Raw genomic sequence first — 71,397 nt, 5'->3', positions numbered from 1 at the left:
GACACAGGGTCGGTCCCGCGTGCAGCGAGAATTATCGGCAGCAAAACCCCAATGGTGTCAGAGTCTGAGGAGTGAAATCTAACTGCAGCACATGGGGAGAACGGTTGAACCGATAATCCGGAGCGTCAGGAAATAATTTAAGCAGCCTGACAAGTTAAGAGTTTTATGACTGTACTCTCAGCGCGGCACAAAAGGTGTCCAGTTGTTTCTAGCTGGTCTCTGACCAAAGAACAGCACGAGCCATCAAGTCCAATTAGCGTTGCACACTTATGCCACAACCCCAGAGGTTTCAGAGCGCCGGACCGAGAGCAGCAGGGAAGGATTAATGCTCCCTGAAGTGAGCTAGTTAGAAACCTACTGTAGGAACGGGTTAAATTGTTCGACTAAACCTCCTTTATCCAGGATCCAGTCATCTTCTGGAACTGAATGGTGCTTTTAGTCTCACTCTTTGCTTTCTCAAAGCTCTTATTTGTTCACTAAATAAACTTCTCTCGATTGTTCTCACAGTTTTATGGAGGAGGCATTATTCTCCACTTGATCGTATATCAATCTCCGATGAGCGTTTGCCAGAGAAGCTTAAGAAAAGGGAACTTTAAAAAAAAAAAGATTTAAATTATGACATGAGAGCGCAGATCAAGCAAGAATAAAGGCCGCTGTTGTCGCTCCGCGTCTGTGTAATGGATGATTTTTAATGTCTAGAGTAAATAAACCTTTCTTCTCTGATGCATTTGTTTTGCTCTCTGTTGTGTTGATAAAAGCAAGAATCCGGCTGCATGGACGTCAGCGGCGCTGTGGATCGCTGTCAGGCCTGTCTGTGCTCATCTCTGGATCCCATACACCCTTCATGGTTTCTGTGGAAGGCTTCCCTGCCTGGTTTCAGTTGAGCCTTTCGCCTGGGCGGTTCCAATTGGATGCTTCAAAAAAAAGAAAAAAAAATCTTCTCCCCTCTATTGTGTAAAAACTATACCAGCTGACAGCTGTGTCTGTGAATCCAGGCTTCAGTCCTTTGTCAGGATGCTGCATTGTGACAGAAGACTCTCAGGTGAAAAAAAGAAACGGAAAAAAAAAAAAGGAGGAATTGTTAAATGAACAGAAAAATATTGTGGGAAAGGTTTCTGAGGGCAAGGAAGAGATTCTAAGAGGCTGATGCTTTAGAGGGAAATGTATTAAGCTTTTCATTTTGGAATAATACAACTAAGCCCTCTGGAAATTTAAATGTGTGAGGGTCCGAGGTAGACTCTTTTTTTTTTAAAATGCAAGACAAAAAAGAAGAGACAAAACTAGTGCCTTCATTTTTACCAGCTCTTTCACTGCGGCTGCTTTAAATCCACTTGAAAATACTGTCAGTCATTACTGTTAAAATGCATCAGACGACAAGTATGGGCAGAATCTCCAGATTTTGCTGAGCAGAATTCTTGGCTCTGGGATCTGACAGAAATTGAGTTTCTTATCTAAAATGGCAGGGCGATTTGAGATTTTCTCTGCGTAGGCTGCTCTGCCTGACTAAGAGTTCTTGATTTACTTCCAGTTCCAGTTTGACAAACACACATTAAAGCGAGGCTCCGTTTAAAGATACCATAGGTGAAATAAAACGAAATCTGTCTTTGCATTTTGTCCGCCGCCTTTGTTTTATCCGTCTGCCCCGCGCTCTGTTTCGTTCCCCTCCTGTGTCGTGTGCGTTCGAGGTTTAGATGAGATACGCCGTGTGTTTGACTGCTGATATCCTGGAATTTGCTGCAAAGATACAGCTGGGATCACAAGCGCAGATCACCTTACTGTGAAAAAGAGAGTGATAGCAGCTGGAAAGCAAATGAACACATGTGAGCCATCTGGAAAAGTCACCCAAAACACTATTGCATCCTCTGTGGTGAGACAAAGGAGTCATTTTACTTTATGAAAATACTTCTACCCCTCGTTTTTTTTCCACTGCAGATGAACGGTGCAGTTTCCTTCTAGCCAGTTGTAATGTAATTGTAATTAATGCAATAAAGTTGTGCTTTAGCGCTCCCCGAAGTGTCTTACAAATCACCTCTCACGTTCAGCGGGCTTGTAACCTGTCCATCCGCATATTTGATGTGCATTCGGCCCCAAACTGCACTGTGATTGTTCAGCACTTTCAAAACGGGCTTCACCTGCTGCTGTTCAAAAGGTCATAAGATCTGACTGCAGGGTTGGAAATCTGGCCATCGCTGAGAAAGGGGGTGAGACACGATAAGCGCTCAGACGGTGATAACAGCTTATACTTGCAGATAAGCGCTGCAAAAAAAACAAAAAAAAAAGCATTGATTTTATTGCGCTTGGCTCTGCACAGAACGTGATGGATGAAACAAAGAGGGCTTGCGGGAGAAGTTCAAACTCTCTCTCTTTTCCCTCCTCCACACCTCTGTCAGGGGTTTGATGTCAGTTTCAGATGCTGTTCCAGTACCTGGGTTTAAGCACACTGACCCAATTACAATCCCAAACTGAAAACTAGAATCCTTACAGCACCTACACTTGGCAGGTTTAAACGTCCAAGAAACTAGCACGATTGTTTTAGATGCTTAAGTTGTATAATTTTGTCATTTTGGGTGTTAATACTGTAAATGTGCCATGTTGCTATAACATCTATAGAAGAGGGATCCCCTCCTTAGTTGAAATTAAAGGGTTTTCTGTATCTGATTCAACCATCAAAGAACAGAAGGTGTTGCAGATTGCAAAGCCTCTTAAGGGAAATTTCTGATTCTAGGCAGAGGTTACATTCATGGCATGTATGATGTGAGCACTTGATCGCTGCCATTCCACATAAAAACATTACCGAGGGGTCGACACAAAGGTGCCGCGTGCCCAAGATCTTTCAATACCGAGTGCAGCTTCAGTGCTCCTCTTAAGTTCTTTAGCGAAGTAAGCCGACCGTGCATCTTGACATTACTCCGCACAGGTACGAGTCCAGAGACAGCAAATCGATGCTGACCTACCTTTTCTGACAAATTCAAAGCTCCTGGCTAAGCTTTGTTTTATGATCTCCGACTGCTTTACCCTTATGTTACTGGTGACGTGGATTACCTAAAACTACTGTGCCTTGGTTATTTGTCCTTAAATATCTAGCCGTGGGTTGACAGTAATAGAGGTGTCCACTACTGCTAGTATGAATTGTTTTGGTGTGTTTGGAGGAGGAGGCAGCAGGAGGATCAACAGGCCTGGTGAGGGTTGGGATACGGCGTCTGCAGAAGGCCACATAAAGGTTGCTAATGCCAACACTCTGGCTACCTGCAGTGTCTGTCACATCTAAGATAACATTAGAGGAGACGAGCCGTTCTGAGTGACGGCAGATAAGATGTTTCCAGCGGAGACACCTTGGCGCTCCGCTTTTCTCTCCGTACATTTCACCTATTGAGCGACGTCGACGCTGTCACCGCTACACCGAGTCTCTGAAGGCAGATGACCATTTTCCAATTAGTCCCCTCCATTCAAACGAGTGTTTTGATCATAGTCCCTTGTCTCGGATGTTTGAGCTTCACTGCACAGAATAATGCATGTTTCGACACTACAAGGCTGCTTTTTCATTAATCTGCTGAAGCTAGACGGGTTCTCTGAAATCTGAATTTGAAGCGTTTGATTTGTAACATCACAAGTAGTTTCAAAGCCAAGTTCCAATTGGCATCTTACATAAGTTTAATGTGAAAACTAGAAGCTTATTGATCTTCCAGTGATATAGGTGATATCAAGTACCAGCATATTCCTGGAGTTTTTTTTTTTCAATGAGTGGTGAGGCATATATGTCTCACACTTTTTTTAATGGAAAATCAGAAGTCATTATTCAAAGCAGAACAGATATATAGCTGATGTATCTGCGTACATGCATGGAAGGGATCTTTAAGACCTCGTCCACGCTAATATTTTCACTTCAGTTTGAAATAGCAATTCTGTCCACACGGCGAGCGTTTTTACAAAATATCTCCAGATACACAAGAATGCAAAAACAACTACAAATACTGCAAGAAGCATGCCAGACCAGTTTACATGAACAATATGCCAAATACCAGGGAAGAACACTGCGGACTTTAAACTTTTTGTGCCGTTATGTCAAGTTCAGCTAGAAACTTGTAATGTCTCGTGTTCACCAAGTGAAAAGAAACCACTATATATATCCACCATTGTTGTCGTTTCAGGTACAGATTCATTTTTCAACTCAAAAATTTGCAGCGAGACGTCACTGCTTCCCAAACTCTACCTTCCAGATGTCAACATGGATACACATAAACCAGAGTTTTAAAAAAATCTGCACCTAACGAGACATATGAAATATCTATTTTTGAGCAACCTAAAAGCATAGATGAGAAGCTAAAACTTACAAATGTGGACAACAACAAGATTAGAGTCCTGTTTGTCTTTGGTGAAAAGCTGGAAGTCACATCATTTCCTGTTCCCTCCAGTTCTATCAAGAAAAACAACAACTAAGTGATACCCCAAAGATTGACAGCCAAAAATCTTGGTGTAACACAACTGAAAGTTATCACCTCGGAAGCCAAAACAAGCTAAAATTCAGTCTTTTCAGTCTCGATGAGTGTTATTGTCATGTTTTGTTCTCACTTGAACGGTTCAGAATGCAGCTGCTATAGTTTGAACTGACCACATTACACCAGTTTTAGCTTCCCTTCACTTGTTGGCTTGTTCCCTTTCAGCCGGGACTTCTGCTGCTTCTGACGGCTTATAAAATTCAAAATGAGCATACCACTCGATACCTGTCGGACCTCCTTAAACCTTTTAATCCATCCCCTGTGCTGCATTAAAGCGTCCGTTTCTGTCCCCTGCTGACATCTGACTGACTCGGTCGAGGCTGTTAAATCCAAACTTATCTCTTTGCCCAACTTTTTCTGAATTGTTAGTCTTTGATTACTTTGGGCCTTTTTTTAAAAAACCATTTTCTCTGTTGTGGGTCTGGCTCAGTCTTGATCAATCCAGTACTCACAGCATCGTCCGTGTGCATCCTCCCTAAATCGCTCTGCTTTTCACTCAGGTTTCTCTGTGGTGGACCATTGATCGTCCTGGTTTCTCTCTTTCTCTTCCCTGACTGTCAGTGCCTCACTCCAGATGTTTTGGATCTGGATCTTCGACCTCTAGGAGATTGATTATCTCTTTGTTTCTCGCTTGTGTTGTTCTTGTTTCTTTCCTCTCTGTTTGCTTCCCTCTTGACGTATTTGAACAAGCAAACACTCGATCCTCTTTGAAACAGTGCCTATCCATACAAATGTTAAACTCTAACAAATGACGCGTAAAATTGACTTTTTCATTGTTTAAATAAATAAAACCGAACTGGTCAATCACACAGGAAAGGCAAATACATTTATCACACCTTCAAATCTATAAATACAGAATTAGGAGTTCCAATGACCCTCCTAAGGGGGTAAAAGGTGGAACTTATCTTATTTAAATCACCGACAACTAGGGTTTACTGTTCCCTTTGCTATTGACATGTGTGGTGTCATCATGCCAAGTGCTAAAAAGATCTCCGAGGCCTTCTAAAAAGAAAGGGTGTGGATCCCTTTGAGTCCGACAAGGGATTTAAAAGGATCTCCACATTATTTGAAATAAATCATTCCACTGTGAGGAAAATCATCTACAAGTGGTGCAGATTTCAATCCACTGCCAGTTTATCCAGACAAAAAAAAATCACCCCAAGAGCTGACTGATCGTTTCTGCAGGAGCTCCCAACTTTCATCATGGGATCTGCAGGTAACTCTTGCAGCTGCTGGTGTCAAAGTGCACGGGAGGTATGCCAGGAAGAAGCACTTGCTGTCCAAAAAGAACATTCGAGCAAAACTACAGTTTGCCAACGAATATATAGGAAAAGAGCAGGCCTCTTTGGAATAATGTGCTCTGGACGGACAAATCAAAGAAAAAAAAGCTGCAGACATGTTGACCAAGACGGTCTTTCAAGAGAACAACCTCAGACCAACTGTGAAGCATGGTGGTGGAAATGTTATGGTTTGTGGTTGCCAAAGCCAACATTTTCCAGAGGATGTACTTATTTTTTCACATGACAGTATGTTTAAAATCTATCTATAGTTTTTGTCATCCTAATCATCCGTACTGTAAATTTACACTGTTGCCGTCTTCTGCGCATACAACATTTATTGCACGTCTGTCTGGTCTGCAAGACGGATCCCAAGGCAAATCTGGAATATATAAATGAAGATTTTAACTTGACATCGCTTGGAATAATGCAGGGATATTCCCAAGCTGGAATAACAGTTTTGCATGTCAGTCGTCAGATGAGCTGGGTGGGCTGCAGACGGCATGTGTGGCGAACATTTGTTTCAGTCAGGTGCCGACCGAGTTCGACTGCTCGCTTTCCCTGTAATGAAAATTCAACTATGACAACTCAGTTAGCTGCGTCGGTGCCGGCGTGCCGCTGCAGGCTACAAGCAGAAGACGAAATGTAAATTCATAAGTCAAGATTAAAGGTTTATGAAATGCCACGACACGGCAGCTATCACTTTCACCTCCACCTAAAATGGTACAAGCAGCAAACTTTATGGCTCTCAACTCAGATTTTGGCTTTCAGACGATGCTCGGTGACACATGCACCAAAAAGGTTGAGTCAGAACCATTTTTTTTATTTTAACAGTGCAACACTGGGCTTCTTACCCGAGGCTCGTTCATCATGGTCCCCCGTTGTGCCGACACAGGGGCCTCGTTAAAACAAATGAGGAAACTAGTGTTTTTCACCACAGTGTTAGTGTCTGAAAGAAAAAGGGCCCCAAGGCTATGGAAACCAGTTATACTTGGACTGCCCTCTGAGCTCATCCAGGTGTGGTTTGATATTCAGAGGAAACTAGAAGACCTTGTATTTTCCTTCTTTGCAGGAATGTAGTCTAATCTGTCACCAGCTCAGGCACTTAGGGTGTCCTCACCGTTGTATAGTGTAATCAGTTTGTGCCAACCTGGAAACACATAAACGCCACCTCTCCCTAGATATTTTAATGCACTATTTTGCTAGTATTGCTGCTGACTGATAGGAGAAACAATTTTTTTTTACTAGGAAGCTTGTTCAGCTGGTGCACAGAAGACAACTCGCTTTCCTTCGAATGTGCACCCCAGAAAGGGCCATTTTTAGACTCTCCCTGGCTCTTTACACCTCCAGTAAAGCTGTAGTGGCAGCTCCAGCCCCTTTCAGGGTGCTGGACATAATAGCTATGTGCTAAGTGGATGGCTGGGTGCTTTCTAGCAGCTTCTAACAAAGAAGCAGCAGTAGCAGCAGCCTTGGACTCTCTCTCGGACTACTGCGGCATCGGGGACATTTTATTTCCTTGGTCAGACAGCAGTGACATCTGGGTGGATGATTTTCAAAAAATAGCATCTTGTTGGAAATGTTTTCCCTGCAAGTGACACAAACATCATTTAATGTCGTGGTGCTGCTTTAATCATGCACCTGTGTTAGTTTGCTGTGATGGATATTTTTCTGCTTTCACAGAGCAGTGCATGCTGTTTAACTGTATTTAGTTTGACTGTACACACACTATGAGTACATGCATAACTCTCATCTGAGCAGCTGATTTAATCTTGTATTAGTGTTTTTTTTTTCCTTCACATTTCTGCAGCCACAGGTTTACGCGATTCACGTGCCCTGACAGTTACAGTACGTGTCTGTCAGGACACATGATAGCTGCGCATAAAAGGTAACCTACTTCACCTAATATATCATTTGTCATTTTATTGAAATTTCAACAGCCCAAGGTATCTTTCTTCCTCGGTTTGCTTTAATTGGCACAAATGAGAGGAAATGTAGACAATACAGGGGCAAGTAGAGGCAGAGAGACCGAAGGAGACTGTTCATATATTACTCATGAGCACAGCCGTACACTTTCACTCCTTTCCTCATACAAAGAGTGACACGGAGTAGCTGCAACTTGAAATGGAGAGGTCGTAAATCAGATGCAAATCATTGCGCTTCTATTCCATAGTGGGGGCGTCACACCAGAGTGTATTTTAAACAGTCAGAGAAATCTAAACTCGTAGCTTCCTATGCAGTTTAAGTAGACTTGGGGGGAGAAAAAAAAAGGAAAGTGGAAGATTTTTTATTGAAATCAGACGTATTAGGATTGTGCAGACACATTACGATGAGGTTAAATATGTGGTGACTCCTACTTGAGCTTTAATTAAAGTTACTGGTAAGAGGACCAGCCTGCAAGTTGAGACAGAGAAGATAAAGTCAACGTGGCCTGAAGGCAACTATGACTCACGGATGTTATTTTGGCTCTGGTATTGGGATTTTTTTTTTTTTTTCTTTCTAAGGGGTGTTCGAGTCTCCTCCTGTTTCACAACTTTTCAGGAGGGCCGCGGTGTTCGAGGCGTTGCCGCGAAGATCCGTCAGCAAAACATCAACAGCTTCCATCATCATTCCACTGTGGAACAAACACCTGACCAAACACCGAGCTCCTCGTCCGAGCTCTGCACCCGTTCAACTTACCGGTAATTAACCTCATCGCACACGATCCTCCAGCGAAGGCGTCTACATAACGAATCAAACCTTTATAGCTTGTTCAGCACCAGTGTTTTTTTTTTTTTTCTTTTTTTCCTCATTAGGGTCTGATCCAATTAACCTGCCTCAATTACAGCCGATACAAAGAAATTACAGTATCATTTTACATATACATACACAATCGATAACAGCATCATTTAGCCCCGGAGGGAAGGTCCACAGTCTCAGAGGGCTGATATTTATCTCTAAGTCTTTCTCCCTGTAATTAGACATCCAACAGCCCTTCAATTAATCTGAACCCAAAGCGTTGACATTTCCAAATCTCATTAATGAAACCACAGCACACTCACAAAGAAGGAGACGCAGGGATACGAGCTTGGATGACATGGCGCGCTTCAGCCCCGTCGTCTTTTTTCCAAACGTCCTGCTGTATTTAAAAAGGAAACGGTTCCTCTTTTGGCCTGCTGAGGAGATAGCATACATCTTAATGAGCTTCAAATTAAACTGTTCTTTCAGCCACCACTGAATTCCACTCTTCATCGGTTTTAAGGAGACTATAAATATTTCAGTATGGAAATGATCTCTTTTCTAGGCCCTGAATTGCAAATGCATTTATTTCCATCAGTTCAGGATAAAAAATTGCGGTCTTGGATGGATTGTTCCAAAATTTTATCGAGCAACTGACCCATGATAACGGTTTGAAAGTGCTATTTTCATTAAAAATAAAGAATCTACTTCACCTCACTAATATCGGTAGGAATGGCCGCAAACCCTGCCATGTAGTAATTGCCATGTTTGCCTGAAATAATGAAAACGAATCGGAGTATTAAAATGTGAAATGGAGCAAGTTGTGGGGTTTGAAGTTGAAGCTATCTTGGCTGGAGGACTTTAAAGTCTATGTGTGTGGTCAGGGTAATAAAGGGAGAGAGCTAAAAAGCAGCTGGGGCTAAAGGTGATCCATGAAAAACCTGCGAGCCAACTGTGTTTTAACGCTAAATATTTACTGGCAGGGCTGGTTGGACACAAATTTTTTGAAAATTACTTGAGTTTTTACAACAACAACAACAACAACAAAACTCTTCTGGAACATTTTCTGCTGTTATAATGAACACTGCTCCCCATGCAGTTCGAAGAAGCCTGCTTCTGTCCATCACCGGAGCATGAAGGCTCCAAAGCCATTTTTGGGCTGCCAATAATTTCCTCGCACCTGCACCAGCTTTTTCTGCTGCAGCTATTGTGACAAGACGGGACAAAAGCAAGGGGCAGCACGAAGCCCCTGCAGCTGTGCATACATGACAACACTGCAGGACACTAGTAAAGTTCAACAACCAGGCAGGAGAAGCCCCGGCGTAAAAGAGCTGCGAGGAATTCCGCTTATTTTCCAATCCTCAGACAGCGTTCGCATTCATTTAGAGGCGCATTTAGAGCGAACAGCGTGGGTCAGTTTGTTGTGATAATGTCTCCGCTCATATTTCTCTCAGTGGTATTATTGTTGTGCGTCGACACGGGTCAAGGATGGATACGTTGAGTTGAAATGGAGGGAAAAGAGTCGCTCTGACAGGAAGCTATTCAAAGACACACAGTTGTCTTGTATTGTGTCTCTGCTGCACCGAGATACAATCCGTCAGCTAGAAGCATATAAACTAAAACCTTGGCGACAGTGAGGAATATAATGAGGCCTCCTAACATAGACATTGTTGGATTAATCCGCGCAGTCTGATGAATTAATACAATACGCACGATTTTGGAATTTTAATTACAATCTAGTGAGGGTCAACATTTTGCACCTATTGTCTGTGTAAAATGCAACACAGAAAAGTGCAATAATTGTTTTAAAGGCAGCGGAGACAAACACGGGCACGACGCCAAATATCGTCATTTTCTTCCACAGCGTGAAGTTAAAGCTTATCTAATTCTATATTCATAAACTGAATATAAAAATAGTCTTCCACTTTTTGTGCAGACTTTCAGAAGCAGGAAATTAAAAAGGCAGCTGTTTTATTGAGATAAGCCTCAGTTGTCTTGCGTTGCATTTGTGGCATCTTGCATGCAAATGGAGTCATGGCTGCTCACCAGCGTGGTTTTTTTTTTTTTGTAAACCCCGTCAGGTGCTAAATTGTGATGATCGCTTAAAACAGTTATCCAACGTTTCTCCCCTAAAAAAAAAAAATTTGGCTCCATGCGATGTGTCTTTCACTGACATCAGTTCTGTTTAGCGGCAGAGCTAATTATTTGTCTAGCAGTCTGTACACACTCTGTCTAGTTTGGTCCATGTCTGGAATTAAGCAGTGTGCATAATTCTCACTGGATTGCAGTCTGGCTTTAGAAAGAAAAAAAAAAAGAGGGGGGGGGGGGGGGGAGAAAAAAACCCTCACCTTCTCTGCTCCAAATGTGAAAGGAGATTCTATAATGAGGGTTTACACATTCAAGTCCCTTCCTCTGTGTGCATGAACAGGCCAATTTGCAAGCTTCCTGCATTCATATTGTTACAGACCGTGGCAGTAATTCCACACACACTATCCGAGCCCCACATATCACCCCTTAATAGAATTTTTTGAATTCACGCTCACACCTTATTACCAAAGACAGTGATGCGGTGTGCACCACCCCCTCTTTTTAAATGCCAATCATGTACATGTAACATTGATCTTAGTCTGGTTGTGTTTTCACAGACTGCTAAAGGGACGCTCACTGGTTAACACTGCTCTACTTTCGCAGCCTTTTAAAGAAAAAGAAAACCTCTGGCAGTAATAAAAGTTCAATCAGGATCACAATACAGTATCAGCAACAGTCCAGACATGAGGGAATGGGTGTATGGTACACGTATGATCTTATACAAATAGACAGCACTAGTCAACACCAATGACGTTTCAAGTAAACAAAGCAGAACCATTTTTCTGATCCACACACATCAAACCCAGCTGTGTTTGCATCACGACGGGTTTCTTCTAAAATACCTCTTTAAAGCCAGAGCACAGATCCTTGAGTTTCAAATATCTGTTGTTATTGCAGAATGTAGGGCAGCGATCATTTTCTCAGTTAATGGCTCCATTATTTGGTCTGTTATTGTCAGAAATGGGGAAAAAAATGCACAACATGGTTTCATACAGCTTAATGAGAAGTCACCAGATGCCTTGTTTTGTCCAACCACAACCAAAAGAAATGGAACTACAGTCATGACTCGATAATCCGACACTTAACAATCTGGAAACCTTGCTATCCGACAGGTTTTTAGGAAAAACGAACGGAACCCATTAAAAACAGCCTTAACATACCGACAACCTTGGATTCAGACTCCGACATGATATTTTATGTCACAAATCAGGATAACGGCGTATTATCTGACTGAACAATCCCACAGATTGGCTACGTTCAGACTGCAGGACTTAATGCTCAATTCAGATTTTTTTTGTGAAATCCGATTTTTTTGCCAGTTCGTTCACATTTCTAATTAAATGCGACTTGTATGTGATCTGCTGTGTGAACTTCATACGACCCAAAAGTGTCCCACATGCGCAGAAGAGGACACGTCGACGTCACACGCAGTGAGCATGCTCACTGAAATAAACATGGATGGTAACGGTGGAGTGTATTCGCCACTCCCCCGCCACCGCTGATGGTGGAAACAGAAGTGTGAGCGCTAACTAAACTGGCATCAGCAGCCAAACACTGCCTGTGCGTTCCGGCCACTTCCTTGCCGTTGGAGCGCTCCCCCGGGGTGGAAGTACCTCCTGACCATGACGAATATTCGGATATTCATCATTAATTGAGCCTGGAAAGTGCTATTCGGACCAGCCCTGCTAACAACAATAAATATTAACAACAAATCACCCTTCAAGTATCAAGCCCTCCTTGTATCTCGACCTCCATCTTGACAATCCGACAGCCTTGCTATCCGACATAACAGAAGGTTTTACATTTAGTCTGGGATTATGGAGTCACGACTGTAGTTTGGTGTTTTTGCTTGAGAAACTACATAAACAATCAATTGATTAACAAATAACTATCTGCTGTAGTGGATTAATTGTTTAAGCGGTACTACAAGTTAAGATCATTTGGAGCCAATCAACTCAACATGGGAAATGATAATATTTTAATTGGAGTGTAATCAGGAGGACATTAGTGTGTTTCTTTCAGTCAATATAATGATCACAGGTGGATGTGTCTCTAACAGTCCTGGTGAATCTTTTAGAGATGTGTAAGCACAATGCAATGTATGACACCTCTAAAAAAAAAACCCTGGATAGGTCAGTGGGAGCACATGATGGTTACTAATCCATGTCTCACTCAGAAACACTGCAACAGATGAACCCACGTCTTTCATCCACACCCAACATGTGGTCCGTTGCTCAAGGACATTTCTTTTTATTGTGCTTTATGTGTCCAGAGGGCGGGGGAAAAAAATCACCTCAGTTTCTATAACAACATCAAAAAAAGGGTAGTGAAACTGAGTCTGCACAACTGTTCCTTCCTAAGAAGTCACCAGTGAACTTTTGATCCGACAGAGGGACATGTGGCGATCTGAGGAAATCACCCGATAGTGAAGCAAGATTTCAATGACTCCTCTCCGTTTGTGGTACAGTTTGCGATTAATCATGTTGCAGAAATCTTCTTGTGAATCCCTCCGTCTATAGTTTAAGGACTGAAAAATAAAACGTTTCAACCAGAATCTGGAGGCTTGTCATCTTTTTTTGACATCAGTCTCACAGGTACGCTCTCCTCTCTATAAAGATTTTTAGCAGCTTTAACTTGACAGATTATTCACAACGGACTAAATCACAGGCTACTAAAGCAAATGACAGACAGCCTCGTGTGTGCACGCGTCATTGAATGCTGATTTGGTGGCTATAACGGTTACATGCCTGATTGTCTCTGATTTGTTCTGTAAAATGAAGCAGAACCCCATCTGCAGCACACACGCACGCCCACGCGATCGAAGTGTTTTATTAATCCAATGACATGTAAAGCAGGTCTGTTGTGTTAACTCGCCATAATACCTCAGCAAGGCAGCGTGTGCACCAGCTGTGTTTGAGATGGGGCCGGCATCCGGCACCTCCAAAGCCATTCTTTTCACACTGGGGTGTCACTCTTTCATGTTCTTCTGTTACATCCATGTAAAATATGCTGCCTCTCAGTGGCCATCTGCAGATGGCAGGTCCGGGCTGTGCTGGTGGTAAACGAGCGGATTACTGGGGTCAGTTTCTTGCCGGACGCACCGAGGGGTGATGTAATGTGACAGCTCTGTTCGGCAGCTCCGTGCAAATGACATCTACGGCGTCTGATGGAAGGTGAAGCTCAGAAAGGATTCGATCAGCTCTGCATTTATTTGGTTAGATTATCAGCCCGGCGGAGAACCCTGGTCATTTTTTGCTGCTTCAAGTGAGAGAGAAACTGGAGCAGCAGTTGTGTTGTAAGGAGTGGAGGCTTGAAAAGCTTCAGAGGAGGGAGGGAGAGGGAGAGAGAGAGAGGGGGGAGGTTGTGGTGGTATTTTCCTGCATGCAGTCTGATCCTAAAACACAGGTGCAGCCTCCTTGCAGCCCTTGAGCATACCCCCAACCCCCTCCCTCCTGCCTGCAAAGTGTTTGTCCATCTGATCCTCCATTAAATCCTGATTATTATGGATTTGTCCTGTGATTTGCAAAGATGAGGGACCGACAAAGGTGATCTGGCGAGGGTGCACATCTGACAAAAAGGGGCTATTTGATGGAAATCAGTGACAGGAAATTTAAAAAAAAACAATTGAGAAGTGTTGTTATGGGTGTAGAAACTTGATCCTGCAGGAATATGAAATACTGCAGAAAATCAAACACAGAAAAGCAGGAAAATGGCATTTGATTAAAGTGAAAGCAATGCTGGCAATTTATGGGTTTAGTTGCACATAAAAAAAAAAGAACTGTCAAACTCATTTCTGGCTTGTTTTTCAGTTGCAGCTGCGACCTATTCTGCAAACTCCCCTCTCACCAGAAGCGTCTGAGAGGAGAACTAGTTGGGGGGGGAGAAAAGGGGGGGATCTGAGAATTGGGGGCTCCCATGCGGCGTCATGCAGAGCCGATCATTGTCTCTCTCACACTTTCTAACTAGCCATTTCACAACATCCACACAGCGGATCGGGCCGTACGCAGCAGCAGCAGCAGCGGCAGCAGCAGCAGCAGATTTGCCCCTCAGGGCTTTTTTCTTCTTCCCCGACGTCGACCATAACTAACAATTTGGATTCGGCACGCGGATGAGGCCAATTACTGGACTTAATCTATCATAATGTCTCCTTTCCGATCGACTGATAGTCAAATGAGTTAAAGCAATGGCCGGAGAGATCCGCGAGAAGTGGCTGTTTAAATGAAGTAACAGAGAGAAGAGCACTTTGATTTGCAGACTTTTTTTTTTGGAGAGAGCTGATCGCGCGGACCATCATGCGCAGACTGGCGGGTTTTACGCACAGAGAGCCGCTGAGTGCGTTTGATTTGGGATTACTGTGACACACTGGACGTGGTTCTTTTCTTTTTTTTTCTTAAAGGGGGAGATTTCTTTTTTCCAAAAAAAAAAGAAAAAAAAGGAGTCTGCTTCCTCTCGCTCCTGTTCGCTGTCCTCCGGGTTCCTGCAGGACTCCAGAGTCGCCCATGCAGTCGCCAAGGTTGGTTTGGTTTCTTGCATGTTTGGGACTTGTTTTAAATTTTAACCATTATTGATCGAGTTGATTTTTAACAGGAGGTGCTTGTCAAACTCTGTGCTTTAGAAATATCTTTTTTTTTTTAACCATCTACTATCCGGATTTCTGCAATATTATCCACCTTGATCCATTTAGTGCCACAGGAGAAAACACTGAATTTCTACATGCAACTATAATCTGCACTCACTGTCCTCATAAAAAACCAACAACCTGCAGCACTATTTTATTTATCCTGTCAGGATTTATTGCAACCCCCCCTCCAAAAAAAACGTCAATCTGACATGCCATAAGGGATGATCTCCTTCAGAGCAACAGGACAAAATGCGCCTGTCGGCTGCAGATTCTCACCTTTTAAATCCTAAAGTGCATGACAGCTATAATTAGACCAATAACCGAGCTGTCCGTAAAGCTCAAATTTAATGACAGGTTTGGTTGTCCTCGTAATGCCATGTGCGTTTGTGTCATGATTTGAGGTTTCATATCAGAGCTCATAACAAGCGCCATCTGTTGGAAAAGAGGATCAGTCCACATGCACAGAAAAGACAAAATATAATGTAGTCACACAGTTCAACACTAAAGGGATGGAGCAGCTCGTCAGAGGTGGTGTTGTTCACATTCTAACACAATGTCATCAAAATGTGTGTGACAGGTGATGTGACAGATTTAGAGCAGCTCCCTATAAAACATGACTGTAATACTGGATTTATGGAGACGTTTTATTGTTGCCTTTACCTGTTTCCACATGAGGAGCACACGGTCGGACAGATGTCTCTATATTATGCTTAATATTCCCTAATTTACACGCTCGTGTAACAAAAAGTGAATCTATGCAACCCGAGGGATTAATCAGGTAAAATGAATCCAACATTATGCTAATGGGGGGTGCCATCATATTATCATCTCATAGTGACCTGCTTTATGGCAGAAGACAGCATATGAGCAGAGGTCCTAACCTCATTTTAATTGTTTATGACTGCAGGGCTGCTACTAAATGTTTTATTTTATTAATGATTAATCAATTCATCTTTTTAAAAAAAAATCAGAAAATTGTTTTAAAAAACAAAGCAGCATGTTTTTCCCAAAAAATACCCTCAAAGATATTCCTTTTACATGTGATATGAAACTGAAATTTGAGAAACTGGAGCCACACGATGCTTTCTGGCATTTGTTTTGGCTTAATAAATGTCAATTAAATTGATGATCAGAATAGCTACCACTATTAGTAATCCGTCATACTAATTGGAATAATTGCAACTTTCGGATTTAAGCAACAAATAGGGAACAAAGACAGAGATCAGGGACTTCAAATTAAAGCAGATTTTTCACTGAAATGTATGAAAAATCTGTCAAATAATTAGTTATCACTGACCATGATGAATACCTTAAAGTTTATTAAATATGTGGACATAATGCTGCTAGACACTATGATTTACTGACTAATTCATCAGCTTGTTCCCCACAAACAGGCGATAAATCAACTCAAAACATTTAGCATCATTAACAACAATCATGCATCCAGACGTACACATCCCTACATGTTGCACCTTTGTCACTGCAACAGGTGAATGTATTTGGTGTACGGACACATCGATCCTGAGGGTTTGTCTTCCCAACAGTCAACCTCGATAAAGACGTCAGCATCCTTTAGAGTGCTACGGGGGGGGTAATTTCACTCCTGCTTGCAGCCACGGTATCTGTGCCACGATCCGAAAATATTCCACGATTCATCACAACATTTCACCCAGCAGCTTTATGCACCTTTTCAGCTGCAGTCATTCATTTCAGACGTGAATGCCCGCTACGTCGGAGTGAGCCTGCACAGGGCCACCCTTGTTGAAAACATGTGTAGGCTCAGACCTCATTGTACATGAACGTATCCATCACCCATGAGAGGGACAGCAAACCACAAAAGCACTCTATGGAAAAATACTGTTACAGCCAGCCACAACCTGAAGCGCACGCAGCCGTTTGTCTGGTTGTGTTTTTTGGTTGAAATGGTTAGTGAAAGACAACAGTGATGTGTCATTTGCACAACTGAAAGATAATCAAAAGGAGGGGGTATTACGACACATGGAGGAGGAGATCAACGCCTGCTCTGCTCGGCTGTTTGCGAAAATGTGTACAAATCCATTAAATCAACATGCAAGAAAATACTCGTATTACAACTAAAAGCCCAGCTGTGTGGATTCTACTAAACAAGTAGCAGGGAAACATACTGTACAATAGCACCTTCATTCATTTATTGAGCCTTGAAGTACATTCACTGGCTTCATGTCCTGCTGGGTGCTTTAAACTACGGCAGGCAAATCTTTACATGCTAAGTAAACGACTGCCACTGATTAACACATGAATATTTCCACTCAGACACATGCCTCATGCTCTCAGTATTCATTTTCAGGGGGATTTTTAGTCTTTTAACAACCTGAAGATGAGTTTACATCATACAATTACAGACATGTCACACAGAGTGAGTGCTTTAATCCTCATTTTGCTATTGATTCAGGGCTAAAGTCAATTCCTAATCATAATTAAGCCCCTGTAAGACGATAAGAATTCAGATAATGCATATGTATAGCAAATGAAAATGTGCCTTTTTGTTGATGTCTACAAAACATGAAGGATTGGTTTTACTTTTGGAGGAATCTGGAGTCCATTGTCTCTAAATCCTGGCTGTGGCTCTGTTTAAATTATGAGCATTATGAGTTCAGTAAAATGAAAGCATGCATGAGCGTATGGCCTTGGTTAGGTTACTACCACATGGTGATGTTCACTTTAACCCTATTCAGGACTTTTGGGGGTATTTTGGACCCCAGAACATTTGGTTTAGGTGACAGGTATTGTTTTTTAATTTTGCAGATTTTTTTTTTAACATATAAAAAGAGGGACACTTTCATGCAGTTGGAACCAAAAATACGTCAACTTATCAGAACATTTATGTAACATAGTATGAAAGTCTATAATAAATACCAACAAATATTTTGCACAGATTCCTTCTTGGTGTCCAATGGCAACATGAAAATCCCGAATAGGGTTAATTTGACAGGATATGTTTCAGAAGTCACATTTCCGACCCACTGTGCACCTTCTCTATTTGTCCCACACTGTATTTCTGACAGTATCATACACAGAACTGCAACTATTCATCAGTGAAACCATTTGCCATCAATAATTGATTAATTCTCAAGGAGAAATGCCAAACATCCACTTGTTCCACCATGCTGAACACAAGCATTATGTCGCTATGAATGACAGCAAACCCAACAGGGTCAGTGTGGGGTTTGGGGAAACAGCAGATCAGTTAGTTGTAAAGCTGGGATTTCCAATCAAATGGAGATATTTGTGCATCATTCTGTGCCTGTTGTTGGACTCTTGGCTTGTATCCACCATTTTGGGTCTGTGTGACATGTGTGGATTGATGTGCAAAAGAAAAGTTTGGTAGCTGGTTTGCACCTTTGGTATCTTCCCTCCTCTTTCCTCTGAGTTTATCTCCCCTACTCCTGCTCTATGGAGGCTGCTCTCATTCTCCCAGCTCGTGTTGTGATTGCAGCAGCACATCAGGCCGCTCTTACCTGGCCTCGCGCACTGTGTGGCTCGTGAAAAGTCGGTGGAACAAGTCTGCACATTGAGGTGTAACTTGAGAGCTCGTGAAGGAGGAGGAGGGCGGGGGGGTGTTTTCGGGGCAGAGCAGGCGGCTGTGATTGGCTCCGTGTGTCCGCTCGGCCCTCCGAGGCTGCACCTCCTCGACACTCCCCGAACACAAGACGCTGCGGCCGCCCGCCTCACAGCCGTTGGTCCTCCGCCGACTGTTAGCTAGCAGCGACCGCTGAGCTCACCTCCATTAGCCGCAGAGAGAGCCACACGACAGCCTCCTACCAGGGATGAGAGGACAGGGAAGCTGGCTTCATGGACTTTTTTTGCGTGTGTTTCCCTCCAGCTAGGACTTGGCGGCTGTAGCTAACTTTTCTCCACTGTTTTTCTTTTTTTTTTTTTTTTGTTCCTTCATCTGATTTGACCAGGGAGAGGAGTAAAGTGCGACCCCGAGCTGGATGGATGGTTATGGGGAAAAGAGGGAGACCCTCGGCGCTTGAAGTGTGCAGAGTCCTCGCCGTGTTTTTGTCACTCTTTCCCTGCGGTAAGACACGATATTTCACTTTTAAAGCAGCGTTAAGCCACGACAGACGATCCGGTCAAGATAACGTTACGAGCCGCAGCTTAACTTTGTAAATCACAGCGCAGCGTTAGCTTCACTCTGGCTCTCCACAACTTACTGCTTTTTCCACTTTGGCCGGCAAAAGTTTCCATATTCGATCACTGTTTAACAGCCGAACTGTTGTAGTGATATTACAATTGAACTACAGTTACTTATAATGCCTAGAAATTACGAAGTATTTGCTGAAGTCCGCTAATTTGTAAAACAACGAGAAAACACGTTTAATTCTCCATAGCGGTCGCTTGGACTCGCACCAAACTTAATGCAAAGGTGATTAAAATCTACTAGATTACAAAGATTAGCTTGATTTAGAGCATTTACTTAAAAGACTTTTGGAAAAGACTGTTTAAAAAGTGAGCCTACATATTATAGAGTAAATATGACTGAGTTTGATAGGTTTAGTCAGTGTTTTATTGTATTTAATTGGAGAAAGACCAAGAAATGTGAGGTCTTGTTGGAGCTGCTGCAGCTCTAAAGCCTTGTTGTGTTTTTTGGGGGATGGGGGCATGCCTCACTATTTCACCTAAAAGTAATTTCTTTTCCAGCCTTTAACTTGATTAAACTAAGAATTAAACCACATTAGCTGTGCTGTGTTACAGTTTCAAATGACTCAATAAATTTTCAATTGGACAATTATGACTTTTTCCTGTGGGGACACCTCAAGTCAGCTCACTTTGCACACATGCCAAATCCTTATCAGTGTCCCTCATAAATCAATTACCATCAAACAACAAAGTGATAATGCGCTGATAGCTGAGATCAAGATTAGTTTATTGCCATCTATCAAATGGCTGAGGCGGTGTGGGGGTTGGAGAGAGCTGCGGTGAAGCTTTCAGGAGAAATATTGTTTAAAGTGTGACTTCAAAGTGTTGATATGGTTTCTCTCTGTCCCCCCTCCTCTAGACACAGCCCAGTCAAATAAACGCTTTATTAGTCCAAGGTGATACTAGTGAAACGTGGTGTCGCAACAAGGCATCCTGAGAAATGTTTGAAGAACATTTGTGTCAAGAGTTAGCCGGATGTGTCTTGAAAACTGTCGAAAACAATCTACAGAAAGGCGGTGGTAATTATCAGTAAAGGTGCAGATTAGGTTCCCTAATGGCATTTTTACTTAGACATAAATAGAAACCAGTGGGTGTGAAAGGGAAGCACACTTCTTAACAATAAACAGTAGAGCTACTTTAGATCCAGGTGGACCTGAGGGGGGTTCAGGCTGCTTTTTGCAGTTGTTATATAGAAAAAAAATGGATAGATTCTATATATAAACATGTTATTGGACCTTTTCTGCATAAAATAGTGCTTTCAGCTTATTTTCTTCTTTCGTAGCATCTGGGACCTTTAAAATTTTGATCAGATGCCAACAAAGTTTGTGGCAAACCATAACTGCTTTGCTATTTTGGGTGTTATTATTCTTACGATAAGGGTGCTCATTTAATGTATAGTATGCAAGAAAAGTAAGACCACATTTAGCGCTGCAGCCTTTAAAAGGGCAGTAAACATTAGCTGTAGTTGCTCTAATGCTGGAAAATTTTCTACCTCAGTGATTTTAAACTACCATCCATCAATACCAGCTAAAGTTTTCTTAAGGCTTTATCTGTGTGCTTGTAGGTATCATGTTTCCAGATGACATGGTTGCCTCCGGTTTGCTTCTTTTGTTCAAATAGTATCTTGTTCCTCCCTGACAGTGAGCCTGCAGTGCAAGATCCTCAAGTGTAACTCCGAATTTTGGGCCTCCACCTCGAACTCTGGACCGGAGGAGGAGTTTTGCACGGCGCTGCGTGCGTACAACAGCTGCGTACGCCGGACCGCTCGTACCTGCAGGGGTGACTTGACGTACCACTCCGCCCAGCATGGCATAGAGGATTTAATGAGCCAACACAACTGCTCCAAGGAGGGACCGACATCCCAACCTCGTGCCCGGACCCCGCTTCCTCCTCCACCGCCGCCGGTCCTGACCGACAGCCAGGAACGCTCCGATGGCCCGGAGGTGTGCCACTATGAACGCAGTCTTCCACGCAACACGGCGCCGCCTAACTACACGCACTGTGGCTTCTTTGGAGACCCGCACCTCCGAACGTTTGGCGACGACTTCCAGACGTGTAAAGTGGAGGGAGCCTGGCCGCTCATCCATAACAAGTACCTGTCTGTCCAGGTGACCAACACTCCTGTAGTACCGGGCTCCGTCGCCACCGCAACAAGCAAGGTGGGACTCTTTCTGCTCATCCTGCATGTTTGAATGATCTAAGAAAACAGTCAGTCAACTAGGTCTGCAGCCAACAGTTACTTTCAATGTTTTTTTTCCCCCAAAATAGCGAAAAGAAATATCCATCACAGTTTCCTAGAGTCCATGGTGGCGTTATCAGATGTCTTACAGATGAGTCTGACTCTATTTGTCCAGCAGTGTAAAATCCCAAAATACTTGTTGCCATCACATAATACAAAGAAAAGAACAAATTCCCACACTTGACAAGCAGGGACTGGGATTTGTTTGGCATTCCTATTTAAAGAAAAAAAAAAAGAGGAAGCTGACCAAGTAAAGATGGAGTCAGCATTTCTATTCCGACACACAAATTTAACACATTTTTTACACAATTATTTGTTCTGCTGAAAAAAAATCTGGCATTCGTACATGACTCTGGCTCTATCGATGGGAAACAAACAAAGTGGCTCCAGTTGATCCACACAAAACGAGCATATTCATGTTTCTGCTCATGTATGTTCTTGCTCGTGCACGGCGGGAAACAGGACGGGAGGTGACATGTTTGGAGAGACAGTAAATGTGGTACATGCTAACTATTTAGATATGCTAACTAGCTAAATATCAACACTGTCTCTCCAGAATTGCAGAATTCAGATTTATTTCAATATTAAACCCAAATTTCTCATACACTTCCTGTTGAGCCAAGCCTTTCAGCTCTTTAATCCACATAAAATTATTCAGTAGTAACTTTTATAATCAATGAATCATTTATGAAGCAATGAAAGCCCAAATGTTTTCCAGTTTCCAGCTTCTGAAATCAGTATTTTGTATGATTGTTTGAAATACATGGATTTAGACTGTTGGTCTGGTTATAAATTGCAACTTTTCAGTATTTTGTGACATTTTCAGTTTAAAAAATCACCTAATTAAGACAGTAATTTGGTGATCCTTGCTGCATTGACGTTACATGTTGCTTGTAAGTTGTCTGTTTAACATCTATGGGATCCATAAATGTCAGCGCTACATCAGAATATCAAGCTGTTCATATATTTGTACGCGTGAATCTCCTTTTTCATGTGGCCTGATTGGGAGAGCTGCTGTGGGGCTGCTTTTCTGTCAAACTGTGGATTCTGGTTAGTGTTTGGATGAGGTCCACAATAACAGATGAAGAAGCCCAACCCAGCACAATCACAAAAATCTTGATAAGCTTTATAAATGATATGTTAGTGTTATAACAGCAGTGCTGCGTCAAATGTTAACATGAGGCTCCATTTTCACTTGAGCTCAGCCTGATGTTTGGGCTACTTAGAGTGTAGTCCATACTGAGCACAGTAAATAGTGTCTCTGCATTAAACTGTAGATATTTGCTCCACATTATGAGATATTTTCTTTATCAGCACTCTTGTTCTGTTTAATGGTACAGTGGTTACTTTGGATGGCTGCCCCTGCAATTGCTTTTAGTAGAACTTGAGGTCGTAAGACAGAGCTGGCTCAGTTTTGGCAGCGTTTCAACAGCGATGGTTGTGGACTTCAGTCACTTTGCAGAGTATCACAGCTAAAGCACTTACACAGAGGTATAAGAGGACTTTGTCCTTAATCGCATTTGTAAAAACTATAATTTTCTGTAATCAAGGTTTCTTAATGATACGCTATTAAGCATTTGTGGGTTTTTTTTAAGCTTTTAAAGTAATTGCATTTTTATATTGCTATTCTTGGAAGCAAATGAGACAGCTTTTTAAAGATCATGATTCTGGACAAAGAGAAAACAAAGCAGCAGCCAGTGCCACCTGTGCAAACAAGGCCCTTCTGGTAAAAGATCTGCATTAGCAGAGCTCTGTGTTGGTACATTGCTCTCGCTACAGCAAATAAAACTGTCTGGTTATTTCCATCTTTATTCTGATGGAGCGATAACGGAGGCCTTTTTCTTTTGTTTGTTTTCATTAAATGTTTAAGATTAGAAGCAGGACAAAAACAGAAGTTAATGAAGGTGGGAAATGTTAGCCGAGGGTAAAGGGAATTGAGACAGAACTGGTGCAACAGATGAATTGTCAAGCTAATGGTGTATTCTGTAGACCCCCACCCCTTGTCCTCTGTCTCAAGTAAGCAGACATCAGAGTCCCTAGGCTGTCCTCGTATCGCTGCTCTGACAATGGCTCATTGGTATCCTGATGAAACCAAGCTTACAGAGTCCTGACCAGTCTCACTTAATTAGCTGCAGAGTATATCGCTCTGTCCTGGCCCGACGCCACTCCCTGGAGCATAGTTCTGGGGGTTCACAGGCAGGTTTTTCAGCGCTATGAATGGATCGTCTTTGTGTCTGCAAACTGAGGCCTGATTTTACATGGCCGAGACTCGTGTTTTTTGAGGGCGTTTACCTTGGCCTCCCCCATGTTGAGCCAGCCCTGAAATGCGACACTTAAGTGGGGTGGTGGGGTAGATGGCACACATTGCACAAACTTGTTCTTAATGCAAAAGTATAAGCACTTCCCTTTTTAATTCTGATGTTTGCATTTACTGCAGGTTACTAGGATTCAGTGTGCGAGCGGAAAAACACGGCCGCTAATGACTGCATATGCGCATTTCTGAGAATCCTAAAAGCAAACACATATGATGTTTTACGATGAATGCTAATAAGATGGGTTTTTTCTCTCTCCTCCTGCAGCTGACAATCATCTTTAAGAACTTCCAGGAATGTGTGGAGCAGAAGATGTACCACGCAGAGACAGACGAGCTGCCAGCTGCATTTGCAGATGGTTCCAAGAACGGAGGGGATCGGCACGGGGCAAACACTCTGCGCGTGGTGGAGAAGGTTCCTGGGCAGCATGTGGAGATTCAGGCCAGGTACATTGGAACGACCATCGTGGTCCGGCAGGTGGGCCGCTACCTAACCTTTGCCGTGCGGATGCCGGAGGAAGTTGTGAACTCAGTGGAGGAAGGCGATAACCAGGACTTGTACTTGTGTCTACACGGCTGCCCTGCCAACCAGCGCATCGATTTTAGGAACTTCAGAGCTCGAGCCGCGGAGGCCCAAAGCGCCAGCAGGACCAGGAGCAGCACCGGGGCGCATGGCTTTACCTACCAGTCTGCAAAAGCCAAGTGCAAAGAGCGGCTCCCAGTAGAGGATCTGTACTACCAGTCCTGTGTGTTTGACCTCCTCTCCTCTGGAGACATAAACTTCACCATGGCAGCCTACTACGCCTTTGAGGATGTAAAAATGCTCCACTCAAACAGCAAGAGATACCACATCTATGAAAATGATCCGTTGATGAGCAGTGCAGTCCAGAGGGGCCAAGGTTTACTTTCCATCCTCCTCCTCAACCTTCTCGCTGTCTTACTGTGGAGTGCATGTAGCGGAGTTCGTCTATAGTTCCATCACAACAGTGTCCTCGTGGTGTATCTGTCAGTGAGTGTTAGAGTACCATCGCTGTGTCACACATCGGCTCCTCTCTTCTGCTCTGATTCTGTGACTTGACCAGTGACTTGCCAGTAGGTCACCCCAACCCCGAGTGTGGTATCAGTGGTTTAGTCGTGTCTTGACATCAGTCTATGGACAAGACGAGTTTGCCGTTCTCCCACCTATCATCACGTGTATTTAGCTGGTTCACAGGACTGGTCTTTGAAGAGAGCAGCGGTGAGAGAGCCCAGCTACCCCAGAGCTCAGGATATCCACCTGGGATTAAATCCCACATTCTCATCGGGGCTGCATGCCTATGGGAAGCCGGACAAGATGATCTTTTGCAGAAAGAGGAGTTTGCTGATCCTCCCTCCCCTGATCCCCTCATTGGTGCCAAGCCAGTGAAGCTCTCTGTGGCTCATGTGGCGAAGCGAGAGGACCTGACAGGGGCTTTTGTTAACCTTAGGCCAGAAGCAGCTCTATGTTTGATTAGTTTCCAGCTTTGGAAAAGCCTGAGCCTTTTGGAGGAAGCACTCAGCCAAAAGGATGTCAGAGCAGCGTCTCCAGTTGTCTGCTGTGGAGATTAATGGGTCATATTGTTAGGTTGTGTGTGTGTGTGTGTGTGTGTGTGTGTATGCATTAGTACAATATGTGTGCAGAATTCAGCATCTGTGGTTAATTTTGTGTGTTTGTGGGTGCAGAAGTTTCCAGAAAGGAGATAACAAACCTCCAGTGGGAGAAATCTCTCCCATGTCTTTGTGTTGCACCCAAAATTTCAGAAATAGAAAAGATGACGCTCTCCAGTCTGTTCAAACGGCCTCTATCAGCCAAGTAGCAAATTCCAAAAGGGAACTGATAAAAATAGTCCTGTTTTCGTCTGTACGTCAACCTCGGTGTCATACAACCTTTTCCTCCGTTGCCGGAGCTGACATGTTGATCAGACAGTGTTTGTGTTTCAAGTCTGTCGTGTGAATGTAGCTAACAAGAACAAACTTCATCAAGGGCACTCAGAGCGTTTTACAGAATGTAGATCAACCAATCAAAAAGCATGACAACTCTGTGAGATCATTTTTGTGAATATAAATCTTGGTTTCCAGTCTCACTTGAACAGTGGTGTAGATGCTGTTTAGTCCTAGCTGTAATGACATCACCTCTAGTCAGTGTAGCGTTTTCTAGACTACCAATGTGCTGACCTGACTGTGGCTGCTTAGTGAGTTTAACGATAAGCATATGTCTGTAGACGTGATTCCATGGCTTAAGTCATTGCCAAAGAACAAGCCCTCGTGCCAACATTTCCCTAACAGCTGAATTTTCATCTTTCAGTCTTAAACGGCTCACATTAAGGCGATTGTATATAACTTTGTGTTTGTGGGTGAACTTGCAGAAAAATGTACAGTAACACATACTGTAGGAGCAACATTTCTTTCTGGTTTTTTTTTCCTTGTGTTTCACTCCTCGCCGCGAGAGGTTTCCATTTGAACTTTGGCTCTCAGCTGCAGTGTCTTGTTAGTGTGCAAGTCATCCCTGTAGATACCGTCACTACTGGGGCTCACTTTTATGGTCATTTATCCTTTACACTGAAGTATTTGGCAGGCCTTACTACTGCTATTTGGAATATGTATTGGTGCAGTTTGACAACAACGAAAAGAATAAAAACACCAAAAAAAAGTACAATACAAACAGATGATTGTAATGTTGAATCTTGTGTTAATAGATGTAATTGTGTGTTTTACAGTATATGGTTCTACATGTGTAATGTGAGATTGTACATATGTTTTGTGCATCGTTGAGTTTAAATTTGTATATTACCAGTTGTGTTTTTTGAATTTATCACTCCAGTTTTTTGTACATGTTTTGGTGAATGTGAACCTTTTGATTTGAAAAGGGATTTTTTTATTTTTTCTTCTTTTTTTTGCAAAAACATGAACACCACAGAACAGCGTAGTATTTACTGAATACAGTATCCGCTTCGGTGTTTGTAGAAATAAAATGTTAGCTGTAGATTAAAGTAAATTAAAATCCTGAAAACAGCCCACCTTCCCTAGAAAAGAGAATGTAGGAAAGAGTTCTGGGGCGTTCATGTTTTTGAGTTTAAAGCACTTTATGTTTTCTTTTTCATTTAGCTCTTGTTTTTTTTGTTTTGTTTTGTTTGACTTGTAATGGTGAAAAAGAATTCTAAAAAAAATAGCTGAGTGGGAAACGCCAGAAAGATCAAACTGTGTTGTACGTTAAAGCAAATGTGGTCCCACGTGCCAGCTGTTTATAATGTAAATTATTTATTGAATAAAAGAAAATGTCTTGTTCATGAGCTGTCTTTTTGTCTCCTGTGCTGTGTGAGTGGAGGCATTTTTTGAAAATGACCATGTGTGTTTTCTGGTTGGACTAAAAGGTGTTTGACTGCCCCCTGCTGGAGAGATTATGTGATGAACGGGAGCAGGTTTTAAAACTTCTAATAAAACTGAAGAATGATGCTTAACTTTGACTTGAGGTTTAAAAATAGGATTTCAGAGCTTCACATAATTGAAAGTAATTTTTTAGAACATTTTAAAAACATTTTTTGTACAGCACCATTAGACCACCTGCTTTTTAAAAAATTTATTATTTTTATTACTAAGTCAACACAACAGGCCTTCAACATAGTTTTGTTAAATTGTTATCAAAGTGGTTAAGTAATTACAGCATCTTATAAAAGACACGAAACGTCTCAATAAATTTAATGTATGCAATTAATTAGTGGGGCTGCAAGGTGGAGCAGTGGTTAGCGCTGTCACCTTGCAGCTAGAAGGTCGCCAGTTCGCATCCTGGGATCTTTCTGCGTGGAGTTTGCATGTTCTCCCCGTGCAGTGTGGGTTCTCTCCGGGTTCTCTGGCTTCCTCCCACAAAAACCTGTTGAGGTTAATTGGTGATTCTAAATTGTCCGTAGGTGTGAATGTGAGTGTGCTTGGTTGTCTGTCTCTAAGTGTAGCCCTGTGATAGACTGGTGACCTGTCCAGGGTGTCCCCTGCCTTCACCCTGAGTCAGCTGGGATAGACTCCAGCCCCCTATGACCCTAGTGAGGATTAGGTGGTGTATAGATAATGGATGGATGGATTACTTTATGCATAAGCTGTATATGTATATCTAGACTAAATTAGCTTTCAGTAATGCCTGAAAGAGGAGGATTGTGAGATGATGAAGAGACTTTCATGTTGGTGTTAAACAAAGAGGAATACAGCGAGAAAGCCATTAAAAACAGCTGTCTCTTACAACCTTAAGATCAGGGTGACCGTATTTTGATTACTGAAAACCAGGACACTTGGCCCGGCAATGAGATACTCAAATAATATTCGAAGTTTACTCAAAGACGCCTTATAATTTCAATACATATAAAGTATGCCTCCTCCAGGACAGGACCATTTTTATCACTTCATAAAAAACAACAGGACGTTTGGTCACCCTACTTATGATGAAAATGCTGTAGATCTCCACCAAGAAGTAAAAATAATGTAAGCATGCATATTACATCAGTATTGGGATTACAATTACTCCTATAGCTGCTTGTGTGAGTAAATGTATAAGAAAAAGGAAAGCTTGCTGTCTTTTCCAAATATAATCAAACCTTATCGGTCTAAAATATACATACAGCACAGCTACAGTTTCTTTACACGTCCTTCAGTCATTTTCAACCTGAGCAGCAACTTTTGGAATCCATCAGAAAGCTCCTCAGCCAGGATTTTGGTGAATCTTTGACATCACATTACCAGAAGGTTTAAGTCAGGATTTTAGGAAGGCTTTTTTTTAAAAAGCTTGATATTAGTTTGATATTTAAAAACGCCCCTATTTAGTTGGAGTAATCAGCTGAACCCAAGACTGAACTTTCTGGCTGATAGTTTGCTGTTGTGTCCCTTATTACCTGAACAGTCCCAGAGCATGACACCACTATTATAATGTGCTCTTACAGTTGAACTTGCCACTTTTTCTTCTCCCAACATGCTGTGAATGAGATCATTAAGTCCTTACATCTCAGTAAGGACTACAATCATGTCTGCCCACAGAGCCCGCCCTCAAGCTCTGGCTCAGCCAATAAGAATCCTCCAACAGTGTTGCATCAAGACATCCAGCACGTTGGAGCGTGCACCATGAAAGTTTCATTATATTCCAAGACATATGTCCCACAATTATGCTATCCATTATGAATATGTGCTATAAAGGAGGATGCAGTAATCATGTTGGTGGGAATCATCAGTGAAGCAGTTTTTAAAATGCATTCTTTTTGTTTTTTCATAACAGAACTAATACAGACCTATAAATAAAACATTTCTATATAATGTAGTTTACGAATTAAACTTTATTCTCTTTAAGCTCACTTAGAATAACATTTTTATAATTAACGTTATAGATACTGGGACAAACCCTGTATCTTAAACAGGATGAGTGTGAAGCCTCTTGTTTCTGAGCACCTTTATACGTACCAGCAATAAAAAAATGTATTAAAAGCCTGCAGAGCAATTATGTTTAATGCGTCTTTGCAGGGAAACGCGATACGACGAAGCGGTTGTAATAAATCAGCTGTTTTATCAGGAGGAATTTAATGAAGTGGGCCACGAGGAAATGAATTTCATTGTGTAACAAAGTTTATTACATATGTCCAAACATATGTACAGCACATTTCTCATGAAGAGTGGTTTTTGTCACAAATATAAATTATTTAGACTTTCTTAAAGAACATATGATACAGGAACTGTAGCTTGCTAAACGTGGAAGAGAAGATGGGCTGGCTGTTCACTTTAAACAGGTCACTTAAGTACCCTGGACACATCATTTTTTCATTAGTTTTTTTCCCCCTCAAATCACTTTTGGAAATCACAGAACCACACAAATGACTAGAATTACGTGGTCCCTTCGTCGTCGTCTTTTTGTTGATTTCGCCAGTTGGAGCGCTTTTCTTTAAAAATGTGACCATATCCTGCTTGTGCCAGCGCTCAGTACTGTCCATGAACCAATATACAGCATGGTAATGCACACATAAATAAGGCACAAACGGAGAAGCATTAAAAAAAAAAAAAAAGGAGGGCAGGAGCAGATTTGGCACAGGAAAAGAGTGACTGAAGGTAATAAACATAATGAAATGTCAACAGCAACTTCCGGATGACCTCCAGAACGACAGCACAACCATCTGTGGATCAGAAATATTGCCAAACAATCGATTAAGAAAGAAACTGTTTCTATCACCGAGATGTTCTCTTCAGATGTAACTTACTCGAGGTGGAAAGACGGGTGACTCAATGAAACTACACCAAAGTACCTTGACAATACTGAAAGGCAAAAAATAAAGGATCTATTTGTTTAAGTAATAGTGTTATGAACCTTTGCACAAGTTGCTGCAATAAATACTGCTTACAAAGCTTCCAATTCATCGGGCCTACTAAGAGGAAAGTGGTTAAAGTGAACAGAGCAATGACTTACACAGCTACACAATTACAGAAATCATGATTATCTGTACACATGAGAAATGTGAACTTGTTAAAACCATTGCGAACATTCTGCTGAGTTTATAGAAGAGACATACTGGCTTGTTTGATCATTCAAATTTCAAAAGTATTAGGTCGTCCCATTCCCCCCCTCATCCCTCCCCATCACACACACACACATGGTTAAACTCCAGGATTCGGTTCAGCTACATGTTCAAGAGAAACACTTCGAAGGTGCAGATGATAACACGTTACACATTCTATTGTATTGAAACCTTCTAATGACATCATTTGCAAGACTTAAAGCTAAACACAAAAACTAATGTCCATGTCATGGTTCCTTTGGGAATAATCCCATACATTTACCATTCAAAAAGGCCAAAACCTTCAGGCACTTTTAGGATTGAGATCAGTCACCAGTTCATGTATCCTAAATTCTCCTTATATAATAGTCCATGGGACTAAGCATCCGGAAGTGTTCCACTCAGTCTTACCATGATCAACTGATGAGCCAGTTCATTTAAATAAAGATGCATGTTTTAGTTAGTTTTTTTGTTTTTTTCATCTTGAAGACAGAAGGAAACAAACTTCTTCCTTCCGCGCACAGATCATTCGCAGCCACAGTCACTGGGGGGGAAAGAGCAAAATAGTTTGGTTTTGCTGGTAAAGAGGGTACACGTTGATTCCCTTTTCAACTGTGAGCTTATAATTGGCGAGTCCAGACTTGTCCATCAGCAGCAGCATGTGGCTTTGACCCTGGACGAAACACTCAGATCAGTTTGGTTTTTGTTTTTTTCCAAAGCCTGCACAGGGCAGACTTTATGTTTTTCTGTTGTTCCAGTTTGGGTCCGCCATGGCGTTGGGCTCCGCGGGCCGCTCGGGGGGAGAGCGGGAGTCCTGGGGAGACTTCTGAGCCTGCGGGGAGCGAGGGTCCAACAGCGGGGGAGGTTTGTCCGGGTGGAAGGGCCGGCTGTAGTGCTCGGGCCCAGGCGGACCTGTTGGTCTGTGGTCCGGCATCCTCCTGAAGTCCTGGAGAGGGCCTTCTCTTCCCTGGTGGTAGTTGGGACGGAATTCGTCAGGACGTCTTCTTTTGGGGTCCGGATGCCTGAAACATCATTGTGGTTTTTTTAAAATAACGGAGTAACGCCATGATTCCCCTTTTGTTCAAAAACAAGTTCACCAAAAGGCATCAGCAGATAAGCTACATTTGAACTAAACTCTACTTGCTTTGGTAGTTTTAATGCAGCACTGATCCACTGAGTAGACCTTGAGAGAAAAGTTTCACTAAGTCACCAGCTACTTTTGCATTCAGGTACATTATGTTCAACCTCTGTCTGCTCTTAGATGTGCCGGCACTTTTATCTTGACAGACCTACGGATGAAGCTTCAGCAGGAGATTCAGACAAGCAGAGCGTTCCTGGTTTCCCCCATTTTTTTTTTTCTTAGCGAGTAGCCGATAAAAAATTGTGACTAAACTGACAGAGAGCAGCGTGGCACTGAAGTGAATTGAAAGCGCTGCTCCTCCTGCTTTCTGTCGGACTGTAAAAACTGGAGCGAGCAGAGCTTCTTTGCAAACGTATTAACCGTGACGAAGAGAAACCGAACATGAGGGAGCTAATGATGTGCAGGGAAAAAAACTGAACATGGAAGAGTGATAGAAAGTTTGATACACGAGGGTCACAGTGAGGAAGTGAACGTACCTTTATTTAATAAGTAATTCTTGATAACACGACTCATTATCTCCTAATGAGCTTAAAGGAGTCATCTGACCTTGTTTTCTTACTTGGCAAAGAAATTATTTACCAGACATGCTTCTATTAATACGTTTAGATATGTGCAAACTAACTAAATCAATATGTGTAATGATTGTGCTTTACTCAGGCAATAATCTCGATGTCAATAGTTTAAATCTGTTATTCAGCTAAAGGATTATTTCCAGTAACATCAGAGACTGATGTGGACAGTCTTTTTGTATACTACTGTAAGCGTGTCCAGGTTTAACGACACTGTAGCATAGCGACGCTCTCACGTCTCCTTCTTGGCACTAATCCATCTAACAGGCTGATTTCTACTTCCTCTGCATGTCCCCAGGTCTGAGTAACTCACCGGTCATAGTAGGGTCGGTGGCCCCTGTGGTCCCGGTCGTTGCTGTACTGGTCGTACGGCCTTTTTCGAGGGGAGCTGCTGTTGCGGTAACTGCCTGAGCTGCGATACGAGTCTCCGTGTGGACGCCGGTCGCCGTAGTGATCCTTGTAGCGATGAGGCTCGTACGGATGATGCCGGTCTCCCTGCCACGACTGGTTGCTGTTTCCTGGATAGTTGTATTTACGTTCTCTCTGCCAGTCTCCTCGATCTGCACGAAAACACAACACAGTTAATACTGATGAACAATGCTTTTTCTGGTTCAAATGGTTTAAACTTGCTTACTATATCTAATAATTGTTTGAATAATGCTTTTTACAATCACTGTGCATTAACCCTCTGAACCTCAAAACCTGCTGATGGGTTTGGGAGGCATGCCATCTTTAAAAATTCTGATTTTCAACCCGACAGTCCTTGAGCTAAAAATGTGTAACAGACAGTTCTTTTGGGAAAATGGATCAAATCTAAGTTTATAATTGGGGTTTTCATTAAAATCTCGTTATTCGAGAAGTCTCATTAATACAGTCACCAAAAATGAAACAATTTGCAGTAACAAGATTCAGTAAAAAACACACAATCTGCACTCCAAGGTGCAATCAAGAAGCCACAGTTTATTCAACTATCACCAATAGTGACGTGATATAAATTCAGGGGCTTTTTGGCTGAACTGCAGGTTGTGTTTACGTGTAAGTAGTAAAATAGCTATTGTGGGACCTTTGAAAGGCGTCTGCAGGTTTTTCCAATTTTTGTAAAATTAATAATCAAAGAAATTCTACTTTCTTTTTTTTTTTTTTAAAGCTATTTTTTGGCCTTATTAGATAGGACACAGAGAGAGAGACAGGAAAGTGGGGGGAGAATAATGGGGGGAGAAGAATGTGGGAAGGACCTGCAGCAAAGGGTCATGAGCGGGACTCGACCCATGACCGCTGCATCAGGGACTGTAGCCCCTATACATGGGAGGCCAGCTCAACCAGGTGAGCTATAGCGGCACCCCAGAAATTCTACTTTCATTTGATCTTTTTTTATGATGTAAGACATTCTAATTTTTTTATACTGCACAAATAATATTTTTGAGTTATCTCTATCCAGAGTTGTGTTGTTTTTAGAAAAGTGCAGGACTTGATATTGCAGGAAAAAGTGAAATATGTATAAAAATTTGACAGAAGACTTTAAAAAAATTGCCCCAAAACCTTCTTGGGGTTCAGTGGGTTACAGCAAATCTATCCACACGTACCATCGTTGCCAAAGTGCCGCTTGCTCGCTGCATTGTACGGTTCTCTGTGGTGTCCGTGGGGTCCTGACTGAGTCGGGTGAGATGCGAGTTTGGAGGATGGAGTACCCGTTGAGTCTCGACTGGAACCAGAGGGTTCTGGTCTGAATGACTTTCCTCTCCCTGTGGGATCCTCCTTCTTTTTCTGCTCCTTCTGAAAATGTCACAGGATCATTTCAGTTTTAGCGACATACAACAGAGCAGGTTCGCTCCCCAACACTTCCCACCAACTCACCTCTTCCTCGTGCGATCGCTTCTTCTGTGCCATTTTGTAAAGCTTGTGAAGCTTCCTTGCGCCAAACTCTGTAAACTTTGACACAAAAATCCAGAGGTTTCTGCCAAAAAAAAAAGAAAAAGAGGCACAAAATTACAATTAGCAGAGTTAAACAGGCAAGCTTTGTGCTTAATTTCACACAGACATTATTTAATCATCTTACCTTCGCCATATTTTAACATGTTCGGGGTCACTGTAAGCTTTAAGGCACTCTGTGATTCGGTCTCCGATCTTCAGCAGGCAGGTCCGTGTGTGCTGGAGCTGCTCCTGGTCAGAAAGACCCTCGTCTGGTTTGTCCAGCTGCTTTAGGGCCTTTTTCACCGGCCTCATGCGCTCCTTACACTGGACACATAAATAGGCAGGATTACTGAAATGCATTACTTTTTATCTTTGGATAAACATTATGTACATCCTTCTTTGGCTTAATGGTTGAATGAGAGTTAGAGAAGAAGCTCACAATACTGAATGTCTCCTGGTCAAGCTCATCGTCCTCCTTTCCTTCAATGGGAATCGGTTCAGACCCGGCGGTGATGTGAACTGGACCTTGAGGCTTCTTCCCTTTGGCTCCTTTAGCCTGAAAGATCAGACATCAAGACAGTTAACCCACATCTGCCATTCAGACTGGTAAAAGACCACTAGCTATATTTTCACTGGCATTTAACTGCTATAATCATGTGCAGCATACCAAGAAAACACAATTAAACCAGCCTATTGTCCATGTAAATGTGAGCAAAGCACATATGTTCATGTCACAAGTACTGTTCTCAAATACCTTTTCTTTCCTGGGCTTGGACCCCTTCTTCTCTTTGTCCCCGTCCTTCTCCTTTTTCGGAGTTCCCTGCTTTTCTTTGTTTTCTTTGTTGTCCTTTTTCTTTTGTCTCTTCTTGACAGGGGACTTTTCTGTTCCATCATCCTGCTCAAAGCAGTGAAAAGACAGTGCAGCTCAAACAATGCAACAGCAGGTCGTACAATGAGGATAAGGTCAAACATTGTGCTGGTGTTTTTCACCCTAATCAAGTGCGCTATTCTCCATAAATACGGCTGAATTATGCTTCTTTGTTTAGGCGTTGCAGTACTTTCCTACTTGCCGTCGCTGCTCTTAAATTTAGCACAAGGACTGCAGTTAAAAAGCTTTTGCATAATTCAAGATTACGTTTGTTTATTATTCCCGCAAAGTATATTTCTTAGTTTTCACAGACAAGAGAAAACACAAAGCAGCCTGAAGAGACAAATCAGTCTCCAGACAGGCCTGCAGCCAGTTGTAGCAACCATTTTACTAAGAGCTGCTATAAGCTCCATCCTCACATCCACGGTAAGTACAAGAAGACCTCAACACAGAAGCAAAATTCAGTCTTTGCTCAATAGATTACAACGTGACACTGCAGAGGTGATCTTATGGCTGACCTTGACTTCGCCCTCCTCTGACGGGTTGTCCGACAGCCGGGGGGAGGAGATGTCGTTTCCTTGCTCGTCTTTGAGAATCTTGTTCTCCTTTTTTACCCGGGGCTTCCTCTTCTTCACTTTGACCTTGAAGGAAAGAAATAAATAAACAGATGAGCTATGTGGGAGGCAGGTCCCTCTGTGTACACGCAAATTCCAGTGTGGATGAAACACTCTGAGAGTAACAGCAACATACCTCCTCCCCTGTTTTCGACAGATCTGTACTGTCTTGTTCTTTTTTGAGCAGCTTGAGAAGATACTCTGCTCTCGCCTGCAACTGCTTGGCCTGAGGCTTCTTGCTTGGGTCGTCTGGCAGAATCTGCGGAGAAGAATGTGAACGTTAGATCTTTCATTCGTCTTCTGTTACACCAGATTCATAGAGCTGACTGCAGTGCAAGTCCTAAAGAAGAGAAAATCGAGTAGTTTTTACCTTTAAATACCTTGAAAAGCCTATTTAGGTCTTAATGCTTATAATAAAAGTTTTCATTTGCACCAACTGTGTGCATACGACAATACATTTTATTGCCCTTCAATATTCTTCCTCACTGAGGCTCTATTTTCGAGTTACAGGTAAATATTAGATATTTGCCTTATCAGCGAGCTTCAGGTCAGGATCGGTCTTGATCAGATCCCAGTTGCCGAAGCCGTGCTCGTAGATGCCAAGCAAGAGCTGAATGTCATCCTGCAGGTCCCAGTCTACATCGAAGTGAGCTACTTTCACCCTGCACGTCAGCTGAAATCTGTAGGAAACACGGTTGTCAAATTTAATCTACAACACAAACTCTCTTTAACATTTGGAAACAAACGGCTGCTCCTTCTTATATGTGCGGTGGTGTCTTACTTGTTCCTCTCAGCAGGGTTGGCGGGCACCGCTTTGTGCAGCGGCTCAAACTCTTCCTCGTGCTGGATGATGGACTTGGCATTGACCTGCACTCCTGAGATCTTGATATTAATTCCTCTCCGTTTCCCAGGACCTTTGGCTGAAACAATGACAGGCATCATTTTTGGTCCTCAAAAATACACTATTTTTTTTCTTACGTTCTCTAAGCAAGTATAAGCAACATACCTTCAACTGGGTTTTCTTTGAGGTTTTCCTCATGCTCCTGCACCGCAGCCACACAGCTCGTATGAATCAGTTCACCAAGTCTCTTTAGGTCTGCTATGGATTTGTCCACCAGCTCAGAGTCTCTGGCAATGCCCTCCAACCTGGATACAAGATGCACAAATTCTCAGAAGTGCTTCTTAAAAAGAGGACAAAACGGCTCAACTGCTCATAGTTCAGCAATCAAATGATGTCCATTGAATATTTTTATGATTTAACAGTATGCTGACCTTTCAAGTGGAGATCCAAATTTCTTGTATGCCTTAATGAACCTGTTGATAAGATCAGAAATAAGTTCCTTTAGCACATTTACAAATACACCTGAATCTCACTTGTAACAACAAAGTTCTCAAAGACGGTAAAACAACAACACCAGCGTTTACCTGCGGATCTCTGCGTCAGTGAAACCCTCCACGTTGTTCTTGCGAGCTCTAGGTCTGCCTCTCTTCTTTGGCTTCTTGTCATCATCGCTATCATCAGTCTCGCTTTCAGAGCCTGAGGATCGGTGCTTCAGCTTGGAGCCCACATCGCTGTCGCTGTCATTGGCCTGAGCCTGAAAGACAAAGGAGTCGTACTTTAAGAAATCAACGTAGCTTGATGCAAAAGCTGAGCAGCTGCTGGGAGACGTTTGTGTTTAAGAGGCAACAGTCTTCCAATGCTTGCGTGTGTGTGTATATATATGTCTGTTTAGGGTCTAACGATGAATTGGTGCGGCAGAGGAAACAACAGAAAAGCAATGCAGTGTAACATTTACGCCATATTCACATGAACGGGCATTAAAATACTGCCATGACGACAATAAGATCTGTGTACTGTCACGAATCAAGTAAATCAAAAAAATATCCATTAAGACAAGTGAACTATATTCAGAAATAAATGAACCATCAAAGCCAGCGGTCCAATTTCAGCTTTAAAACTGCACAAAGTAATATTGTCTTTCTTTTTCAATTAACATCGGGGCCATCTTGCTTGACTAAGTTTTGCTTTATTGTATATTCAGTGTGAGCTTCACATGATGGCAGGCTATTAGGCGGGCAGGCAGAATACTTTGTATAATGGGAGATAACAAACAAAAAAAACCCACATCTTGTCTGCACAGCTTTCAAGGTAAATCACACTAGCTTGTTTTAGCTGAAAGAGAACAAGCGGCGCCCTGCTATCTGGTTAAAACTCGCTCTCCTGTTGTGTTCTGGGAGTACGAGTAGGTAGAAATACATAAACTTTCTATTCTGACTGTAAATGTTTGGATCACGGGATGTACCAAACCAAACTGTGGGAAAAATGCTTCTGTTATATGTGTGTGTGTGAGAGAGAGAGAGATGTGTATAATAACTTGTCAAGTTGAGACAGAATCCAACAGACATCCCAGCATGAAAGTGGAGAAATAAATCGTACCCGCTTGTTAGAGCTCCTGCTTCTGGGCAGCATGAAGATGTCCTCCATCTCCCGCTGCTTCTCCTCCTCCTCAATTTTGCGGCGCTGCTCCTCAGGAATGATATCATCCCACTCCCGGATGTGTTTCTCCTCAAAGTCTGGAGCGGTTTCTTCCATGCTGGAGAAATTGGCCACCTGCAGCGACAGGCAGAGTGGAGAGAGAAAGAAAGAAAGAAAATCAGCGGTTGAAAGAGAAGGATACCTGGATTCTTGATCAGGTATGAACAAAACAAAACTAAGCAGTAACAACTTGCAGGTACCTTAAACTGTGATAGAAGTTCGTCTGTAGCACTTGAGCCTTGATCACTTTCTCTTGTTTCAGCCAACCTCAAGATCTCATCAATATCCATCTCCTACAGAAACAAAGATAATTCTGGTTTCATTTTCCGAATACAACAACTGCTACACACACCAGATTGTCCAGTACTTTGTGATACCTGTGGTTCAGACTCCTCTCCTTCTGCTTCTTTGAAAAGTTCTTCCGCACCAAACTTAAGAATAGCAGTGAGTTCTTCTTTATTGAATGGGTTTGAACTGTTAAAAAAAAACACCAAGAATTTTAGCATTTAAATGTTTAAACAAAACCATCAGCAAAAAAAAATAAAAAATCCCAGTGCATTTTCAGACTCACTTTGTGTTTCCTGAGTTGCTGTCCAGAACAGTTCGACCAGTAGTGTCCATTCTCTGAATGACAAGATGATCCAAAACCATCTTCTTCTTTGCCCTCTCGATGATGTCCTCCTCCACTGTTCCTTTGGTGACCAGTCGATATATATTTACCTTTAAAAAAAGAGAAGCGTGGGTGCAGTTTTACGCAACAATCTCACCAGCAGACCTGCAGCTACAGCCATGAATTGGAGCCATAGGTTACCTGTTTCTTTTGGCCGATTCTGTGAGCCCTGGCCTGTGCCTGCAAATCGTTTTGAGGGTTCCAGTCGGAGTCGAAGATGACTACAGTGTCTGCTGAGGCCAAGTTAATACCTAAACCTCCAGCTCTGGTGGATAACAGGAAGCAGAAGTCCTATAAAACAGAAAACATCAACATCAGTAAACAGGCTTTATGCATGGTCGGAGTAAACAAAGTAGAGGAACAGACTTCCCTGCAAGTAATCTTGTTATTTGACCCTTTTTTGCTTCATTTATCAAATATAGCCCCCACCTGCTACTGCTCTCAAAGTCATCCAAAATGCAAGCTGACAATGTACTGTAAGTCTGTTTACAAGATGGCATCAGGTGCTTTTTGTAACCTCCCAGTGATCAAAGTGCATTTGAAAATATTATTAAATTACTGCAGTTACAGGTACATCAAATTTCCACAGTTGCAGACTTCATTAATATCAGATAAGCTGTATTAAAGTCCTCCGTGTACATACCTCTGAGCCTTCTGCATTAAAGTGGTCGAGTGCTTGCTTTCGAATTTCTCCCTTTATAGAACCATCCAGTCGCTGAAAAGGAGAAAGGCAAAAAGAAAGAGTTACCCTTTGAAGATTTCCTGCACATCTGCATCACTCGGCTTCACATGCCATCGCACCCGGTCTATACGTTCAGAGTGATCACAACAACCTAACGAGTAAGTCAGCAAAAACAACCCGAGTGGAGTGACTTGCAGTAGAACATAACTTGTTGATATAAATAAACACTTGAACTCTAAGCCTGGCGGAGTATGTGTGCAACAACACTGACATCCGATCCTCACCGGAGTCTAATCCGCCCAGCGCGACCGTCCGAAAAGGCCCTTCACTCCTCACACCAATAACAACAACAGTCGAAACAGAAGTGTAGCAGCTCGTGCGGCTGGTTGCACGTGGGACGCGATGGAAGTACGATTAGAAATGGCAGACAGGGTGACAGCAGCACTGAAGTTATGGCCAGAAATTCTGCACAAAAAGGTCTTCTTGATCTGTCATAACCTATTCAGCAGGAAACCGTTTCTCACAGAGGAACATGGAGCAACCACAAAACCGCACGCTGCAGAATAGCTACAAAGAGGCCCATATAACATATTGTTTTGCATATGGAGTCCTGAGTGAAATATAAATACAACCCCAAGATGCACAAATCTCACCTGGAATGGGTATCGTTTCTTAGCGAGGTATTCGGCCAGAATGTCCAACATCCTGACCATCTGGGAGAAGATCAGGACTCTGTTGCCTCTTTCTCTGAGTCTGGTCAGCAGCTTGTCCATCAGAACCAGCTTCCCGCTGCCCCTCACCAGCCCCTGGAACGACACAAAACGCTGTGAATGAGGAAATCTTAAGCAGCACTGAGCAATCTGTGCTGCAGTCGTGTTTTCTTCATTGCTGCTACTACAGCTCCTTTCCTTTGCAGAGCAGCGTTATCCTGAGGTGATGCTCGGAGCTGAAGAGGGTTCACAAGGAGACGTACCTGCAGGTGTTCCTGTTGCGTTTCAGCTTCTCCGTCCTCGGGCTGTTTAATAAGGAAACTATGGTTGCAGCACTTTTTAAGCTCCATTACGATGTTGAGGAAGCCGGCAGAGCTGCCTCGGGTGCCCTTGGCAAGAGCTTTGTAATTCCTCGTTAAAATCCACCTGGAAATATTCAGGAACAAATTAAGTTAATGGAGAGGAAAAAAATGCAGCTACTGTTGGTGTGATTCATACAAAAGATGGATGAGATAAAAATGCTGAAAAGGATGGTAATAAAAGCCATACTTGTAAAACTGTTTCTGCTGTGCAGTCATGTCTACACGGAGGATTTGTTCCACTTTTGCCGGGAGAGATTTCTCTACGTCTTTCTTGACACGTCGGAGCAGGAAAGGTTCAAGGACTTTGTGAAGACTCTGATAACCATTATCCCTTCCTTTCCCATGTTCATCCTCAAAATCCTCCCAGGCATCAAACCTGCGGTGCACAAAAGACATAACGAACGTCACTCACGTCATGCCGGAATTTAAACCGATGCTCTATTTTGTTGCTGCTTTTGTTCAGCGGAATTTTAAACGTCTGAACCGCGACGTACTTGTCAGGCATGAGGAAGTGTAACAGTGACCAGAGCTCTTTGAGGGAGTTCTGCAGCGGAGTGCCGGTAATGAGGAGTCTATGATTAGATCTGAACTCCATTAATGTTTTGTAGAGCAGGGAGTCATCATTCTTCAGCCGGTGAGCTTCATCCACGCCCAGGAACGCCCAGTTAATGTTTCCCAGCACACCCTGGAGTCACATTTTAAAACGCTGTAAGTGATTGATACTCTTCAGGCATACTATGAAATAAAAACAGAAACACTACTGTAAAGAAGTCTACCTTGTCTTTAAGTAGAATCTCATAGGTGGTTAGTAGTGCATTGAAACGGATCCTTTTGGTTTGATGGTTCACCCACTCGTAGTCACGGATCTACACAGAACGGAAGAAGTTTATGCAACCAATTCTGGAGACGTCAAAGAACAGCGAGCGTTGCGTTCAACTTACTGTTTTTCTGCTCATGACGTCGCCGAGGTAGACCACCACGTTCATGTCTGGGGCCCAGGTGTCGAACTCCCGCTGCCAGGAGGTGAGCGTGGACAGAGGCACCACCAGTAAAAAGGGCCCATAGAGCTGATGTTGGTGGAAGAGGTAAGACAGGAAGGAGATTGTCTGGATGGTCTTTCCCAGTCCCATCTCATCAGCAAGGATAACGCTATTGCACCTGAGGAGGAAGAGGAGGACAAATCGATTTTTGACTTGCATATGCAGCCCATTATGATGGATGGATGGATGGATGGATGGATGGATGGATGGATGGATGGATGGATGGATGGATGGACTTTATTAATCCCCAAGGGGACATAGGTCGGTACAGCACAAGATAGAGTTACCACAACCATAAATACATAAATAAACAATAAGAAAATATAAAGTGCAAAATGTACAATAAGCGTAATACGTCAACAACAGTCCTGTGTGGAGTATAGTGCAAATAGTTATGTTATATTAATTAATTAATAACACAGTACCTGCACCAGGAGTGAGCCAGCCAGTTCAACCCGTCCAGCTGATAATCTCTCAGTTGAAGATTCTCATCGCCAATGTACGACGGTTGTTTCTTCAGAGCCACAAACCTTGGCCTCTGCTTTAACACCTGAAATAACAGAAGCACATTTTTCCAGTTAATGGAGACATAAACATGTTTTCCAGTTTTTCAAATATATAGGAAAAGATGAAAATGAATAAAAAGGGTCGACCATTTCGGGTCCTCCTGACTGGACTTCCTACCTTGCAGTCTTTAGAGGGGACAGTTTTGTTGGAGTTACGGTTCAAGAAGCTGTCTATGCAGTGCTGAAACTTCTTCCTGACCAGAGCGCCGTCTTCCCAGCTGCACTCTGAGTAGGGCAAACCCATCCACTTGCATAGGTACTCAGGTTCATTGGAGGATGGGGTCTTATGACTGTGAGCTGTTTAAAAAGCAGATATAATATTAATGAAATGCACAGTGCAGGGAAACTAGAATTGAAAATAGTGAGGGACAGCGATAATGTAAGAACCAGTAAGGACTTACAGGGGAAGTCAGAGGATCCTGGTGTCTTCCCTGTTTTTGTTGCTGTTGATAATATAGTTCTTTTAAGTACAAAGTCCAGAGCAAAATTCAACATATATATTTTTTAAAAAATGGAAACAAGCAAATGACTTCTTACCGATGATGCGCTCCACAATCTGAAACTGTTTGTTCAAGTCAGCAGTGAGCTCTTGTTGGCAATTGTGAAATTCTACATCCTCAGGTGACGCCTTCCTCAACCTACAAACAAGAATCAACAGTGAAACTTCTGGAGGGGAGGGGTGAAGTACAGCTACAAAATAAAATGTTGACGCAAAGACAAACATTCTCACCAAGAATTCAGCTCGTCGTTTTTCTTTTTGAAGTTGTCCAGTTTCTTTAGTCCTTTGACCTTTTGCTGCGTCAGAGAGTCCATGCTCTCCCAGGTGTTGTGGATGTAGGACCAGCCCTTCCACTTGATCAGATAATGAATCTCCCCTTCGTCGTTTTCGGGGTCGAAGCCTTCACTAGGGTCCCCGTTTTCCACCACGGCGTAAATAGTAGTGGAAGCCCCGGTAGCTAGACAGACCAGAAAAATTACCTTTTAGACTGCGGGCGGCAAAGAACGTGCTTTTATTAAACGTGGTTTTCTAAAATAGTAAAGGACAAGGGAAAATGTGTCACCTCCTTTTTTGCCTGTCCTAGTGTCCATGACTTTCTCAATGGTCTCGCTGTCATCATCCTGCTGCTCCTCACCGGCGTCCCCCGTCATTTCAATAAGGTCGTCGGAGTCCGTTTCAAAGTCATGTTGGTCCTCTTTGTAACTGGAACACAACAGGCAAATTGTGAAAAAAACAGCAAAATTGTGAAATCTGTATCCTAAGTTTAATAGAACTTTTGAAAACGTTTTTGATTAACCTAAACTAAATGGCCCATCTATTAAGTCCAGGTTCAGAAATATACCTTTTGACTTTTGTGGCACCTCTTCTTCGAGTCTGCCTCTTTGGAGTGTCTTCCTCGTCATCGTCGTCGTCGTCATCGTCTTCGTCGTCTTCTTCCGCCGACGACTCCTGCCTCCTGGACTTTCTTCCCTTTTGAGACAGCTGCTTTTTGACTGTTGATGATTTGGTCTGAGGTCTGTAAAACACAGAGTTAAGCAAAGAAAAACAAAAGCCACTTAAAGATAAGGAAACTACATTTCTGGCTCACTAAATCCTTTCACACGTTTTTTTTTTTAACTTTTGGTTCGTGGCTGTCCAGTGGCTGACTGACAAACCTAAATGCCTGAGTGCAGTCAACGCCCTGAAGACCAGCAGAACTGTGGCCAATTTTAGGTAACAACTGTAGACATTTTTCAAATCAAATGAAATAAATTAAGATTCTAACTTGCTGCAGCATTTAGGTTGTTACTCAAAACCAAAGAAAAGGGGAAATACACAAATCAGCCACAACAAGAAAACCACTTACAGGTGAAGCGAAAAACATTGATTATCTTGTTACATTAGCGCCTGCTAAGCGGTACCATGTAATAGGCATTAGGAAACAGTCGGTTCTTGTTGGAAGCAGAAAATATGGGGAAGGATCTGAGCTAAACGACTGTATAGACGGCATCAGGATGCACTATGAGAAGAAGGCGAAACAAGAGGGGCACTGGAACTAGAAAACCTTGGGTCATGGCTTTCATGTGGATGTTACCTTGATATGGATCAGCAGGATTATGCTCCATGCCACAACATTGTTCAGGAATGGTTTGAGGAACATGACAAAGAGCTCAAGGTGTATAAGTGGCCTCCAAATTCCCCAGATCCCAATTAAGCATCTGCTGGAAAACAAGCCTAATCTATCAAGGCCTCACCTCACAACATACAGGACTTTAAAGATCTGCTGCTAGCACCTTGGTGCCTGAAACATCTTTAGAGGTTTGTGGAGTCCATGCTATGGCGGTACGACAGGGACTTTCACAATGTCAGGCAGGTGGTTTTAATGTCGAGGCTGATCGGTGCATGTAATCAAACAACTGCTCACACAATATGGAATGATTTGGAGATGACCAGTGGGTAGCTGTCTGATGGCCAGGCTTCGCTACACTCTTACCTTCTAGCAGGAAGTCGTCTGGATCTAACTTTTTTCTCTTCCTGCTCACTGTCTGTACTGTCGGAAGCCTCCTCCTCCTCCTCCTCCTCATCCTCCTCCTCTTCATCATTTGAGTCATCATCTTTCCAGATATTTCTTACAACAAAGAAATGCCACAAGTTCACCCTCAAGGCCCGTCAGTGCTATTGTTTTTTAAAAACCAATTTTAATTTCATGAATAAAAATACCGGCCATAGGGTGTTCAGCACAACCCAATTTAAAATCAGGGAAAACCCACTGATCTGACCAATCAGATTTGACTTAAATATAGAACATCGTCTGGCTGGCTGAAACTAACTTAGCCCATTCTGAGACAAACAGATACCCATTTACAAATAAGCATTAAATGATAGGATTGACAATATGAACACAGACTGGCAGCAGAATGACACAAACAGGCGTGAACTGCATAAACACTAGTGTATGGATCAAGTGTCGTAAAACAAAATTCTCATTGACAAAAGGAGTTCAGTGCGAGTGTCTCATGGCAGACTTTGAAGATATATGAAATAATATGGTGCTCTACTTAAAACAAAATAAATCTGAAATAAATGAAATTATGATAAAACAACAAACATATTCACAATACGCATACTTACTCTTTTTTCTTAGCTCGGGATGTTTTTCTTTTAGGGCTCTCGCTCTCAGATTCACTGCTACCCTGCAATCACACACAGCACCGCAGACCAATGTGTCAGCTGCTTTTCCATGTGTAGCAGTGCTATGTAACATCCACTAGATGGCACAAGTGGCTCATTTAAGGAAGCTGATGTCAGCGTAGATAATTGTACTGAATCGATATGGTCTGGGATGTTTCTTTGTTCGTTCACATCTGCTTACCCCAGCTCCAATGTTCAAACGAGCCGGTTCCTGTCTGCTGCGGTTTGACCTCCTAACGCCGTACACGTCTGGATGTTCTTCCCACATCTGTAAACGAAGATTCAGATACAGACTCAGCCTGTCTCAGTTCTATTCTACATTGTAATTTACACGCATAAACCAGAGTGCTGCTATTACCCAACAATGTGCTGAAGTGGGGCAATCGATTAATCGTTCCGTCTATGAAATGCCAGGCATTAGTGAAAAGTGGCCCAGTTTTACAAAGGTGATTGTGAGATTTCCAAAAACCCAAACATATTCAGTTCACAGCTACATAAAACAGAGATGGTGAGCCGTCTTGGTCAGCTATCATTTGAAAAAGAGATTTTATTGTCAAGGGATTTAACAGTTAAATTAATTGCAGCAAAAATTCAACACCTGAGAAGCTAAACAGTAACTTGGGGTCTTTTGGGGGCATTTTTGCTTTTAATCAGTTATGAAAACAGTTTTTCTATTTGTCATCTAATCAATAATTTTACTTACTGTTGCAGTCACAATGCACTACATGCTAATTGCAATAGTATTCCTTTTTTGACTTTAAGTGCAGAGACATTTACATACTTCACAGTTTCACACAGGCACACAAATTGTGCATAATGTGTGGAAATAAAAGGTTAATCAAAAGTACATCTCTGAAATGCTAAAGCGTGTGTTTCTATTAAAGATTTAGCGCTTCCTATTAGGTTTCCTTGAGCCATAATTGCTTTGTAGCTGAGCAGTGCCTCTTTGTGCACTGCATTAGGAGGTGATAAATTATAGCAGTACACGTCAAGGTCAAGCTTTTCTGCATATGCATAATTACTACAAAGTGTTTTTTCTTTAACTTGATCGTCCAACATACTCTTGACCTGCTTAGGACGAGTATGTAGCATGACCCAGGGACACAGGTAGAGCATGACACAGATAAAGGGAGGCATCGATTGAGGTAAACTTGCATAACTAATGATTTAACTACTAGTGTCCTGCACGTCACACCTCTGTAATCACATGAAGAGCCCAATTACACAAACTAAGTTAACTCAATCTCCATTATGGGAGGGCAGGAGCAGTAATCTGGTTTAGACACAGTAAGCCTCCACAGCGACCTTTACCTTCTTCACATCCGCCAGGCGCTCCTTCTTTCTAACTGGCTTGTCTTTGACTTCTGCTGTGGTTTGCTGTGATTTGGACTCGGCAGATTCGCTCTCTGACTCTGAGTGACTCTCTGACTCTGAAGAGCTGTTTGACTCGGAGTTGTGGGACCGCCTCCTCTCACTGCCATGCTCGCTCTCTGACTGACTTCCCGACTCCGACGCCGAGCGGTTGGATTCTTCTGAGGCCGAATTGCTACAGGAACAAGAATATGATCATTCCTTTGATTTCGCAGTGCATATGTTGAGCTATTGCTTATGTATTTATGTACACCCAACAACAACAACAACAACATGGTGGAAAAAAATAAACAAAAAATGAGTTGATAGTGGCAGCAACTTAAAAATGTCTTAAAACTCAAAACGCACACACACACAGTCACTTTGGTGATGGAGAAGAGCTTGATGGCGGAAGTGATTTGTGACTCTCAGACGAGGGAAAACCGAAATCTCATTACATCATGCGCCATGTCTTTTACTCGGCTAACAGTCCTGTAATAAACTCGGCACACAAATCCTCTTACCGTCATTCTAAACAGCCGAGTTTAAAGACCTCCGTTCACTACTAAAATTAGTTAAAACTGGGCCAAACTCGAATATAACAATGTCATTTCCTCAAAAAACGAATTACACTAATCGGTATTCTAGTCTTTCCTCTTTTCTATCCTTTGAACACTTGTAGCATAAATACAGCTGTGATAGAAACAGAAATACAACAATAATTTCTTAGTTGAAAAACACGACACATGTAAGCTGCTCAGCTCATATCACTGTCAAGTCTTACTTTGGAGGAATAAAAACAGAAAGACTGATCAGTGAATATAAAACAGTGAGTCTAGTACCTTGACAGCCATTTCCTGATCATTTTAGCTAATAACTCCCTAAACTGAAACACACCTGACTGCTCATCGCAGGTTATTGCCTCAACTAAACAGCAATTGAGCAGCTTAAAACTTCTTTTTTTCCATTTTCATTTGAAGGATTTTGAGAGGTAAAGGTGCTTTACATCTAAATGAAACATGTCTAATGTATCAAAGGATGGTGCATGTAGTAACCATTTAAGCATTTTTATCCTCTCATCATATTTATTATGTGGCTCCTTAATTTCAGTTTCATAGAAATTAACCACTTCTGTGTGCAATAAATAAAACAAACCTCAGCTGAAATTAGAAATAAATATTAAAAAATAGTGAATAGATCATCAGGGGACTAAATGTGTTGCTTTGTATGGTTGCCTTTCCTAAAAGGCTTCCTCTGCGTGCACTACACCTTTTGGACACATGGGGTCGCTAGTCACTACACCCATTGGAAATAAATCTGCAGGAATCTCTGCCTTACATTGAAATTGTAAAATGTAAAGGCTTGTTTCTCAGAAAAGTTTTAATTTGTATACAAGCCTCATTATTATTTTATCTATTGGCCACTGTCGTTTTTTGTTTATGGTAAAACTTAAAATAATTCATTACCAACTGTATAAAGAATAGTTATGTTTGTTAACCGTCATATATAAAACTATGGGAATATTATTCAAGGGAAGCATTAATTTAAAAAACTATCTTGATAAACTGCGTTTAAACAACTCAGTTACTAAATTTCACACTCTGTACCTTGTGCTGCTTCAGTGACCAAACTCGGAAGTACATGCCTCCTTCCGCTTTAAGTCGGGTCAAGAGTGGGCGGGCCTAAACGTAATCGCGAATTACTATTGGCTGGCTTGTTGCTAGGTGGAAATCTAGCCAATCACAGTGCAGCGTGCAGACTGTCTAAGGTCTGAACTCTTCCTGTTCCTCCTCTGTGTAGTTCTGAGCTGAGTTTTAATACAGATAAGTGAGCAAGCTGGGCACACAAAGCAAGGGCCATTTTGTGACTCAGGAGAGTATGTAAATAGCACTTTAGTGACATATACTGTTGCATAAAGTCACCAGATTTCATGTTGCTCTTTCTGCTGCTCTTTCTGCCCTCAGTGCTCGTCTATCAGTGTCAAAAGTTTAGGCTGTCATCATTGCAGGGGGACATATTTCACTCACAGCTAAAAATACTAAAATGGCTGCCACAAGATCACACAAAAAAACTACAAGTGTGATGTAACCTGCTGCAGTGTACAGTCTGTAAAAATGCTGTGACGGTGATTACCTGCATTTAGCATCCAAACTTCTCTGTGTCTTTATCTAAAAACACAACAGTCTATTGAGATCAGGCTGTATCATTTGCTGTGACAACATGACAGCAATTCTAATACTGACAACGTAAGCTGGGACACAGCATTTATGCAAAAAAATAAATAAATACAAACATCTTCTCTTTGAAATAATGTCCATTGACTGATGTTGTTTCTGTAATGTCTGAATCGTCCTGACACCATGCAAATGATTCGATGTGATGATATCTTTATTGATGAAAATATATTTCCACTGATTTTGATAAATGAGGATTTTTATATCTGAGGATGATAAAAACACACTTGCAAACTGTTAACATTTCACAATAATAAAAAAAAAGCAGACAATAGTGTAAAAAAAATAAAAGTCACCATATTTAAGTGGCTGCAGGCCTGTATAATCTGCCTTAAAAGTCATACAAATATAGCCAGATTAAAATGGAAAACATTATTTAGCTGAAACATAAACAAGCATCAGACAAAAACAAATCCTTCAGTTAACACATTCAGCTTTATATATTCAATATAAATGAGTACAAAATGTGTTTTTAAACTTTTCTGATACTTAAGAGTACATTTATGCAATAGGGATCATTAGTGGTTATAATATGTTGCTTGACAAGTAAAAAGAAAACATTCAATTAGTCTAATAATCATAAATAACCACTGACAAATGTTTGAAATAAGTCTGTCCATTGGACACAGCACCTCAATCCAAAAGTAAAAGTAATATCTTCCAGGAAAAAATCAGGCTAAAGGTTAAATTGTTCTTGCATTGTATAATCATGTGAACTCTGACATAACTTTATAACACACAAAAGTAAAGGAGTTTGAAGTTTTACGAACTATCTGAAACAAGACAAAATTGCGTATAATCAATAAAATCTTAGAGATCGAGGGTTTTAATAAGGATAAATAACCAAGCATAAAGAAACAGGATTTTTTTAAAAAACTTTGTAACTTGGTTAAAACTTTTTAGCACATGTGAAGATAAAAAAAAGTAAAGATTGATACAAAAAAAGCCAGTTAAAATTTGATTTGAGGTCCAAGAACTACCGACAAAGTATGTTCCATATAACAAATCCAAAACACTGGATATACTAGTGTCCATAGGCAACACCAAATCAATGCATTGTGTCTGAAATAAATAAAATCCAAACAACGTTGTTAAAATGGTGCATTGCAGTACCAACTAGTAAGACAAGGTCATATAACATTATAGCGAGAGGACATGAAACATAGGTGACAAATCATTTGCAACATAAAACAGGACAAATGAGTTTTCCTGGGGGTCTAACACAAACAATCTTCTGGGCAATGATCTCTTAACACAGGCCTGAAACCTCAGTATTGAGTGTAAGAAATGGTAGGAAAAATCAGGGTGTGGCTATTAAACAATAGCAAGGTCATTCATGACACTGGTGCACTTCTTCAAAAGCACATAGCAAATGTAACACAGGTGATCAACCATGCTTGACAAGGTAAACAATCAAAGCAGATATGAAAAAGGTTAAAAAAGTATAAGGATCATACCTTGATGCATTGCTCTGAGCCGATCCTTCATCCTCTTGTTTTTTGCTTTTATTCTTCATCATCGTAGTATCCTGAAAATCTGATAGGATGATCTTTTGTCCTGGTATTTACTGTCAAAAAGTTAAGAGCAAGCATGAACTATCATACAAGTCCCACAAGATTGCCTTTGCTCAGGTGGCAGTTAAAACCCAGGCGGTGCGACACGAGTGAAGAAAACGGCATTAAATCCAAAGAATTAAAGATCATTATTTACATCGCTAGTTTAAATAGAGCTAAGAACGATGACAGGCTGCTGTTAAACAGTAAGTTAAATATCCGCCGTGTCTTTCAATATAGTCCACGGATCAAGCCGCATGCCGTTAATTCTAACTGCGTCATCAGATGAAGCATTAGAAAAATAATATTTAAGGGTGAGAAAATCCGTAAACTAAGCACCACACAATGTAAACATAACAATTCAATGTGAAGAAAGGTGCTAGTCTATAAATGATTAGATTCTCGTTCGCCTCGATCGCAGTTTAAATATTTATCCGAGTCGAGTAAAAAATAAGCTGTAAAAAAAAAACAAAGCAATAACTTAATAAATTACAAAAAGAAATAAGAGGCTCGTTTCGGGGGAGTAAAAAAAAAAAAAAAAGCTTGTAGGCCTTTGCAGTCTTCCTCCACTGTCAGAGCGACAGAGGCGAGCAGCACACTAAAAATGGAGGCGCGCCATGGCTGCCAGAGCCCAGTATGGAAAACAACGACAAGCACTCCCCCAGCACAGACGGCTCCGACGGCACACAAAAACCAGCCCGAAAACCCGCACAAAACGCGTATATTCCCGTCGAAACAACGATCGCACGACCTCGGCTTTCAATTTTGCATCGGTATCAAGCGGTTCGACTCGAAAAACAGGCGAGAGAAACGGTCTGACGAAAGCCCATGGCACCCTTCCCAAGGCTCAGCCGCCATCTAGAGCTCCTTCCCTGCTCTGAAAGCTTTGCCTTTGATTGACGTTATTTCCATTTACCCCACACTCAGGTGATGTGTAAGTCCCACCCCTTTTATTATGTTTAAAATTTGCGTTTATATAAACTTACATACAATTTTCAGCCCCAGGACACAAGGCTCAAAGTGAGACCTTTGTTCTTATTTGATAAAAGGTAAGAAAAGTGAGAGGCTGTAAAGTATATATTTTGCACCAATTGCATCACTTCCTACCCAGACAGGAAGAAGGACAGCCAGGAGCCATTTTAGAGAGCCTTTGGAAACCATTTTTGTTCAGAGCAAAAGCCCTTTTTAACTGCCTCCAATGTGTCTTGCACAAAAGAGCAACTGTTTTTGAATTAGTAAAGGCTTTTCAAGAGGGATTGATTAAAGCGCAAGCTTGCTTTTTCGTCGATTATTTTCTCCTTTATCTCGTCAATCAAGGTAGTAATTTGCTTTGTAAAGCAACACCAGGAAAAGAGGAGATTCGTCAAACCAGTACTAAGCTTAAGCACTTAAACTGACTCTTAAATTAATGGGTAAACCTTGATTGATAATGACACAGTCAGTGCAAAGCCAAAATTAATTTGTTGTATGGATTAGCTAAAATATTAAAACCAACTTCCGAGCTTAACCACCTGAGCGTTATCAAAATATTTCGCCAAATATACCCTTGTGATAGCTAATAAAACAAAGCCAGGGGAAAAAATACGAGGACATACACTTTATTTAAAACAACATTTGAATATCAAATGTACAAAGGCTGATTTTGTGTTTCCCAAAAAAAACAGCAAATTTTCAACGAGTCCACTATACAGCCAGCGACGGTGTGTCCAGAGTCCATTGTTGTGGTAAAAAATAAAAATCCAAACGTCAAAGTCCACTCAGAAAAAGGTTTAATCTTGTCAAAATTTGGCTAACTGCCAAATCGCTTGCCATCTTCACGTTAAACAACGCTGTCTCCACTTCAGCAATATCCAGTTGAATGGGGTCTTGATAGGATAAAAAAAGAAGGAAGAATTGTAAGCCCACAGTGCAACTGAAATGAGTAATGATTCACTGTCCAGCAATAAAGAAGGCATGCTAAACTAGGCTAAAATTATGACAGTTTAGTAACATACGTGGCTAGCTTTCAGTTGCGTTAGCGAGCACAGCGCGAGGGCATGTTACTCTGAAATAAGAGCATTCAGAAGAATGCACAACTGTTGAAAATAAGGATACAAAGTCGCCATTCCTATAAGCTGTGATTAAAAGTCTGCATGTTAACATAATTTACTAAATGCACGCTATATATATGGGGTTTTTATTTCAGCTTTTTACCCGCTTCAAAGTTTAGGTTCAGAGTGTGGAAATGTTGTAGCACCAAACAGTTCTGTTTTAAATTTCAATAAGACATGCATTACGTCTTTTTATGCATGAGATTAAATAGATTTGCGTGAAGCTTCCATATTGGAATTGTTAGCATGAAGTTATACAGTAAGAAGTGCGACAAGCTACAATGATAACGTCAGGACTGTCAAATTTTTGTAGGGCTCTGAGAAGATATATCGAAGTATTATCGAAGTAACCAAAAAAAATAAAAGTCTGGGCTGAATAAATGTTCCGACAGTTCGCAAAAAATTCATCAACCAACCACCAGGGGTACGATGAGTCTAGAGTTGAACTAAAGTCACATCATGCATTATGTGGAAAAATTATGCAACAGCAGTGATGTTCAAACAAATTAAGATCAAAACAACACAACACTGGTATGTGAGCAAAAAAAAAAAAATGCGGTATACAAAATAATCCGTTGTCCATAATCCATTGCCTGAATTGACGACCAAAGTAACCAAATACATGACCAACAGATGGACAACACAGTCACATCCAATAAGTATTAACGCAGCAGTTCAAACAATGATAAAATTTCATATGTTCAGTGTTCAACAGCAAATCAATGACATGGTATTAACCTTGTTTTAGCAAGTTTTCAAGACAGAACAAAAACTTTAAGAGATTTTTGGCAAAAATGGAGAGTATAGCAATTTGTGGAAAAGTGTGGCTTTTTTCTATTAAGTGCCAACAGGAGGCAGCACAGCCAACATCCCCCAAGATAGCTTATATTTTATCAATAATGAAACTAGCCAAATGACATTGTTATGCATGTACTGCCAGATGTTTCTGAACTTATCTTTTGTTATTGCACTCTTTGTGTAAACATCTACGGCTTGTGCTAGCCTTTTACAGCTAAAAGTGAATATCAGCAATAAGTATTCCACACAGACATGAGATAAGGTCTGCTGTAAATTGAAGTGTGGTATCCTTAACATTGTCAAATATAGGGAACTTGTAATCCCCAGAAAGATAAACGTTCTAATCATGATTTCAGTAAGCATGTGAATAAATACTCAGTTCAAACATGAGAAACTTACAGAGCTGTCTTCTTTTTCTTGAATATTCGAAAATCTTCTCACCAGTCCAAGTCTCGGCTGTGGAGAGAAAAGGAACAATGAATGACATCCACTAAACAGACAGGACATCAGATCCACACACAAATAGTACAAAAAAAAAAGAACCACCATGTGTGACTGGCTTTATCTAGTTTGACGAGTTTCTTGTTTTTCTGATGTTACTGTTTAATTGCACCTGACTAAAATAACAAACAAATGCTGTTTTAACCTTCTTTTCATATTTTACTTTATGAAAACCTTTCACACTGGAACCTTCTTCATTTCTGGTAAATCAGTGTTTTGGGTTGAAATATCTTCTGGAACTTTGCAAATGAACCATTATCTGTGTGTCACTAAGCGCACATAACAAATGATTAAACCTGATGAGAGTCTGCAACAGACTGTCCAATGCAGATTCTGTTTTTCTGCAGGCGGACAGACAATGCTGACTGTAGTGTTTCCCTTATGTTCTCCTTTGTGGATTTCTGGCCTTCTGATTTTGATGTTAGGACTCCTGTCTGTCTGAAGCTACTTCGTACACTTGTGAGACAAGAAAAAATAATGCATTTGACAAAAGGAGGAAGAGAAGTTGCAGAACAACTTGTTATATCAATTTTACTTCCCTAAGCCATTGTGATGGAAAATATCCAATGATCCATCTTTATGCACTTTTGACTTTCTCATACTTAAAGTTAATGTAATGCAAATGTTCTGAAGATGCAAAGTGGTCACATTATAAGGATTAGGTATTGATCACATAAAGCTGGTAGATCATGTTGAGTGTTCCAAAAATTCCATATTAGTGCATTCCCAATTGTTAATTAGTAAATATGATTGTCATGACATCACAGGTTACTATAGTTCTTCTATTTTTACATTTACTTTTTATATTCATATTTAGGTTCAAAAGTAAATGCAATGTCATTCTTTTGGCAGCAAACATCATCACAGCTGCCAATACCTATAAAAGCACTGATGACACTGTTACGTTAATTTGGCTGACATTTTAGGCTTCTCTGTAATTTTTTCCTCAAATGTCACGGACGCAAAGCTGTTTCACGAGGAAATACTGAAGAATATGCATATATATATATATGTATATATAAATACAACAAGTTCGACAAGACTGTCTTCATGATGTCCTTATTCGGAAGATTAAAATAGCTTTTCTAAAGGACAGCTGTATAGTTAAATTTGCCAATAGCTGTTTTTGATAAACCTTGCCAAATGTCACCAGTCTGCGACCTGACAAAACGTAAGCAAGAAATGTAAATTTGATCCGGCAAGAAATGTAAATGTGATCCAATTTCAAGTGTTTGCGCATGTTGCCCAACTAATGACAACCATAGAGCCATGAATAAAAAAAATATGTTTGATGTGACTCCAGGTCTACTTGATTAACATTATCTAACCCAGATGCATTAAAAGTCGTAGTTAAATGACTCTAAAGTGAAGATGCAACGTCCAGAGCTCTCAAATGGTAAAATGCTAAAACTTGCAGTGACACTGCTGTACAAAAAAGTTTGCATTGGCCAATCAGGTCACTGAGCCTTGATCTGACGCATGTTTTGAGATCGCAAACCAAACACATTTCCTGCCTATGTGCCACAGCGAGTGTTGGAAAATGCCAGCATTTTAAATATGACTGACGTAAGTGCGAGATGATGATTGTCAGTTGTTTTAATCACAAAAGATACTGTTGTGACAAATACGAATAAATACAAACACTTTAAGTGCTTAATAGCTTAGCTAGCTAGTTGAAAGCCCATAACGAACATATTACAAGTATGAATATTTTATTAAATATCTGAATGTTCATTACAATTAAACACATGACGTGGTCTGTCAAGAACAGACTTCACACTTAGTAGTCACCTTGAAGATAATTTCTGGGCGTATCTTATGATTTTCATCACATTTCAGCAACATGTTTGATTACCAAATTCTACTTTATAAGGTCTGACCACCTGGGGAGCTAAGCTACTTACAATACAAAAAACCTGACTTACATTTACACACGTATCGTGTACTTTAGTTGAAGTCGTGGGAAAATAACGTCAAACTAACCCCGCAACGTGTTCCCCAGAGACAGGTATCGTATTGCCCTTTTTATAATTTATGTGTACGTCTGTGCATCATTGTACACTAGGGGGCAGGAAAGTCCTCCCTACAATTGTGTAATAACACGTAGCGCTATTTCTTAGCAATGATACTATATGATAACGTGGAAGCAAAAAAACGCACTATTCACTGTACCGTTTATTTAGTTAAACTTGTGGTCAGTAAAAACAAACATTACGATTGGACACAAATACGAGATCAATGAATAGATAACATGCAAGGAATCTTCTAAAGACATTCAATCTGTCGTAAATTGATACTTACAAATCCCCACTGGAGCGTGAATCACACGAATTCTTCATTTCATGCTGGCTAAATGTCAACCCTTTAAAATAGAAAAATGATGGATCAGAAAGGAAATGCGACAACAGCACACCCTACTGGCTGCATGTATGTAGCAGTAACGACATCAAAGCTGGCAGGACTGCAAAAAACAGCTCGGACTGGTAAACAAAAAAACACATACCATTTAGCTTAGGTGAAACGATCTCCTTTCTTCTTTGACGTAATTCGGAAAACTTCGAGGGAAATACCTGCAAAATACGAAACAGGATTATTAGCATTATTGTTGTCGCAATCAACAAAATTAGAAGTTACGTCGGAATACAAACCACTCATAAAGAGGTAGTTTGTTTTAAATACTTTTTAAAGATTATTTTTGGTATCGTTAAAGTGCTCATTAACATATAAAGAAAACCATAAATAAGTAGTTGCATATTTAAACGTGCAAATGTTAAATTTTTGCATGTCTTGGTGGTCTTAAAATGCAACTAAATTTGTCCTCAACAGTAACATCCATTTGAGAATAGCTTTAAGAGGACATTTTGTTATGTGCAGGGTGGTACTAATCCTTTGGATTTAACAATAAAGTCTAAGACACAAATATCTATTATAAAAGGCTATATATCATCTGTTCTTATTATATGTAGTATTTTCCAACATATGTGGATAAATTAGCAACCTCGTCCATTAGACGGAGATATTAAGATGATTTTATTTCTTTATTTAATTTTAATGCAGTATTTAGAATTTCCTCAAATTCACATACTTGTGGTGAGGCTTTCTAACATAAAAATCTTTTTTACATGTCTTACAGGTGTAATTTGACTTGGAAACACAAAATATATGTATATATTTAAATTACTTCTCCATTCAGTACCTCAAAGGGTTAAAAGCCAACACCCTATTTTGTATTTCGAAGTATATCTAAGCTTTTATAACATACAGAACCTTTATTAGACAATCAAGTTCAGTATAGTATATGTGTGGTGTCTACAATTAAAGAATTGCTGCCAGTAGATATATTTTAAGCATTTTGACAACTTATCACATTTTATATAAACTATTTATAAATTATAAGTATTAAGCCTATAATGCTTGCTTAAATCTTGTTACTAACTACATTTGTACTCTCTCAGCTCAGATAATGTATAAAAACGTCGATTTTTAAATATTTTTTTCATTTACAATTCGATGAAAAAGGTCAAAAAACGAACAGACTGAAAATAAACAAAAATATGCTCCAGCTTGTTGTGTTGATGTCAATCAGTCTCGATACGACGTTTAAAAAACGAAACATTTGCTCATTTTGGTTGTTTTTGTCGAACAAATTCAGACAAGGGCATTTGCCCTTTCAAGGACAAAGCAAAATTTAAATGCGTAGGTTGAAATAACTCCAAACAGGTCGAGAACAAATATACATGTCCAGACATGAACTAAGTTAACTCAAAGCAGAGATACTAAACATGCAAAATCTATCGAGTAAAACACAATTATTTGTCATTTGCACCCTGTAGACCGTTTAGTCTGTTCTTCGCTGACAACACACCATGGCCATTTTTACAACACTGCGTCTAACTGTCGTTCTTTCCACCATATTGCCATACACGCCTGGTTCGGATTTTTCAGCTATTAATGCATGATTACTCGTAAGTTCTTACCCATTTCCCAGGCCGTGTCTATCCCCCGTCGTCTGCCGTGGTCAGAGTCGCCTTTTTCGGCGATTTTCGTCGTTTTGGTGGGTCTTTGCGCCGCATCGTTCCGCCCTTCCTCCTCTCCGTCCTCGACGCCTTGCTCCTCTGCTGCGTGTGTCCTCCCCTCTGCTCTGCCTGAGCTGATATCCTTCAGCGGCTCTGCCCACTTTCCTCTCAACGTAAGCCAAACTCCACTCCTCTACAGCCCCATCTAGCTAGCGCTAGCATCATGCCGACCATGAAAACTGCATAAACTTTTCTTATCTGAGCCCAAACACTTTTTAAAACCTCAACACAACAGGCAACCTTAACAAAAACATTTTTATATTGAGTTTGTTGTCAAAAATGAGCCACACAGAGTTAGCAGTTGTCAAGTTAGCCTATCAAATAAAGCTAAAGTTGGGTGTTATGAACAAATGACTGTGTGACCTGCTGACATATTTGAAAATATAAATATATATAATTTTGTAAAACCATAGTGACACCTGTGTGGCATAGTGAGTGCTACAAATTTGTTAAAAAATAAAAATAAAAACAGGGCTAGCTAACCAACTAGCTTATTAAATGCTAAAATACCCTATCTCATGCCAATGGTCCAATGTTCATCCAGACTGCTCCTTATCTGGTATGGACACAAAAGGTTATATTTAGTCTGTAATAACCTGTGTTTTGCCTGAAATACAGACTTTCCTTGAAGCTTTTCCTAATGGGTGTCAGTAAAAGATAATTTTTTGCAGTGACCTTATAAAAATCAGTGCATTTTATTTTTGTTAACATGTGAGCTCAGTCAATGACACCATTTCACCAGAATGGACTGATTGAGGTCATGCGCTATTTCTTTTAATAGCAACATTCCTTCAACAGCAGGACCTTCTATGTTTGAAATGTTATTTTTTTCAAACTAAGGTTCATATTTCAATATGATTTATAAAAGCAAGATTGAAAAACTGCTTCAGAGTTTGAAGAAAAGTGACCAAACATACAAGCGTCAGATGCTTAATGGACCTCTATTCGTGTCAAAACAGCAACATTCAATCTGTTATTCATCTTAACTAAAAAATAAAAGAGGTCACAAACACACTGAAAAGTCCAACGAGGACAACCAAAGCTGGTAAACTTGGGGCTGTTCAGTCAGAGCAGCCTTTGTTGGACAGTCTGTGCGGTCTGTGGTATGCTCTCCACCCCCATCCCCGTCCAATGAGCTGGTTCACACCACAGCGCATGCTCCTGGCCGTGGAAGATTTCTTTAAAAAGATCCTCGGCCTAGCAACAGGAGTGCCTTGCAGAGGCATTACTAATCCACAAGTGAATCTAGCACAGCCTTAAGTTGACTGACTAGCTGGCTGCGTGGTGTTGTGGCTTTATCGGTTTGTGTGCAGGAACCTTCAGATCTAAAACTGTGCTTGTAGAAATTGAGAACTGGATGATGAATAGATGTTTATGTTATGCTTTGAGATTGTTGTTGTTGAAGATGCTGCATTGAAGTTAAATTTCATAAATTCCTGCTTAGTTGACCTGGATAGTTCTGTTTTGAAAACGTGTTTGATAAATGACACGAACAGCTGATGTGTTGTTAATGTAGAAGTATCAATATTTCCATAGTATATGAAGTTGGTAATCATCTTTGAGAGAGGGCATTGTGTTTACAACAGTGTGATCTCACTCTAATCTGCAGCATGGATGGCACATTTTCATGTCAGAATGTGAAGCTGGAAATGCAGCCGTCTGTTCTCTACAGGGTGTGCCTTACATGTTGCACAAACCGACAACAGGCAGGACGGCATACTCATGGGTGTTCACTCGCTCACAGAGGCGTTTACGCAAAGTGTTATCTGACTCTGCAAATAACCTTTGAGTTGACTCAAGAACAGGTTGGCTTTGTTCTTGTGTTTGCTTTTTTTTTCTCAGTAAGACAAATGGCTGTGTATGCTGGTGTGGTCACGGTGCACAGCAAACAACAATTGACATTCCAACGGACAATTTAAGGTGATTCAGATTAGATCATCACGTCTTAAGCTCGTGTTCGTTAAAGGGACAAGTTTGAAAATCGACACCATGATTACAATCTGACGTTGCATCAAGCTTGAACTGGAGCATAGCATGCTTAGCTGTGTTGTACTGCAGTCACAAACTGAGCTGTTTTTCTGTGCAAAGTTCAGGCCTTCCTCTCAGAATATGGCAACACCCCTCGGCTATAGATTTTTATCATCTCTTGTAGAAAAACAAAGTCATGCCTCACATGCCGAAAATCACCTCAGTGAGCTTTAAATCTCCATGCAGAATCAAGATGTGGAAAAGGTACATGTTGTGTATGTTCCTCACTAAGAAGCCCACCTAATATCCCTGTTCTAATACAAACAAATGTGAGCTATGGAATGCTTTATCTGCTGAGCACTATACCAGATCCCAGAGGCTTCCTCAAATGAGTCTGTGCTGAATGTTGAAACTTGGCCGCTGGAAGAAAAGCATGCTCCATTATTATTTTGTGCTGCCATCTGGTGGACTTTGATCAGACCAAGTAGCTCTCATGTTCAGCTGCACAGTAAAAGACTAGAACTCGTATTAGTGGCTGTGCAGAAATCAGCAAAAACAGCCAAACTAAACAGACTGGCTTTTTTCTTTGTTCTCACATTAAGGGAGCTCCTACAGGTTTGCACAAAGAAATGCTGCATGTATTTGATGCACAGCGCTGTGTGTCGAACATAGTTTTACCTGCATGTACCCACGAACAAGCAGAAGCATTATTTATATGACTAAATCTAAATAATTTCCCTTTTTTCCCCCAAATGTTCTGGTGAAAATAGAAATGAAAAAGCCATAAGTTGTGTCTGTTGAATGAGACATACATAGACAGAAATTGATTTTGCTTAGATTTGATTTAAACCATTATCGCCATCACTGATCCACTGACTGATTATCACTGTCTTGTCTGGTCAAGGTTTACCCTGGAATCTGCGGTCGTGACCCGGCAGTCTGCTGCCCTTGGTAAATTGTGCCTGCTGTGGCCCATGGGTAAATGCTGCCTTCGGATGCTGTCGGAAATTTGTAAACTGCAAAGGAGACCCGAAATGTGCAGCAAAGTGGTAAGAGTGGTTAGAAGGATCTATGACACACATATCTAGAAGATGTGACAACCCACTGTCAGCCTCCTAGACGCTGTGTTAAACTAAAATAGTAGTGTTTCATTGTTTTGTTTTTGTTTAACAGAGTTACCACTGCTTTAACATCTTTAATATAAGATAAACATGCATGTAATATGTTTTTCTAGTCTGGATGTTAGATTTTTCTGGTTTCATAAAAAAGATTGACCACTGAGCTTAATATCTGGGATCATCAGAAAAGTTGTTATACACCAGTAGAAACCATGTGTATCATGGCAGGCTTGAGTTTCCAGGGATTCCTATAATGCAAATTTTTTATGATGGAATGAATATGAAACACATGCATCATTGCCACTTAAAACAATCATTCATTTTTGGGTCTTTCATAGATTTATTGTAGGTCTTCTGGGAATATAACCAGATCTGCTGGGTCAACAATATATACCAATGCTAATATTTTCACCTCACCTGGGTGCTTTTGGTCGCCGTCCACAAGCCTCTGGTTGTATCTTTGACCACTGAATTTGACAGAACAGGTGCAGTTTAGACTTGTTTTCTCAGCACAGTCCACAGATTCTAGCCTGATTTACCCATTTCTTTGCCACTTCCGATGTGTGTTGTTGGAACACTCAACTGCGTCTGAGAGCCAACCTTCTGCTGACTGATGATTTTAAGTTTTCCTCAAGCACATGAAGGTAATCCTTCTTCTTCATTATTCTATTCACTTTGTGTAAAGCACCAGTTCCACCTGCAACAAAAAAGCCCCAAGGCATAATACTGCCAACACCATGCTTGATGGTAGGTTTGGTGTTCTTGGGGTTAAAGGCCTCACATTGTCTCCTCCAAACATATCTCTGGTTACTGTGTCCAAATAGCTTTTTTTTGTCATTTCTTCTGACCAATAGTATTTCCTTTTCTTTGTCCATGTGATCAGCAGCAAACTTCATTAAAGCTTTAAGGTGTCGTTTCTAGAGGATGAACTTCCCTCTTTACGGTAGCCTCTCAGCTCATGATGCCCACTAACACTTGTGTTCCAGCAGCTTCTAATTCATTGCAAACCTGCTTTTTGGTGATTCTTGGTCGACTCTTTACCATCTTGACCAACCGTCTCTCAGCAGCAGGTGATAGTTTGTGTTCTCTTGGCTTTTCATGGCAGTGACACAACAACACCATGCACTTTATAGTATACAAACAATTGTTTAACAGATAATTTTGGGATCTGTAGCTGTTTTGAAATGACTCTGGGTGACTTTACTGACTTGTTTATGTCAGTGATTTACATTTTCAGAGCTTTGTTGAGCTCCTTAGACTATTCTATTTCTATTTCTATTGTAGCGTTTGTGACAGTCTAATGAGGGCATCAAGTGGGCTCTGTTTAAATTGGGTCAGAGAAGTCAGCCACTGTTGTCAAGCGTAATAACTCACGAAAAGTTAAGAGGGAGGTCATGTCATGAAGAAAATTTCATAAACACGGCTTTCTGCATCACCACAACTGATAATTCAAGTTGCTGTATGTGTATTTTTAACCCTGCAGATTTTGCTGTTTCCAGAAGACTTACAATAAATCTGTGAAAGAAATTTTAAAAAATGCATGACTGCTTTTTGTGATATTTGTTTCAATGATTCCCTCACAAAAAACGAAGCGTTATAGATGTCATCGGAAACTTAAGATCCTCATGAAACACATGGTCTTAACGAGTATATGTAAACTTTTGTACTGTAGATGCAAAACTGTGTCTCTTCAACAAAAGAACAATGCAAAGCTACACAAATAATCTGTGTTGAAGTTTACTCTAAAAGTTGCCTTTTCTATCACTGAGAACACCAGGCTCATATCCCCTGTGTTGTTTCTGGTAAAGGGATGCTCTAATAATTTAAAGGAAGTGATGGATGGGCAGGTTAGTGCCGTTGCCTCGCAGCAAGAAGGACAGTTCGCGTCCCAGTAAGGACATCAGGGATCTTTCTGCGTGGAGTCTCCATGTTCTCCCCGTGCAGCGTGGGTTCTCTCCGGGTTCTCCGGCTTCCTCCCACACAGTCCAAAAACATGTTGAGGTTAATTGGTGATTCTAAATTGTCCGTAGGTGTGAATGTGAGTGTGCTTGGTTGTCTGTCTCTAAGTGTAGCCCTGTGATAGACTGGCGATCTGCCTTCGCCCTAAGTCAGCTGAGATAGGCTCCAGCCCCCCCAGACCCTAGTGAGGATTAGGCGGTGTATAGATAATGGATGGATGGACATGATATCCTAAACATTTACATGATCAAATCTAATATGAAGATGACATATGGATGTCATGGGGTGTGCTTGTTAATGTGCCCCCTAATAGAATGAAAAAGTCTTTTATCAAGCTGCTTGAAACAGACAGAAGACACCTGACAAACTCAGTAGCACCTGTACACAGTTATAAACAGAGGAATTCCAAATTGTAAGCCTCCTTCCAAAAGTAAATGATAAAGAACACACACCTCAGCTCCATGTCACTTTGTATCAGGAGATAAGTTCTTAAATATTTCTCACAGGACTGCATGAAGGTCTGACCACAACGGCTGCCTCTGTTCAGGCAATAATAATAACTTACTTACTTTTCAAAGACTGAGTTATGAAGCGCCTCACAAGGCAGCAAAATGTAACAGACAAGTCGTAGAATCATCAGAATGTAAAAGACATAATATTACTTAAAGAAAGACAGTTTGAAAGGAAATTTAAGCTCAAATGAAATCAGGAAAGGCTCTCAGATTAAAGTACCTTTTAAGACTTAAAAGAGATCACTAAGTCAGCCCACCTAATTTCCTCAGGCAGATCTTTTTAGAGCCTCGGGGCCTCAACTGCAAACGCTCTGTCCCTTTTGATTTTCAGCCGGGCCCCCGAAACAGATAAAAGACCTCTGCCTGGGGATCTCTAACTGCGTACCGGTGCGTACAGTACTTCAAGTTTGGAGATACAGCAAAGAGAGAGGCTATGAAAGGCCAAACAGTAATCAGTGAACTCTCAAAATCTGATCGTGCATGTTGGTTCTGGTTAAAAGGTAGCTGTGGGGTGAGTATCGCTAAAATGGGTCATCTGACAAATTGGGACGGCTAAACTTTGCAATGAGTAGCTTTTTATGGAATACTGAGAATAACTCCAAGCCAGTGCTTATGCACGACTGAAAAGACATTAGACAAAAACAAAAAGTTCACAGTGTCGTAAAAGTGGGCGTGACGTCAGTCACACTCCTGGAGTTGAATTAGAAACTGAAATGTCATCGTGTTCTGGCAGTAAAGTTGTTGAGCTTCTAAGAGTCTAAAAACAAATATTCACTGTTTCATTCCAATTTATTTTGTAAAGGGGTGTAGCTGTATCAGAATTACTAAGATTAAATTCTGTACTCTCTATGCCCTTTTAAAAAATGCTAATTGTGTTAGTGTCTCATTTTTCCAGTCGTGATGATGCCAGACGTCTCGTCAAAATGGAATCCTGCTCTGAGTCGTTTTGACAGGAAAAACATGTTTTTGAGAATCACAAAATCAATTTTCTAAATTGGATCAAAAATAACTCAAATATGTTATCAGCTAGTTTGCTGGAACTGAACCAAGCAGAGCCGTGTTCTAACTAGTCAGGAGGTTTTATTACATGAAGAAAAGCTCCTTGTAGGTATTTTACTTCTTCTCCTGATGTTTGTTTAATAATTGAAATAAATAATAAATGTATGCATATTTATAAGTGAATAAATAATATGGCCTTTGTGGCTATGATGGCTATAGCTTTAAAAAAAAAAAAAAAAGCCCTGTCTAAATTTGAAGTAGAAAAAAAATAGTAAAGTACTTTTTAATGATTCCCATGAGACTTTCAGTTGTCTCGTACTGTCTAAATGTGTGCACTTAAGCGTACTTCTTGTGTACATATTATATTGATAATAATACAGTCTGTGTGTCTCTGCCTCTCTCCCCCATAGACACTGACACAGCTTTTAAATAGGATCCTTCCTGTTGCACATTTCACTTGTATCCATGACGTCACCTTGCACCTTGTCAGGTGATTATTTTGTAATTAATTCCTGCACTCTGGAAACATTTCTATTACTTTTTTTTGCATTTAAGAAATTTGCTGCTAATTTAAATCGCGACACTTGCTTCTTATTTGTCTGACTTGCAGCACTTGCTTTATAAAAAGCTGTTGGTGTTTACAGTTCTGTACTAAAACATCCTACTTGGCAATTAAACTGTGTCTGACTCTGAAAGCACACACTGCTCCTAAGCTGGACGTCTTTCCCGGGGTTTATGATTTTATTACTGTTAAAGTACATATCAGCAAACAGTAGCTGCCAAAACAGCCACCCGGAGCTGCCAGCATCCTCTTCTTAATGCCAACGTTTGTCTGTGTGAGTCAGGATTTACGAGGCGGTCCTGAAGGCAGCAGCAGCAGCCCACATAACGCTGGTGTGGAGCAGCAGGAACAGAAGGCCAGCCTGCACGGCTCCTCGGAGGCGGATAATCCTCATCTCCACACCGAGTCCTCATTCAGTCAGGAGGGGATCGCTGCAGCTCACCTGCAGGGAGACACGTTTCGGAGGCGAATGCGAGGAGCGATCAGGAAAAGCGCGTCTGTGAGAGAAGCCGGGATCAGGAGAGGAATGGATGTTTGCGCGTCACGTTGTCTTTATTTTGTAAATAGCAGAATCTGATGAGCCGATGATGTGACAGCTGCTGTCGCATTTCATGTAACTGGGAGAAACTATTGAAGCATTATTTTTTATTATTATTACTGTTATTATTCCAGCACAATGGTGACCTACAATCTGGCTTTAACTTTCATCGCTGCGGCTCTTTGGCGGGTCAGTGGCGAGCCGCTCACTATTTCATCTGCGACGCAGTTCAATTCAACATCATCCTCCATCATCAGCCACGACGAACTGACACATAACGTGACAGACGCTGCCGTGGGATCCCGGATCTCATCCATGATGACGCATCTTCCAACTCTGAAAAACATAGTTATCTTCATCTGCGTGCTAACAGCTGCTCTCATCACATGCCTGGTCATCAAAGTGGTCAGGTAGGCAGGCAGTGCTTCCCTTTACAGCTTTATGACATGTTAAGGCCTCTGGTACACACTGGTACAGGCGCATTGTTGTTAGTGTTTCTGGTAAATGAATCAATGAGGAGCATGTGGCTGTTTGGCTCAGGGTGGAAGCCAACAGGACAGAGATCTGGGCCTTCCTCCTCCTCCAGGGATTTCTCATGTACTTGACTAAGCAGTAATCTAACATGAAAGTGCTTGATGTAGGTTATTTTTAATCTTATGTGACCTCAATCTAATAAGTGGATAATGTCAAGTACACTTCTAAACATTTGCAGTCGTCACATAGAGCGTGTTTTACAATCTGACACCAGGGCAGCAGCTAATGTTTAATTATCAGCCAGTGGAAGCCTGTTAGTAACTAGTGAAACATGGCTGCTGACTACTTTGCAAACACACTTTTTTGTGTGTTTAATCAATGAATCAATAGCACACCAGTGACTAATGGTGAATGACAGTAGCTCAGTTTGTCTTCAAATTGCTCAACAAAGATAAAACAGAAAATCCAGCGGCGCCTGGGCCACACACTGTTGGTTTATAAATGACTACAGTTAATTTTCAACCAATGACTTCTGCAAAAACATTATTCAGTTACAGCTGTATTAACCACCAGTCTGTGCCTTCATAGATTCATTTAAAAAAACACTTAGTTTACATGTTTATTCATCTCCATTTGGCAAAACTGAAGTTGGAGGATGCTCAGTCGAAGCGGCGCAGTTTTAATTCTTTCATTTAATTTCTCACAGATCTGGCAGACGAATCAGGAAGACACGAAAGTACGATATTATAACTACACCTGCGGAGCGAGTGGAGATGGCCCCTCTTAATGAGGAGAACGACGACGAGGATGACTCAACCCTCTTTGATGTCAAATACAGGTTTGTTCTTTTTTACATTACTTGAGCGATGAGAAGGGCACGCACAGCGATTCATGCTCTTCAAAGACCGAACTGAAGTCTTTCTGCTTCTATTGGAGATACTAAAGATAGGCTGTGTGTATATACAGTGGAGATAACCCTGTGAAGTGTGACGACGTTATGAAGCAGTCAGTTACACAAACTTGGTCCCTTTATCTCTACAGAAATGTCTTAATGTCCTCAGAGAAGTAATCTAATGGTTTTGTAAGGGTTTGGATTTATCTCGCATAGTAAACCTACAAGATAAAAGTTGATTTTAATGTTTTGCATTTTAAAATAGTCTTGTTTTCTCACTCAAAGCCTCTCCTTTTTACTATCAAAGTCATAAAATGTTCAAACCGTGATTTGCCTATGTAAAGCAACTCTGTTTTGACTGTTAAACTTTGCAGGATAACAACTAAAGTTTTGATAAATTCCCTGTGCTACTGAAGCAGCTGCAGCCCTTCTTGCTTCCAATGGATATTCACTCCACTTATTCTTAAGTACACAGTATTTTAAGTTGCGACACAAAACCGCGCTGACACAACAGGACGTTTGCATGTAAACCGTGTTTGAACAGCTTCTTAAAGAAACAGGATATTTTCAAGAAACACGGTTTTATTATTGAATCAGTGCTGACTTTGGGTTTCACCCTTCCGCGCTTTCCATTGTTCTTTAACTTCCTCAAAGGAAGATGTGACGTCCCGTGTACCTGACGTTCTTGAATTCCTAGTTAGACAGCACTCGGTGTGAAAACATATTTCCTCCTCCCCCCCACACGTGGTCCGTATCGACAGATCAAACTTTGCAAAGTAACTCTGACTCTCTGCTTTTTCCTTGCAGGTGAATTCCAGCTCGGACATCGATATTTGATGACTCCAGTTTTTGCCCGAGACAGCTCAAGTGGTTTCCTGTATTTTTGTTGTTGCCAAGTCTTACCATATCAGACTCGTGCTGCTTGTGCATGGCTTCTATCTGTGTTTAAGTGACATACGGATTTCATTGTTTTGCTGCTTTGGTGTGGCCCCAGTGATCCACCCAGGTACTTTTAAAGTTAGACATGAGGAGCCTTCGTGAATTCACTTGTCGTGGTTCGGAGCTCCATCACAATTCATTATATGGAAATGACATTTTCTTTTCTGACCATTTGAATATTCTTTCTGCACTTGAGCTGCGGTGTGTTGGGCTGAGGAGTTTATAGCTAATGTCAAAGCTTGGCTATGTTGTTATTTTAAAGCAGGGTTAATCACACTTTGTGATATGTACATGAATGCTTGGTGGCTGCTGCAGACCATAACTTGCATAAAATGTTCCTAAACAACAGATATTTTGCAGAGAATACTTTCTTCTATTTGCAGAATCCAGTGAAATACAGTAATTGATATTTTCTAACTAAACCAAATATCATCTCTATCCACTAACCACTTTATCGTGCGTATATACTGTTAAAGGTTTTCTGTCCTTACGTATGAAGTGAGCGTATATTTTTTTACCGCCCGTCTCATTTTGCTGCTATCTCAGCTTGGGAGTTTTTTCCAATTTGACTAAAAGCTCAAAGATTATTGTCTGGATATATTTGTAAGATATTTATAGAGTACATCACTTTACTATGAATGTGAATGCTGTAATCTGTTGATTCATGTGACGGCTTCATTTAATCAAGGAACCACTGAACAGTATCAACAACAGGTTTAAAGATCGGGATTAATATACACCCAGTATTTAGTTTTTTAAAAATAATATCGTATTTTTTTGCCGTGTAATGTCTGGTTACTAAATTAAAAATGGCCACCGACGAGTATATTTCTTTTATATGATAGCGCTAACCATTATGTAAAGTCTCTCACTATAACATCTATTAATGGCTGTTGATTCTTCTCATTAAATGTGATTGAAGTGTATTAAATGTACTATTTTAGATGCAGCGCAGAAAGACAAACCAGTACAAACTGCCATGTGTAGTATCTCAGTGTATATTGTTCCTCGAGTACTTTTTTGCGAACCGACTGATGATGGAAATGTTTTCGCGTTTAAATTTAAAAAGTCCTCGAGTCATTGGGTCCTTTAGATAAATCACTATTAAAACACAAAGAACCGTTTCATTCAGATACCCAACAACCTACCAAAAAAGTCTGATTCAACGAAAGGAGCAGCAGAAGAGTTTACAAGCCTTCTTTGTCTCCGTCTTGCACAATAACTGTAATTAGAGTGTTTGAAGACCAGGGCAGGATAGACACGGATTAGGTTTCTGCAGCAAATGCGAGCGTGGTCGTCGCAGGTGACCTTCTGTTTTAATCCAAACTGTCATTCGATAGCACGCCGAGTCCTACAGGTGCAGCTGTCCATCCCCCGGTTAATGAGAGAGAAAAAAGCAAAGCGGCGACCAATCCCGTACAATCTGGTCAACTCTATTTTTTATTGTAGGAGACAGAACATTGTGCTTTTTTCTTCCTTTGTTCAAGCCAAAGTTATTTTCAGAGGACTGATTGTGGGGTTTTTGTTTTCTTTGTCCCTGTTTAATACAAGCAGAGTGTGAATGAAAATTATTTAGAGAATCATATGTAAAACTTTTAAACATATTTTTGATATGATGTCTTTAGTATACTTTAAGCAGACTGTTGGTTATTTCATGTGTTCTCCATCAGACTATAAGACCTCTGCTTATTTCTGTAACGCGTCATGTGTAACTTTGGTCTTTCACTGTATATGCAGAAGACTGCAGGTCCATTTTTTTTTATGCCACTACTAAGTTTTTTGTTTCCCGTCTAAACCAAGCATGACACCTTTTGGTAATGACGTTTATTTTATTTTCAGTTGTGTGTGAAATTGTGGAAAAAAACCCAGCGCGTATAAAAATGCTAATTGTGGACTTTTATTAGAACAGAATCATCCGCTACAGAAAGTTACTCTTGTAAAATACATCAAAGTCATTGTGGTAGCTGTGAAGACTGTAGCTAATTTCCCTAATGCCACATTTAAACCAAAAAAAAAAAAAAAAAGCTAAATGTTCAAACTGTTTTGGAAGTCTACGGAAAACAAGTCTCAGCTTGGTTTCTGACACAGATGTTACTTGTACCCACGGCTGTTTCCTCAGTTTCCATTTCTTTGAAACACTACTGAAATAAAACAGCTTCCTTTGAAGTGTTAAATCATTTTAGCAGAGAGTGTGGAATTGTTTTTTTGTCCCCATTTTCATCCTTTTGTGTATTTTCTGCCACAGAAAAGTACATTCACTTGTCATAACTGCACAGCTGAAATGTCCATGAGTCAGACTGAATACTTTAAGAACAAAACAAAACAAAAAATCGACATACACTCAAGTCGTATCCATTAAGACAAGACAAACATGCAAAAGCTAATATGTGTTTGCTGGGATTCAGACATTAAACAGATGTTAACGTACAGCGCACATGAGGGGAAAAAAGTGACATAAAACTATACAACACAATCGGCACAGCTTCACAGCAGCAAAGACATGTTTTTCTAAACTGTGACCAATTCCAGATTTCTGGTTTAATTAACTTAATAAAGTTGGCCACAGAACGTTTCTATTTTTGCCAAAAGCAGACAAGCTTTGACAAATAAACCTTTCATTGCTTCAGACTACTGACGTCTCTAGTAGAACTTTCATGTCTATTCTTAACTTAATTGGCGTCGTAATAAGGCCAACATGCAACATTCGCATCCTGTCAAAACAACACTTTTGTGGACGAATCACATGTCGGGGGGGAGCGCGTGAGAGGCTACTTGTTTAGCTGCAGAGCTTTTTGGCATATTTCAAATGCTTCTGGTAATTTTTGTTAACACGGAGGCATTTTGTTGCGGAAAAATACCCAAAGCTTTTGGCAAGAAGCCCAGAGTCAGAACAACTCGGGAAAACCTTTCACCGAGGTGGAGCTTGATGCACAGAAATATAATCCAATTAAGATGTTTTGGGTTTTTTTTTAAAAATCGCTCTATTATTGGCTCTTAAATTAAAGAAATTTCTCTCCTGACCGCAGCTACTGAAAAACAAGTCGAGAAAGAAACTAAATGTTTTGCACATGCTGTTCATAATTCATAACTAGGTTTCAGAAAGGTCGCTTTTTAAGACAATTACTGTTTTTCTATCTTCCTCACACTTCTAAGAATAACTTAAACCCTGAACATTTTTACTTGTGAGCATGTGAATGGTCCACTTTTTAAAAAATGTATCGATTATAGGCACAAAATAGTGGCAGCTTCAATTAAATCCACAGATATCATCCTACTGTCGCGGTTAAATACTAATCCAAACACGCTATACAAGTCAAACATTTCATTTCAAGTGAATAAAAGGCAAACAAGTTTTCCAGCTCTTCCTCCTCTCAGTGTTATTGCACCGAAACTGTTGTTAGTTGTGACTTAATTTAAAGCACATTATGGGGCTCGTTCAGTACAGCATTCGGAAGAAAGTCACAAATACATTCATTTCTTTAAAAAACAAAAAAAACACTTTCTTAACGCCACCGTCCGACTACAGTCTGACAT

General features: G+C 41.0%; 3 protein-coding genes across 5 annotated transcripts; 2 read left to right on the top strand and 1 right to left on the bottom strand.

Moving 5' to 3' along the window:
- The first annotated feature begins 14,579 nt into the window (after positions 1–14,579).
- On the top strand, positions 14,580–27,232 carry rgma (repulsive guidance molecule BMP co-receptor a). The gene is made up of 4 exons (XM_008295556.1): positions 14,580–15,089; positions 19,142–19,257; positions 21,021–21,538; positions 24,198–27,232. Exons 1-4 carry the CDS (start codon positions 15,076–15,078, stop codon positions 24,900–24,902), a joined length of 1,353 nt encoding a protein of 450 aa, XP_008293778.1. The 5' UTR covers positions 14,580–15,075; the 3' UTR covers positions 24,903–27,232.
- Positions 27,233–29,520: 2,288 nt separating this feature from the next.
- chd2 (chromodomain helicase DNA binding protein 2) lies at positions 29,521–58,120 on the bottom strand. 3 transcript variants are annotated; one of them, XM_008295553.1, is made up of 42 exons: positions 57,804–58,120; positions 56,330–56,396; positions 56,128–56,188; positions 53,725–53,781; positions 50,342–52,302; positions 46,612–46,846; positions 45,482–45,568; positions 45,241–45,302; positions 44,603–44,737; positions 43,472–43,645; positions 43,193–43,332; positions 42,862–43,087; positions 42,669–42,769; positions 42,533–42,574; positions 42,250–42,428; positions 41,991–42,115; positions 41,467–41,683; positions 41,302–41,391; positions 41,020–41,210; positions 40,713–40,901; positions 40,427–40,589; positions 40,107–40,259; positions 39,415–39,486; positions 38,913–39,062; positions 38,673–38,821; positions 38,479–38,575; positions 38,302–38,394; positions 38,003–38,176; positions 36,991–37,160; positions 36,838–36,879; positions 36,572–36,711; positions 36,347–36,485; positions 36,095–36,245; positions 35,702–35,824; positions 35,470–35,592; positions 34,838–34,978; positions 34,523–34,639; positions 34,229–34,407; positions 34,027–34,126; positions 33,756–33,945; positions 32,486–32,732; positions 29,521–31,484 (listed from the first exon to the last, which is right to left on the bottom strand). In XM_008295553.1, the coding sequence occupies exons 5-42, from the start codon at positions 50,401–50,403 to the stop codon at positions 31,199–31,201; spliced, it is 5,454 nt and encodes a 1,817-aa protein (XP_008293775.1). In that variant the 5' UTR covers positions 50,404–52,302; positions 53,725–53,781; positions 56,128–56,188; positions 56,330–56,396; positions 57,804–58,120; the 3' UTR covers positions 29,521–31,198. The 3 variants fall into 3 exon arrangements, with proteins under 3 accessions (XP_008293775.1, XP_008293776.1, XP_008293777.1); XM_008295554.1 differs by lacking the exon at positions 44,603–44,737 and having other exon boundaries at positions 57,804–58,119; XM_008295555.1 differs by lacking the exons at positions 50,342–52,302; positions 53,725–53,781; positions 56,128–56,188; positions 56,330–56,396; positions 57,804–58,120 and adding an exon at positions 48,784–48,814.
- Positions 58,121–64,932: 6,812 nt separating this feature from the next.
- fam174b (family with sequence similarity 174 member B) lies at positions 64,933–70,045 on the top strand. The gene is made up of 4 exons (XM_008295552.1): positions 64,933–64,948; positions 65,304–65,968; positions 66,739–66,870; positions 67,732–70,045. The coding sequence occupies exons 2-4, from the start codon at positions 65,697–65,699 to the stop codon at positions 67,733–67,735; spliced, it is 408 nt and encodes a 135-aa protein (XP_008293774.1). The 5' UTR covers positions 64,933–64,948; positions 65,304–65,696; the 3' UTR covers positions 67,736–70,045.
- Positions 70,046–71,397: the final 1,352 nt, after the last annotated feature.

Source organism: Stegastes partitus, unplaced genomic scaffold (assembly GCF_000690725.1).
Source record: "Stegastes partitus isolate 25-593 unplaced genomic scaffold, Stegastes_partitus-1.0.2 Scaffold1058, whole genome shotgun sequence".
Lineage (NCBI taxonomy): Eukaryota > Metazoa > Chordata > Actinopteri > Pomacentridae > Stegastes > Stegastes partitus.
The sequence above is the reverse complement of the archived record's forward strand: the minus strand, read 5'-3'. Positions and strand labels throughout refer to the sequence as shown.

Excerpts from the sequence above, each read along its gene's own strand:
- chd2 (XM_008295553.1), bottom strand. The coding sequence starts at position 50,403 with ATGATGAAGAATAAAAGCAAAAAACAAGAGGATGAAGGATCGGCTCAG. Across the intron at positions 36,486-36,571 it reads CAAAGAAAACCCAGTTGAAG|CCAAAGGTCCTGGGAAACGG; the intron begins GTATGTTGCTTA and ends TCATTGTTTCAG. Across the intron at positions 31,485-32,485 it reads CACCGACCCTACTATGACCG|GCATCCGGACCCCAAAAGAA; the intron begins GTGAGTTACTCA and ends ATGATGTTTCAG.
- fam174b (XM_008295552.1), top strand. The coding sequence starts at position 65,697 with ATGGTGACCTACAATCTGGCTTTAACTTTCATCGCTGCGGCTCTTTGG. Across the intron at positions 65,969-66,738 it reads CTGGTCATCAAAGTGGTCAG|ATCTGGCAGACGAATCAGGA; the intron begins GTAGGCAGGCAG and ends AATTTCTCACAG.
- rgma (XM_008295556.1), top strand. Across the intron at positions 19,258-21,020 it reads TTTGTCACTCTTTCCCTGCG|TGAGCCTGCAGTGCAAGATC; the intron begins GTAAGACACGAT and ends CCTCCCTGACAG. Across the intron at positions 21,539-24,197 it reads TCGCCACCGCAACAAGCAAG|CTGACAATCATCTTTAAGAA; the intron begins GTGGGACTCTTT and ends CTCCTCCTGCAG.